This window comes from Schistocerca americana, chromosome 3 (genome assembly GCF_021461395.2).
Source record: "Schistocerca americana isolate TAMUIC-IGC-003095 chromosome 3, iqSchAmer2.1, whole genome shotgun sequence".
NCBI lineage: Eukaryota > Metazoa > Arthropoda > Insecta > Orthoptera > Acrididae > Schistocerca > Schistocerca americana.
Genome location: NC_060121.1, coordinates 651,840,968 through 651,901,915, shown reverse-complemented (window position 1 = coordinate 651,901,915; position 60,948 = coordinate 651,840,968). Strand labels below are relative to the sequence as shown.

The 60,948-nt window shown below is 38.2% G+C and overlaps 1 protein-coding gene and 1 long non-coding RNA gene across 2 annotated transcripts; one reads left to right on the top strand and one right to left on the bottom strand.

Moving 5' to 3' along the window:
- Positions 1-2,208: 2,208 nt before the first annotated feature.
- LOC124606277 (GATA zinc finger domain-containing protein 14-like) lies at positions 2,209-4,530 on the bottom strand. The gene is made up of 2 exons (XM_047138257.1): positions 3,219-4,530; positions 2,209-2,684 (listed from the first exon to the last, which is right to left on the bottom strand). The coding sequence occupies exons 1-2, from the start codon at positions 4,528-4,530 to the stop codon at positions 2,209-2,211; spliced, it is 1,788 nt and encodes a 595-aa protein (XP_046994213.1).
- Positions 4,531-25,880: 21,350 nt separating this feature from the next.
- Positions 25,881-43,464, top strand: LOC124605523. Its single transcript, XR_006978653.1, has 5 exons — positions 25,881-25,983; positions 30,292-30,347; positions 30,863-31,016; positions 41,658-41,920; positions 42,165-43,464. It is a non-coding gene; the product is annotated as an uncharacterized LOC124605523 (long non-coding RNA).
- The last annotated feature ends 17,484 nt before the right edge of the window (positions 43,465-60,948 follow it).

Below are 60,948 nucleotides of genomic sequence, written 5' to 3'. Positions count from 1 at the left end.
TGTCTTCCTTTTGTAGTTTGCTCATGTCCTTACACATCTTTCTGTAATATGGTTGAAATGTGCCATCATGCATCAGAAAAACTCTAAAATCGGAAGTCTGTTCGATCAATTCATTGAACTCGCTCAAGCCTTGTGGCAAGCGCGATAATGCGTCGGCAGTTACATTCTGTTCACCCTTGATATAAACTATCTCGAAATCAAATTCCTGGAGGAATAAACACCAACGTGCAATCCGTTTGTGCAACAATTTGCGTGTGAGTAAAAACGATAGTGCTTGATGGTCACAAAACACTCGTGTATGCCTTCCCCAGAGATAGTATTGGAACTTGCGGAAAGCCCACACTACAGCTAACGCTTCAAGTTCAGTTGCCGAATAGGCTCTTTCACATTCCGTTAACGTTCTACTGGCAAAACTAATTATGTTTACTTTCTGTTCTCCATTGTCATTTACTAATTGGAACAGACAAGAGCCTAATCCCTGACATGATGCGTCCGTGCTCAAACAAAAGTTGTAGTTCATGTTAGGATGCTTCAAAATGGGTGCGTTTATGAGTGCCTGTTTGATTTTTACGAAATCTTCCTCACATTTTACTGTCCACAACCATGTGTGGTTTTTCCTTAAAAGGTTGAGTAGGGAATCACTATTCAGTAACTGTTTGGGCACGAATTTTAGAAAAAATGACGTGAGCCCCAGAAACGCTTTCAATTGTTTACGTGTTTGTGGTGAGGGGAAATATTCTATGGCATCAAACTTTTTTAGATCTGGTAAAATTCCTCCTGGTGAAATAATGTGGCCTAAAAATTTTATTTGATCCCTTCCGAATTCGGACTTCTTAAAATTTGCTGTGACGTCATATTCTCGGAACTTTTGGAACACCTTGTGTACCAATTCTACATGCTCTTGCCAGGTGTCCGTGGCTATCAAGAGATCGTCTACATACAACGTCACTTTGCTAATCAGTTCTGGACCCAATACTCTGTCTAACGCCTCTATAAACACCCCAGCACTCACGTTGAGTCCAAATGGCAGTACTTGGAATTGATAGCTTCTGCCAGCATGAATGAACGCAGTATATTTTCTGCTATCACTATTTAGGGCTATTTGGCAATACGAAGCCTTCATGTCAACGGATGTTAAATACTTCACTCCATGAAATTTAAGCAATTGCTCATCTAAGTTCTCCGGCCTAGTGCGTATTGGTACGATGATCTTATTAATTTCCCGCGCATCAAGTACTAATCTGACTGATCCGTCAGGTTTGCTAACAGCTAGGATGGGACTGCAGTACGGTGAATGTGAAGGTTCTATCACCTTCCACAGGACCATTCTATCTATTTCTTTGCGAACCGCTTCCTTCTTTGCCCATGGTATCGCATATGATTTATGGCAGTACGTTTTATGTGGGTAGACTTCCATTTTGTATTTATACGTTTTGATTATTGTTGGCTGTTTTCTAAAAATGTCGCGGTATTCATAAATAAGATCTGCTAGTTGATTTTGTTGAGTTTCTGAAAGACAAGTGGATTTTCCTACCTTCTCGTGGGCGGCCTGTTCGTTAATTATTTCCGTGTCTAATTGTTCGGGGAAAGGAATATCTATCAATAAAACTTGTGGGTAAACTAATTTTACTACAGCTTGTTTCTGTAATTGGCCATTACGATCTATTGTTGACCTTACAAGATTGACCTTCACACTACGACTGCCCACTCGGAAATAGCAAAGTCCACTGCCTATGTCGATGTTCACTTTATACTGCCGGAAAACTTCCATGCCTAAAATACAATTGACGATTAACTTGTCAACGATTAAGAATGTACAGTTTATCGTGACATCGCTAATGGTAACAGGTATTTGCGTCTGCCACTTAATACTTTTTGACTTGTTACCTATAGCTGTCAAGATTTTACAATTTTCCGTTGGCAACACTGGTACTTTTAATACTTTCGAAACTTCTTTAAATAAACTGTTAGAAATAATATTCGTAGATGCGCCTGTATCTAAAATTACGTTGGTAATTATAGTTTCTATCTTTGCTGTTATTACAGCCTGCACGAGGTCACTTACCTTGTCCGGTGCTTTCATCTCTTCTTCACATAGATCATCTTCTACGGTCGCATCCTGATCATATCTTAAAAATAATTGTCTAAGATGTAATGTGTGCTTGTTTGTGCCCCCTGTTGTCAAATCGGTCGGCCGGTGGGGGCTCATTACGACCGATTGTTGTTTACCGGGGGAGACAAAGGCGTTGCTTCAGTACTGTCCGTTACCTCTACAAAGTGTACTGAGTGGTTATTCTGTCGCCAATTAGTTTCCGGACCGCTGCGTGCAACATTTTCTTGCGACCGGCCGTCGCTATTCCTCCTTGGTCTATCATTCCTATTACTGTAACTATTGTAATTTTCATTTGTGTGCCGCCTTTCATCACGCGGGCCTGACCAATCATTCACGTGATTTCTATCATTTCCATACCGGCGTGGACCGTAATCTGTACTGTACCTTCGGTCTTCACGTCTCTGTGGCGCCGAGTTCCTCCGATTTCCGTAATTCCAGGTTCCATTATTTGGCCTTGTTGCATACGGATGCCAACTGTGTGGGTTTTGTCCACTGCCATTAAAATGATATCCGTTACCGTTGTTTTGATTGGTTCCGGAATATTCATTCCGATTACTTGTGCTCGGCTCTTCTTCGTATATTAGATCAATTGAGTCAAGCACGGAAAGAAAGTATTCAAGGTCGTTCTCCGGTATGGTTACCAATTTTTCGCGTAAGTTCGCGGGTAGTCTGTTTTTCAGAATTTTGAGAACATCTACGTGCGGTATTGGATTGTTCCAATAGCGCGTCTTATTCAAGTACTTTTCGAAATACTTTCTCAACCCGCCGTTTTTGAGGTTGAACGGTTGTGGGTTGAATACTTCACGGCGCAGTCTTTCTTGGACCCCAGCAGACCAATATTTCTCCAAGAAAGCCCGTTCAAATTGTTCGTAGGTGACGCACTGTTCAGCCATGTCTGTGGCCCACAAAAGTGCGTCGCCTTGTGTGAAGCCTACTACATATCTAATCTTCTGTGCCTCAGTCCAGTTTCTTGGTAAGACATTTTTAAATGCTCTTACGAATACGACTGGATGAGTTTTTCTGGATTCTGTGGAGAAAACTGGAAACTGTCTATGTTTCAACAGGCTCTCATCGACTAGAATCGTCGAGATGCAAGGCGACACACCTACTGCCTGTTGCAGCACCGCGTTTGGCGAATAGCCATTGTTTGCCTGTGCCGGTGCGTGCACATACGCCGGACTGGGCGCGTGATGTTCTGCGTTATTGACATCGTAATCTGGCACGGGCGAATAAGTGTCGCGCTGCCTGTTGCTTGACGTAGGCAAGTCATTTGAAACATTCAGTCTACCAGCAATTTCCTTGCGTATTCTGTCCTCGGCTACTTTGATTTCATTACCTAATTTTTCAAAAAGTTTTGTTTCCCGGTCAGTTATTGATTCATTTACATTACCGTTTTCTAAAGTTTCATTTATTTTGATAATGTCCGCGTTGATACGTCGAGTCTCCTGTTTCAGAAAACCGACTTCTTCGTTAACTTTATTAACTTGGTCAGGTATTTCTTCACATGCGGACTGTACTCTTGTTAAATTTAACTGAATAGCCTGTACGTTTTCATGTATTTCTTTTTGTACGGTTTGTGTTTGATTGTGTGTTTCTACTATTTCTGACAGTTCCTGTTCCTGTTTGTTTGTAAGATCTGACAATTTCTTTTCTAAGTCATTTGCCAATACATTGTATACACTATTGACGGTTTTGATGACTTTGTCTTCGATCTTTTGATCGATTTCATTGGTGAGTTTATTTAAGCGTTGATCGAAATGTCTGTGTATGTTTTCAAATTGCGTGTTTACACTTGAAAACTGCTGTTGGAACCCTATTTCCATGTTTGACAATTTTGTGTTTGTCATGTTGTGGCTGATTTCTAGATTCGCCAGTTTTGTGTTCGTTGTGTTGTGGCTGATTTCTAGATTCGCCAGTTTTGTGTTCATTGTGTTGTGGCTGATTTCTAGATTCGCCAGTTTTGTGTTCGTTGTGTTGTGGCTGACTTCTAGATTCGCCAGTTTTGTGTTCGTTGTGTTGTGACTCATCTTTAAATCAGATAATTGCTCGCTCACGTTTGACATCAGACTATATAATGCCTCAAGCGTAACTGACGAAGCTTGTGTGTTTGTATTTATGCCATTATTTGTTGCCATTGTTTCTCTGCCACGGCCTAATTGAATCGAAACCGGGCTAGGTTCACTGATTTCACGCGAAATATTTTCATCTGATCTGGTAATCGATGCTTCATCGACTGTGCACAAGGTTTCATTTGCAAGTGGTTCGTTATTGTTAGTCCCTGTGGAGTGCAATTGAATTGTATTTACTTCTACATTATGTTGTGCTGAAAAACTAATTGCGTCATCATTTACGTCACTATTGTCAGAATCGGTGACGTGTCCATGAACATTTGTCAAATTAAAGTTCTTCGATTCCATTGTGAAGATATTATTTTTATCTGTACTTTACTGTTAATCTAAATCTTTAAATTCTCTCGCAGTTGAATTAATAAAAATATCTCGCGATTGTTATTTGTTGCGCGTCGGAAATTTACAAGATGGCGCACTACGTCTTCTAATTCTGTGATTGTTGAACATAAAAAAGTAATTATCAAAGTGCAATTGTGTGTTGCCACAAACACTACCAGGATTTTAATATGGACAGGAAATGGTTCTGCTTTAAGTGGAGCTAAGCCAAGGTGCAGCCACTGCATGCGTTTGCGCTTTCCTACCTTAATTCCGACTGAGCTGCGTCACTCACGATTACGTTAGTTTTGTAAATCCTTGTCCTTGTTCCTTCTGGTTATTGTGCCATCCGTTTATACAGTTAATACTGTTTCACTTTATTCGTCATTTTCCATGTGCGTCATGTAACAGAGAAACAGTAATTAGTACAAGTACATTTGTAGCACAACAATGAAGTACTTACTCTTTGTTCCACCAGCACTGTCCCTGTCAGCGGTCGCCAGTGTGGCGAAATAAATAAAAAACATTTTACATTTTAAATTCCACGTCATTGTTGATTTAATCAGAGTTCTCACCTTGGACGTAGAATTAGTCCTTCTGCCACAATATTAATTCATTAGTCGCCATCGATGTTCTTCTCTTTGTTGACCGTGTGTACCATCATGAGTCGGCATCGGTTCACTTCACGAAGACGGTGGAAACCAAGGAATACTATGCTACGTCGCTATAAATAATTTTCGTAACACTTCGATACTTTTCACTATTTTTTTTATTCACAACACAATAAGACTTGCTGTGCTCGTCGCACAAACCATAATTACCAACCATATGGCTGCCTTTCCGCACAGTCCAAAAATCACGTCCATCCTCCACAAGGCAACAATCGAAAGTGTCCCTTAGCTCCTTGGAGTATCAAACAAAAGAGAATCCAATGTGAACTTTACAAAGATTATAATATACATGCCTCTCAATTTATCTTTGGCGCAGCTTTTAAGATATTGTATGTCTCTGCATAGGAATGTGTCATTACACAGTGTATTAAGAACAATAAGGGACCCAAGACTGAATGTTGTGGGACACCATTCTTGATACCTCCCATGTTAGACTACTCTGCTGGTTTTTGCAGACTATCTATACTGTTAATTTCAACCTTCTGGATTCTTCCAGTTAAATATAAATTAAACAATTTATGCACTGTCCCACTCATACCACAATATTTAAGTTTATCTTGAAGAATTTCGTGATTCACAGAGTCAAAAGCCTTTGAGAGATCACAGAATATCAGAATGGGTGATGTTCAGCTCTTCAAAGCATTTAATATTCGTTCAGTGAAAGAGTATATAGCACTTTCTGTTGAAAAGCCATCCTGAAAACCGAACTGACATTTTGTTAGTACTTCGTTTTTACAAATATGTGATGCTACTTTCTCAATATTTTTGGATGAAGCTGTCAGAAGTGAGATTGGGCGGTAGTTTGTTAGCATCAGACTTATCCTCTTTTCTACACATCTGTTTAAGAACATTGTATTTCAGTCTGTCTGGAAAACTGCCCTGCTTCAGTGAGCTACCATGTATGTGGCTGAGAATCCTACTTATCTGTTGGGAACAAGCTTTTAGTACTCTGATGGAGTGAGCTTTTACTTTTGAGCGAATTTATTATTTTCCTAATTTCAGTAGCAGAGGTGGGTTGAATTGCATTTTTATCAAATTGCGTAGGTATTGCCTGTTCTATATACTGTCTTGCATTTTTTTAAAAATAGTTGGATTCTGTTTTCTCTGCAACACTTAAAAAATGATTATTAAAAATGTTTTTTGCTTCTGACATTTTATTAACAAACTTTTCGTTCAGTTTGATGGAAATATAGTCTTCCTGTGCTCTGATTTGCCCCATTTACTTTTAACAATGTTCAGAATTGTTTTAATTTAATTATCAGATGTGCTAATTTCAAACATAGTGCACGTAATTCTGGACTTTTTAATAACTTTTCTTAATACAATATAGTAGCCTTTATAATGGTTCACTGTTTCTCAATCATTGCTCCTTCTAGCTATAAGATATATTTCCCTTTCCTGTTTACAAGATATTTTTATCCCTTAGTAAGCTATGGGTGTTTAGATGGTTTCTTACAATTATATTTCATTGTTTTCTTAAGGAAACTGTTTTCAATTATACTCACAAAGGTATCATGAAATATGTTAAATTTTAAAATTAGCAATGGGTTCCTTGTACACCTCATCTCAATCTAATTGTTGCAAGCTTTCCCTAAAATTTTCAGTTGTTAAAACGTTAATTGAATGCACTATTTTGGAAGACAGTATTGCATTACTATATGGAGGTATGTCACATACACATTACAAAAAGAAAATACTTCTAGAGAATAGGAGGAGCTGTCAAAGAGAAACGTCCTTAGTTCATCTCCTAATTTTTAGTTTGTTATCTGTTTATGTCACTGAGTAACTGATCAAAAATTTTATTTTCAGCATTGTGTACCCCTTTTAGTCACAGATCCAAAATGAGGGGTAATGAGCGTTATCTTTCCTTATGGTATTGTAATTATGTGCACTATTGTTACTTTTTAACTGCCATGGTTTATTAGCAACAAACTTGGTAAGAAATAAATGTATTGTGAAGCAGTAGTCAAAATGCCCAATTCGTTAAATAGGCTAATATGACCATAGGTGGTAACCACATATTATTGTTGCAGCATGTTTTTGAACAATGAAAACGTTCATTCTTAAATATGAGTTACCTCAGAACATTATTCCATGTGACATTATTGGATGAAAATTTGCAAAATACTTCTACTACATGATGCGTCTCTCCTCAAGGTTTGCAACCATTTTAAATGCAAATGTGACTGAATTAAGTTATTTTAGGAATACCAAAATGTGTGTATTCCAGTTTAAATTCTCATCAGTATGGACATCTAAAATTTTTATATATTTAATGCTATTTATTATTTCCTCATCATTCGTTAATCATTAGTGTAGTACATCTAGATGTGCAGAACTGAATAGTTACATCTTTCTAAAATGCAGAATGAGACCATTCGCAAAAATCAGTAAATGACAATTTTAAGAACATTATTTACCATTTCTTCTGCTGCTGTCTGTGTGCTTGGACTGATTATTTATTTCATACCACTGTAGCCTATCACCAATAATTTAAACACAGGCTGTATTGATTCTCACAGAAATTATGCAATATAAATTAATCCTTTACTTGATTCTACACAGTACTACTTCACATTATCATAACTACTACTACTATTACTAATAATAATAATAAAATGTGTAAATTCCAGTTTAAATTCTCATCAGTATGGATATCTAAAATTTTTATATATTTAATGCTATTTATTATTTCCTTACCATGTGTTAATCATTAGTGTAGTGCATCTAGAGGTGCAGAACTGAATAGTTGATCAAGGTCTGTGTCACTTTCCATTATTAACCAGACATAACATCTGAGAAAGGAAAGAAATAATAATAATAATAATAATAATAATAATAATAATAATAAAGATCACAAGTATACACAACATTTATTACCAGATACCCAGAACTAAAATTTTTAACAGAACAACGACTAGCTGATCAGATCCGTGTAATAATAAAAAATAACAGGATACCCCAGTCAGAATTAGATAACATCAAACAACAAGTACAACAAATACTGGAACAAAATAATGTGCAATCAGAAGAAGAAGAAAATACAGTAATGGACTCAAACATCCCAGAGCAAACAAACAAAGAACAACACGCACCAATTAAACAATCAGAGGAAAACGAAATCTTAAGGCAGCCACCAGAACAAGCACAAATAGAACACAAAGTGACACAGATATTAGATATAGAAGAAAAATTTCAGCTAACATATATAGAATACAAAGACACAAATACAGACATTAGACCATTCTTGCATAGACCACCAAATAACCCACAAGTCGAAACAACAATAAAAGCTATCAAAACAATCATACACAACAAAATAAATGAAAACACAACTATGGAAGAGTTACAACTACTGGTATATATAGGAGCACTCACTACACTAAATATACACACTAGGCAGAGATCAGAACCATCCAAAACACAGAAGAAACCCACAAAACCAGCATGGCAACACAGGCTACAGATCAAAATAGCAAAACTGAGAAAAGACATCAGACAGCTAACACAATTTATAAGAAATGAAATCTCGAAAAATAACGAAAAAGGTTAGGTAAAATCTCACAACAAGAAGCGACAGAGCAATTAGACGAAAAGAAGCAGAAATTACAAGCATTCGCCAAACGACTCAGAAGATATAAAAAAAGTGAAAATAGAAGGAAACAAAAACCAAAAATTCAACACAAACCAAAAGAAATTTTACCAGACAATAGATAACACACACATTGAAATAAACAATCCACCAAACATAACAGACATGGAACACTTCTGGAGCAACATATGGTCAAACCCGGTACAACATAACAGGCACGCACGGTGGATACAAGCAGAAACAGACACATACCAGATGATACCACAAATGCCTGAAGTGACAATTTTGCAACATGAAGTCACCCAAGCAATTAATTCTACTCACAATTGGAAAGCCCCTGGAAATGATAAAATAGCAAATTTCTGGTTAAAGAAGTTCACCTCAACACATTCACATCTAACTAAATTATTTAACAGTTACATTGCAGACCCATACACATTCCCTGATACACTTACACATGGAATAACTTATCTGAAACCTAAAGATCAAGCAGACACAACGAACCCAGCTAAATATCGCCCCATAACATGCATACCAACAATATACAAAATATTAACTTCAGTCATTAAACAGAAACTAGTGACACATACAACACAGAACAAAATTATAAATGAAGAACAAAAAGGCTGTTGCAAAGGAGCACGAGGATGTAAAGAGCAACTGATAATAGATGCAGAGGTGACATATCAAGCTAAAACTAAACAAAGGTCGCTACACTACGCATACATCGATTACCAAAAAGCTTTTGATAGTGTACCCCAGTCATGGTTACTACAAATATTGGAAATATATAAAGTAGATCCTAAATTGATACAGTTCCTAAACATAGTAATGAAAAACTGGAAAACCACACTTAATATCCAAACAAATTCAAATAATATCACATCACAGCCAATACAGATTAAGCGTGGAATATACCAAGGAGATTCATTAAGTCCTTTCTGGTTCTGCCTTGCTCTGAACCCACTATCCAACATGCTAAATAATACAAATTATGGTTACAATATTACTGGAACATACCCACACAAAATCACACATTTGCTATACATGGATGATCTAAAACTACTGGCAGCAACAAATCAACAACTCAACCAATTACTAAAGATAACAGAAGTATTTAGCAATGATATAAATATGGCTTTTGGAACAGACAAATGTAAGAAAAATAGCATAGTCAAGGGAAAACACACTAAACAAGAAGATTACATGTTGGATAACCACAGCGACTGCATAGAAGCGATGGAAAAAACAGATGCCTATAAATATCTAGGATACAGACAAAAAATAGGAATAGATGATAGAAATTTTAAGGAAGAGCTAAAAGAAAAATATAGACAAAGACTAACAAAAATACTGAAAACAGAATTGACAGCAAGAAACAAGACAAAAGCTATAAATAAATATGCTATACCAATATTGACCAACTCATTTGGAGTAGTGAAATGGAGTAACACAGACCTAGAAGCACTCAATACACTTACACGATCAAAATGCCACAAATATAGAATACATCACATACATTCAGCAACAGAAAGATTCACATTAAGCAGAAAGGAAGGAGGAAGGGGATTTATCGACATAAAAAACCTACATTATGGACAGGTAGACAATTTAAGAAAATTCTTTCTAGAACGAGCAGAAACTAGCAAAATACACAAAGCAATCACCCACATAAATACATCGGCTACACCACTACAATTTCATAACACCCTTTACAACCCTTTAGATCACATAACATCAACAGATACAAAGAAAGTAAATTGGAAAAAGAAAACACTACATGGCAAGCACCCGTATCATCTAACACAGCCACACATCGATCAAGACGCATCCAACACATGGCTAAGAAGAGGCAATATATACAGTGAGACAGAAGGATTCATGATTGCAATACAGGATCAAACAATAAACACCAGATATTACAGCAAGCATATTATTAAAGATCCCAATACCACAACAGATAAATGCAGACTTTGCAAACAACAAATAGAAACAGTAGATCACATCACAAGCGGATGTACAATACTAGCAAATACAGAATACCCCAGAAGACATGACAACGTCGCAAAAATAATACATCAACAGCTTGCCTTACAACATAAACTTTTAAAACAACACGTTCCTACATACAAGTATACACCACAAAATGTACTGGAGAATGATGAATACAAATTATACTGGAACAGAACCATTATAACAGATAAAACAACGCCACATAACAAACCTGACATCATACTCACCAATAAAAAGAAGAAATTAACACAACTAATTGAAATATCCATACCCAATACAGGAAATATACAGAAGAAAACAGGAGAAAAAATTGAAAAATACATCCAACTGGCTGAGGAAGTCAAGGACATGTGGCATCAGGATAAAGTTGACATTATACCAATTATACTTTCAACTACAGGAGTCATACCACGCAATATCCACCAGTACATCAATGCAATACAGCTACATCCAAACTTATATATACAACTTCAGAAATCCGTAATTATTGATACATGTTCAATTACCCGAAAGTTCCTAAACGCAATGTAACATATACCGTACAGTTAAAAGGGAGTGACGCTTGATCAAGGTCCGCGTCACTTTCATTCCGAACCAGACCTAAGGTCTGAGAAAGGAAAGATGATGATGATAATAATAATAATAATAATAATAATAATAATAAATATAACAATAATACAGTAAATATAATAAATAAATATAATAATAATAATAAACCCCATGGAGGCCCGGGAAAAGAATAGGCCTCCGGTATGTTCTGCCAGTCATTAAAGGCGACGAAAAGAACAAACCACCAATAGGGCTAATCCCCCTTTTAGTGTGATTAGTTAGTTCAGGACAGAACTAAAGAAGCCTCGAACAAGCGCCGTCATGGTTGGGGACGATGCTTGAACCCTATGCCCGCCCACAATGGTAACGACACTGCTAGCCAACTCGAAAATGATTTAAATCCAAATAGAGGTGTTTTGCGGGATATGCTTCCTGCAACCACCCTAGAAGGAAAACAAAGACAGAGGATGACATGGTCAGATGAAGTTAATCGACACCTCATGTTCTGTTATTACCAAGCAACAAACCTAGGAGCCAACACAACTGGATACAGATCACAGGTATACACAACATTTATTACCAGATACCCAGAATTAAAATTTTTAACAGAACAACGACTAGCTGATCAGATCCGTGTAATAATCAAAAATAATAGGATACCCCAGTCAGAATTAGATAACATCAAACAACAAGTACAACAAATACTGGAACAAAATAATGTGCAATCAGAAGAAGAAGAAAATACAGTAATGGACTCAAACATCCCAGAGCAAACAAACAAAGAACAACACACATCAATTAAACAGTCAGAGGAAAACGCAATCTTAAGACAGCCACCAGAACAAGCACAAATAGAACACGAAGTGACACGCATGTTAGATATAGAAGAAAAATTTCAGCTCACACATATAGAATACAAAGACACAAATACAGACATTAGACCATTCTTGCATAGACCGCCAAATAACCCAGAAGTCGAAACAACAATAACGACTATCAACACAATTATACACAACAAAATAAATGAAAACACAACTATGGAATAGTTACAACTACTGGTTTATATAGGAGCACACACTACACTAAATATACACACTAGGCAGAGATCAGAACCAACCAACACACAGAAGAAACCCGCAAAACCAGCATGGTAACACAGGCTACAGATCAGAATAGAAAACCTGAGAAAAGACATCAGACAGCTAACACAAAATGAAATGTCAGACAAAAAACGAAAAAGGTTAGGTAAAATCTCACAACAAGAAGCGATAGAGCAATTAGATGAAAAGAAGCAGAAATTACAAGCATTGGCAAAACGACTTAGAAGATACAAAAAAAGGGAAAATAGAAGGAAACAAAACCAAACATTCAACACAAACCAAAAGAAGTTTTACCAGACAATAGATAACACACACATTGAAATAGACAATCCACCAAACATAACAGACATGGAACACTTCTGGAGCAACATATGGTCAAACCCGGTACAACATAACAGGCACGCATGGTGGATACAAGCAGAAACAGACACATACAAGACGATACCACAAATGCCTGAAGTGATAATTTTGCAACATGAAGTCACCCAAGCAATTAATTCTACTCACAATTGGAAAGCCCCTGGAAAAGATAAAATAGCAAATTTCTGGCTAAAGAAGTTCACCTCAACACATTCACATCTAACTAAATTATTTAACAGTTACATTGCAGACCCATACACATTCCCTGATACACTTACACATGGAATAACTTATCTGAAACCTAAAGGTCAAGCAGACACAGCAAACCCAGCTAAATATCGCCCAATAACATGCCTACCAACAATATACAAAATATTAACTTCAGCCATTACACAGAAATTAATGGCACATACAACACAGAACAAAATTATACATGAAGAACAAAAAGGCTGTTGCAAAGGAGCACGAGGATGTAAAGAGCAACTGATAATAGATGCAGAGGTGACATATCAAGCTAAAACGAAACAAAGGTCGCTATACTACTCATACATTGATTACCAAAAAGCTTTTGATAGTGTACCCCACTCATGGTTACTACAAATATTGGAAATATATAAAGTAGATCCTAAATTGATACAGTTCCTAAACATAGTAATGAAAAACTGGAAAACCACACTTAATATCCAAACAAATTCAAATAATATCACATCACAGCCAATACAGATTAAGCAAGGTTTTGCCTTGCTCTGAACCCACTATCCAACATGCTAAATAATACAAATTATGGATACAATATTACTGGAACATACCCACACATTTGCTATACATGGATGATGTAAAACTACTGGCAGCAACCAATCAACAACTCAACCAATTACTAAAGATAACAGAAGTATTCAGCAGTGATATAAATATGGCTTTTGCAACAGACAAATGTAAGAAAAATAGCATAGTCAAGGGAAAACACACTAAACAAGAAGATTACATATTGGATAACCACAGCGACTGCAAAGAAGCGATGGAAAAAACAGATGCCTATAAATATCTAGGATACAGACAAAAAATAGGAATAGATAATCTAAATATTAAAGAAGAACTAATAGAAAAATATAGACAAAGACTAACAAAAATACTGAAAACAGAATTGACAGCAAGAAACAAGACAAAAGCTATAAATACTTATGCTATACCAATATTGACCTATTCATTTGGAGTAGTGAAATGGAGTAGAACAGAACTAGAAGCACTCAATACACTTACACGATCACAATGCCACAAATATAGAATACATAACATACATTCAGCAACTGAAAGATTCACATTAAGCAGAAAGGAAGGAGGAAGGGGATTTATCGACATAAAAAACCTACATTATGGACAGGTAGACGATTTAAGAAAATTCTTTCTAGAACGAGCAGAAACTAGCAAAATACACTAAGCAATCACTCATATAAATACACTGGCTACACCATTGCAATTTCATAACCACTTCTACAACCATTTAGATCACATAACATCAACAGATACGAAGAAAGTAAATTGGGAAAAGAAAACACTACATGGCAAGCACCCGTATCATCTAACACAGCCACACATCGATCAAGACGCATCCAACACATGGCTAAGAAAAGGCAATATATACAGTGAGACGGAAGGATTCATGATTGCAATACAGGATCAAACAATAAACACCAGATATTACAGCAAGCATATTATTAATGATTCCAATACCACAACAGATAAATGTAGACTTTGCAAACAACAAATAGAAACAGTAGATCACATCACAAGCGGATGTACAATACTAGCAAATACAGAATACCCCAGAAGACATGACAGTGTAGCAAAAATAATACATCAACAGCTTGCCTTACAACATAAACTTATAAAACAACACTTTCCCACATACAAGTATGCAACACAAAATGTACTGGAGAATGATGAATACAAATTATACTGGAACAGAACCATTATAACAGATAAAACAACGCCACATAACAAACTTGACATCATACTCACCAATAAAAAGAAGAAATTAACACAACTAATCGAAATATCCATACCCAACACAACAAATATACAAAAGAAAACAGAAGAAAAAATTGAAAAATACATCCAACTGGCTGAGGAAGTCAAGGGCATGTGGCATCAGGATAAAGTTGACATTATACCAATTATACTATCAACTACAGGAGTCATACCACACAATATCCATGAGTACATCAACACAATACAGCTACATCCAAACTTATATATACAACTACTGAAATCCGTCATTATTGATACATGTTCCATTACCCGAAAGTTCCTAAATGCAATATAACATATACCGTACAGTTAAAAGGAAGTCACGCTTGATCAAGGTCCGTGTCACTTTTCATTTTTGACCAGACATAACGTCTGAGAAAAGAAAGAAATTATAATAATAATAATAAACTATTTCTCTATGAATAAAAACTATACCTACAACCAATGTATGTCTACTCGTATTATGATAACTTCAGTTTTTGTCTGTCACATTCCACAATGAACTCAATCGCTTTCCAGTCCATAGGCATGCCATGCTGGTTCCTTGGGCGCTACAGGGCATTGTAATTGGAGATTGAGTGAACACATTCCAAGTATTACTTGCAACACCTCAACTAACACAGTGCCAAAAGCTCCCATCACCCATAGAAGTATTCCATGTTGCACCCTGTTAGCTATCTGTGTTGGTGTTATCAGAGAAAGTCTGTGTGCTAAAGCACTCGCACAGTATCCCATGACTCCAGTCAAAATAGCGTTATGAGATGTTCTTATTGATTGTTTTGGTACACTTTGAAATCGGAAACGGCGAGACAAATTATTTTGTTGATCTGGTTCCTGGTTTTCTTGCTCATTTCTTTAATATGTGCCCCATAATTTTGTCGTTCGTCCAAGAAGACACCTTAGTATCTGGTGATGGACTTTTGCCTTATGGACCTGTCATTTAATTTCATGATCAGTTCTCTTAGAAGATTCCCCTTTAACAGCATGTATGTGGTCTTTTCAGGCACTACAGACAGTTTGATTCCCTGGCACCACCGATGTAATTATTGAAGGGCTATATTACATCCATCTTTCAGGTTGCTTCTGCAGCTTACCCTCACAAGGGTCATCAGGTCGTCGGCATTAATTATCCTGTAGCTTTCCTATTACTGGGTCGAGTACTAGATCCCAGAAAACAGGACCACTTGTTAATCCCTATGGGCATCCTTATGAAATTTCCTTTATTAGGGTCTCTCCTGGGCATGGCATTGTTCCTTCTCTGTTTTTACAATAGTTCTTAAGCAGTTGTGTAACACTCATGGGCAGTCCAAGTTTCTCATGTGGTCAAAAAGTGTCGCCCACCAAAAGTAATCAAAGCCACAGCGACATCCCCGTAAAGGCTGTGACATATTTATACGGATCATTCATCACGAACCTTATGTGCCTCATTTACAGCGTCATCTGCTGACCTCCATCTTCTGAAATCAAGCTGTTGCGAATTCATGTCATGACTTCTCCAGTAGTCTGCTGCACAGCATCTTCTCCAGAACTTTCCCTAAGGTATTGAGAAGGCAAATCGGTCTGTAGGACTTAGGAGCTAAGGGATACTTGTTCTCTTCTTTTTCAAGATCATCACATTTTCTTTCTTTCATGTATCTGGTATTCTATCCTGCAATAAACATGCATTGTAGAGTTAGCATAAATTTAAAATAATGTTCAAATGAAGGGCTTGTAGAACTTCTGTGGGGATGCCGTCAGGACCAGGTGATTTATTCCTATTCAGTTTCAGCATTTCTTTTCTCACTTCCTCTGTCAGAATTGGACAAACTATCCCATCTCCAAAGTACGCTTCCCTACTTTTGTTCTGCAGGTCTCTGTGTTCATCAAATTAATCCTCTGCAGAATCATCTGAAAAAACAGTAAATATCAGTAACTGTGCAGATTGTCGTCAATTTTGTGTCATGCTACTATCTTCTCGTTTTAGATTTTATGACATTGTTAGAGATTTTACCTTTTTACAGACGATTTCATATGACATATCCCATGGATCAAGATGGACGTTCTGTGCCATGAATTGGTTCCAGCTCTCTCTCTGATTGCCTGCAATAGGAGGTTTTTAAATTGCTACATAAGTTCTTTGAATCTCTCCAGTCTGTGTACTCTTTCTTCTGCAGTGTGGCCCTTCTTGTAAATCGCCTTGCCCTTCTGATTTGTGTTCTCACTCTTTGGAGACCCTCATCCCATGGTACTTGTGAACTGCAGTCCACTTGTCTTGTCACTGGTATTCCACTTTTCATGGCATCTTGTGCTGCAGTGACGAGTTCTTGGACTTTTGTGCCTACTTTGTCGTCTACTTCCTCTGGGCCCTGTCAGTGGAAAATAATCCTCAGGTGGTTCCAATCGGGTTTCCTTGTGTTGTAATGTGTCTTTAAAGTGTCTAATGCGTCGTCATTACTGAGTACATTTTTTGCAGAAGTCAACAGTGAAAATTATCGTTGTGGACACTTGTGGCGAGGCTTCTTTCAACTTTCCAGGTTCTGATCTTACTGACGACATGTTTGTTAACTGTTGTGATGTCTATGTTGGACTGCAGAGAAGTCCTCCCTTCATATGCTGCTGGATTTCCACTTCTGTTCGCCACTTTTATATTTAATTCTATTATGCCTCTTTCGTCCTGCACTGAGCTGAACCATAATGAAGACTTGGCGTTCGCATCTGAGATGTAGACCAGTGGTTTTCTTTGGCCAAGGTGACTTACTTCTTTGAATTTCTCAAAGAACTCAATTAACTGGAAGTGCATTGAGACAAGAATAAAGCGTCCCATGACTGTAAGAACCTCGACAAAAGTCATGCATTCATTACAGTATTGTGCTATTTTTACTGCTGAGGTTTCCTTGTTGAATAATACAATGGCTGCCATCAGTTTCTGACCATGTGTGGTGAATTGAGCTGCAACCAGGACTCCACGAATTTTTCCATTTCTCATGTATGGTTTCTGTAATGCATAGAAAATCGAACTTCACTTCCTCAGCTACTTTGCGAATTTCATGCATGATGTCGTAGCTTCTCATACAGTTTAATTGCGTTATTTTAGACAAATTGCGTCCATTTATGGATAGTACACATGAAAATAGCAGTGTAGCCATAGTTGCTGGAAGGCAAATCATACTCTGCCATATGATATAACGAACTGATTATACAGATCCTCAATACTGTATTCTACATTTTCTCTGCCAACAATTTTAAGCACTAAGTTCTCCAGCAGCTCAGGGTAAGTTGGTAGGGTCTTTGATGGCAGTTAAATGCAGTCTACAACATCGAGTACAGGTACTGTTATCGACGTTCCCATCGAGTGTTCGGCTCTTACTATGTGCCTCAGCCCTGTTAGCAGGTGTGAATATTCTTCCATCCTGGAAAAGTGGAACATATCTTCAAATAATTCACAGATTTGTTTTGCGTTTATGCCCATTTTTCTCTCCATTAAGGTTGTGCATTGCTGTGTATCCTGTCTCAATGGTTGTGTTACGAACTCTTGACTGAGCTGATTCACAACTTATAATGTGCATCGAGTTCTCTTCTGTTGAATTTGATAATTCTCTTTGAGGGTGATTATGCCTTTTGGTTCTTTCCATTTTCACTAGTTGTGAGCGGCGCCTCGTTGTACTGAATATTGGTACGTTCTTTTCCTGGTCTGTTAAATGTTTTACACATTTAAGTTGCAAATGAGTCTCCTTTTTCTGAATAACTACATATCTCGTACAACTTTTGTTTTTTTTTACTTTCGATCAGAATTTTCGTGCTCTCTCCGCATCTCGCTTTCTCCTAGAAGGGAATTTTTGACTCTTGCACTTCGGAAACTTATTTTGTCATCTCGTCGTGCTCCATCATCAGATATGAATAGCCTTTTACCTGCTAACCGAGATTTGTGGTTTTGCTCTTGTGTCGGAACGTACTGTCACCTTTATAACTATGAATATAGCAAATTACACCATGTTGTACACGAAAAACTAATAAATTAATATTGTCATTAGCCATGGCCATAGTCGGTTCCTTGAATTTCTCGTTCGAAATCCGTATGTTGCACATTGTTTTGCACCTCTATTACGAGGCTTCCATGTGTGTGAGCATGGAATGCACGCAGGTTTTCCGTTTCTCATTGGAAAGTCGGTCCTTAGGTGCCCTGCTACGCCACAATGGGCGCAGACCTGAATCCTTGAACATGATTTAGTCTTATGTCCTAGATCGCAACATTAAAACATTTGGACACTGATGACATTCCTCAACATTGCAGTGCCTTGAAGCCGAACAGAGACGTTAGCTGTGACAAGCAGTATGCTTCGGATTTTGGGAGACACCTGTAGCACATGGTATACTGAGTTCTTCCCATTTTGACCCATTTTAAATCTCAGCTTGACCTCACCTTTGAATTCACATCTTGTAAGATGCTTTACAAGATTCAGTTCATAAATCTCATCTAACTTCACTATCGGTGTCTCTTGGAAGGTGCTTTTTTGTAGGCTCACACCTGATGTCTCTTATTTGTTTGGTCTTTTGCTGTAACGTTTTGCAGTCTTCCTCATCTTCTGTTTCAACAATGGTGCAACTGCTGGCTGTCCTGATCGATTTAAATCTGATTATGTCTTTCCTGAGTTTTATAGCACCTGTTAATTTCATTTTTACTTCTTTGGCGTCGTTATTGTCCACAGATGTAATGAATATGGTGTTTGCTTGTTTGTTCAGAGCTTGTTGGATCTTAACAGTAGATGCTGACATCTGCTTTTGTGACATGACTGTTGTCAAAAATGTTGGCACTACATTGCTCACCTCATTCTTTAAGCTGTGATTCTCTTTTTCTAATTGCTGAACACTTTCCTGGAATGACTACAATATTAGTGTCATCCACAAAAAGAACTAATTGTGATTGTTGTCTATTAGGCAGGAGACTGTTAACATAAATGTGGAACAATGGCAGACCTAAGACTGCGCCTTCGGAACTTCACACGTGATTTCTCTCAAGCCAGAAGAATTTCAGCAAGAAGAATTTCCGCTGATTACATTGGTTAAATTATTTCTAAGCATTCTTCTGGTTAAACACGACATTATCCAGTTATCATCAGTTCCATAAAAACTTCATTTATTTAGGACAATATTGTGATTCACACAGTGAAATGCTTTAGATAGGCAACAGAAAATACCAACCAGACCTTCTTTGTTAGCCTGTGAAATTTCGTGGTGGAAAGCGTAAATGGCATTTTCTGAACAGTGATTTGTCTGAAAACCAAACTGTTATTTGTTGATGATATTATTATTGCTTAGATGGGATGCTACTCTGGAATACATCATCTTGCCATATATTTTGGTAAGTAATGTCAGTAGAGAAACAGGTCAGTAGTTGCTGATGTAGTTAAACAGAGGGGTTTAACAATGACATATTTCAATCTCTCTGGAAAAATGCCATGAGTTAGTAATGCATTACGTATTTCGGATAAGACAGGGCTTATTATGGGGGAATAGACGTTTACTACTCAGTTGGAAACACCATAAAATCCAAGTCAGCTTTTACTTTTGAGAGAATATAAATAATTTTCTTAATTTCAGAGGAATTTTATGAGTGCTGCTTTTACAATATACTGCTGATTCTCTCTGAACTGTTTGTCCCTACGTTTTCTACTATATTTAAGAAATGCTTAAGAAACACAGTTTCTACCTGTGACTTATAATTTTTAGCCTTACCATTTAGTTCAGTGGTGGTGTTATGCTGTTCTTTTTTTGTTGATTCTACTGCCCCTATTTCTCTACGTTCCAAATAACATTAAGTCAGTTGTTCGAATTACTGACCACTGACATAATGTGCATGTTTCATGATGTTTTAATTTCTTTTCTCAGTAATTTTGAATACTTTTTGTAGTGTACACTTAATGCAGGATCCTTACATGTTCTTTGCAACAAATGCAGGGTGTACAACTTAGACCCGCCGCTTTTTACCCAACATTTGAGGCTTTAATGAAACAAATTTGTTAGACATGTATCATTCAAAGTATTTTCTATCGCTGGCCACTATTTTCTCCCATCTTTCGGGCAGTGTACGAATCCAGCGTCGAAAAAGTTGTTCATCTTTTGAAACACTCCACGAATCGATCCAATTTGTGATTTCTTCATGAGATCGGACGTGTTGGTCAGCCAGGGCATTCCCCATTGATCTAAACAGGTGATAGTCAGAGGAAGCAATGTCTGGAGAATACGGTGGGTAGGGTAGGACTTCCCATTTTAACGTTTCCAAGTACGTTTTGATCTCTTTTGCATCGTGGCGTCGAGCGTTTCGTGCTGCAAAACTACTTTATCGTGGCTCTCGCTCTATTGCGGCCGTTTGTCTTTTAATGCTCTGCTCAAACGCATTAATTGCGTTCGATAACGAGCACCTATGATTGTTTCACTTGGTTTTAACACCCCATAGTACACGATGCCGAGCTGGTCCCACCAAATGGAGAGCATGATCCTGGAGTTGTGAATATTCCATTTGGCCGTCGACATGGAAGCATGGCCGGTATACCCCCATGATTGCGTTTAGGGTTATCGTATTGAACCCATTTTTCGTCCCCGGTCACAATGCGATGCAGAAAACCCTTCCGTTTTTGCCTCTGAAGCAACTGTTCACAAACACATAAACGCCGTTCAATGTCTCTTGGTTTCAGCTCACATGGGACCCAAGTTCCTTTTTCTGAATCATGGTTGCTGTGTCATTCCCACTAATCGTGCCAATTCTTCTTGAGTTTGACGCGAGTCTTCACTCAGCAATGTCTCCAATTCTGCATTCGAAAACTTTCTCTCCTCCACCACTATGCCGGTCTACGACGTTAAAATCACAGTTCTTGAAGCGCTAAAACCACTCGCGACACGTTCTTTCACTAATAGCGTCCGTACCATACGTACATGAGAGCATTCGATGAGACTCAGCCGCTGTTTTCTTCATATTGAAACAAAACAGTAACATCTCCCGCAAAGGACGTGATTAGGCTCGTACACTGACATTTTCAATCAACAACAACTTTATGATGGAGGCACAGATCGACTAATGTTTGAACGAGGTTATGTTGACCGACGTCCAAGCTAACTTCCTGACGTCTGCGATCTGCTTCTTTAGTCCGCTACTTACAGTTGTCGCCATCTATCGGCAAACGGCGCGGGAGCAAAGTTGTACACCTTCTACATTTCCCTTTTGCTTTCACAAGATACTTTCATCAATTTAATAACCCATGGTATTTTACATGGCTGTTCGATGTCCCTTCTGTATAGCTTCTGCACAAAATAATGTTATGAATTGATCGTCAAATAGATTAAATTTAATATCGGCATTTAGTTCACTTTAAATTTATTCCAGGTTATCTTTTGTGAACTATTTATAAAAACATTTGTTCTGGGTCATTAATTACTTTGATTTCTACTGAGGAGTATCAATACTGAAAGGCGCTGCCTCTGTGTGTGTTAAGCATGTGGTTTGTTTTTGTTCTGCTATTTCTGTTTCCTTCATTTATTTCTCGGTGCAGAATTACTATGTTTCTGTCTCTTGATCCACATTTTCTCTTTTTCGCAATCGTGAATCTAGAGTGTTATGTGCACCTTTACGAATTTAATAACTTTTCTTTTCGGTGCCCGTTAGACAGAAGTGGCTTTAAGAAGGTGTAATGTAAGTAGAGCTGCCAGATTTACAAACTCATTGGATGAAAGTTCAATAATTCAGTCTGGAGACTTTGTAAATAATCTTTCTTTTTAAAATGTATTCCACCGATTGTAGCATTTTTAATTGTAATGCCCATGGAGGTAAGAATAAGGGGAGATGGCGCTACGTATCCCAGCCGTACTACGTTTTGAAGCCATGGGGGCGTGGCTCGCTGCCATGACACTCTGACCAAAACATGGCCAGTGTGCTATAGCGCTGCGTGTATTACAGTCGCTAATTGCACCATATACGCATGTAACGTCATCAGATTGGTTGTTTCAAAGTTTTTGTTTAAAATAAAATCTTGTAAAGGCGAAATTCCGCGTTTCTTCTGATTAAAAATAGTTTTTAATGTAATATTACGAATGGCTAGCCTTCAATGTAAACGATACAATTTTGTTAATTCAGTAATAAACGTGTATCACAAACTAAGTAATAGAAACTGAAAACCAAGTTAGCTATACCCTCCCTCCAAAGCCCCATAAATACATCTTGTTTGTAATACGTACTGGGACATTTCAGTTACGTTACACTACTGGGAAACACTGTTCATTACCACCAATATTTACTGAAATACGGTACATAGAATGGCAAATCTACACAGTGTCCTGTTTAGGCCTATACTTAACGCCAGTTAATGTACTGTTAGCTTTTAATTTGGTACATGATGAAGACAAAGTGAGTTACTCAACACTTCGCTTATCGACGATACGTACATATTATACTGAAACGTGAACTTGAAAACTAAGAATTTCATTCTTTGAATTAACATACCTTTTGCAAATGTTTTGGGTATGTAGGGAAAACTGATGGTACAGCATTTTCTCGGAGCCTTACTGTTGAAAGGGAAGTTCGGTCTATGTCCTCTTCTCGGAAATGCTGAGAACATATAATGCTCCATTTAGACGCACGCCAATTCTTCCTCCTCACGGAATTCTCCCACAGAGCTTTCCAACTTTCATTTTTAGGAAATCTAAAATCATACAGGAGAAAAACACGCTATAGTACAAGTACCGATGTAGCACACGTTCATTCACAATGAAGTTGTAAAATCACACTTAACGACAACTTACACATGAAATGTTACTCCCTTCGATTTCGCATCACAATCAGAACGATTCGTACATCCGAACACCACACAAGTCACCATAATAGCGCAAAATCCTTCCAAAAGCGAGCGACAAGCCTATGCACACAAGCTTACAGCAGAAATGTTTTGGTCGGATTGAGATGGCTACCCTCGGCTTCACATAGCTTCACAGCTGTGACGTCACGGCGTCTCCCTCTATTCTTACCTCCATGGTAATGCCACCAATTCTTCAGCAGAGATGAATCCACCTATCATAAGGCCCGTCCACACGCAACGATCTGTCTGCGCACATCACATCTGTGCAGACAGATCGTTGCGTGTGGACAGAACATTTGCACCAACCTGAGGTGTGTGCAAACCTGGAAGTTGGAGTTGGAAGTTTGAGCGAAACCTCTCAAATCTGTGGGTTCAAACCACATCTGCGCAGACAAGTTGGAGCGTGTGGACAGGAGATCGCCGCAAATCTGGCGCGAAACAGCTGTTTTCTCAGTCTAGTGTTTGTATTTGTGCGCACAGGGCATTAAAATGGCTGATACTCGTCAGTGTTCTCGAGAGTTAGTAAGTGAATTCATTGAAATATATAGAAACCACCCATGTTTGTGGAAGACTAAAAGTAAAGAATATAGTGACCGAGACAAGAAGACAGCAGCATACAATGCTCTAATTGAAAAATTGCGGGCAGTTGACGCCTCGGCAAACAGAGAAACAGTAATAAAAAATATAAATTCGTTGCGAACTGGCGAAATTATTTGCGGATGGATGTCGAAACTTATAATTATCTCTTAAAGCTTGAAACCCGTCATATTATGAGAGAAAATACTTGTCTGAGAAGGGCAATTTCTCCTCATGAACAGCTGGAGGTAACATTAAGATTCCTAGCAACAGGAAGGAGCTACAAGGATTTGGAATTTTCAACTGTAATATCGAAACAAGCGTTGAGTGAAGTAATACCCAACATATGTGAAACTATTTACACTGTCCTGAAGGATGAGTTCATGAAGGCAAGTCAAGTAAATTAAGTCTGTCAGCGAACTGTTTTCCGAAAAGAGTTATCCAAAGTTCAGAAATCTAGAAGATCTGGTGTAGGAGTAGATCAAGTATACCAGCCAACGTTATGGTATTTTGATCTGATTGACTTTCTTAGGGATCAAGAAACACCAAGACCAAGCAGGAGCACAATTGAAGATGAAATTGGAGTGTCAATGTGCGAGGAAATGGAACACGAGGTAATGTAAAACAGTCGGCCGGTGTGGCCATGCGGTTCTAAGCGCGTCAGTTTGGAACCGCGTGACCGCTACGGTCGCAGGTTCGAATCCTGCCTCGGGCATGGATGTGTGTGATGTCCTTAGGTTAGTTAGGTTTAAGTAGTTCTAAGTTCTAGGGGACTGATGACCTCAGTAGTTAAGTCCCATAGTGCTCAGAGCCATTTGAACCATTTTATTAATGTAAAACAAAACAGGTTCGCCTTGCAACTCTCGCAGTAAATTTACGTGAGAAAACTGTTTTCGCTTTAGCAGCCACTGTCTACACCATTTTGACCGCTTTCTCTGTTTCCTGCGGTTGGTCTGAATGTTTTTTGCAACACAAGTTGCGAAAACAGACCACAACAGAACTTCCTCTATTTCTATATTTCAAAATAACTGAATTAAATTTTTGACGTTTACGGGGAGCGTAGTCGTTTGCCACTGATATTTCTTTTCTACACCGACAGATGGCGGGCGAGTAGTAGATTGGGGTTTGTGTCGTGTGAACACACAAACACACATATTTGCAGCGATCATTTGCATGTACAAACATCTGCGCCGATGTCTGAGCAGGCAGATCCTTGCGTGTAGACCGGGCTATACTTTTTTGGAATGTTGGGAAAATTGTGATAAATACTGTTACTACCTTCAGTTTTTGGCTTGCAGTTCGAGTCACAGTAATAACAAAATAGGGCATTGTTAATTATAAACAGATGCAATCGACTCAACAGAACCAACAAATAAAGAACAATAGCAAGAAACATATTCATTAACTCGTGAACTGAGCAGATCTTTTCGAGAGTTATTTAGTGCCCAGAACGGACAAAACTTTCGGTTCTAGGCATACACGTTGGGATCCTTGAGTAGGGTGCATCTTTAAGAATGTTGTCTGGCATGAACAGTAGCGGGACATGAATGTGCAAGTTATCAGTGCGGCCGGTATTTCATTTGCAACGTTGTGGCACCAGTTGAGATCTTTGCGCAGCTCATACACCTCTCACGACTCTCAGCTTCCGGTTGTTGTTGGTCGAACACGTGTGTTATGTGTATCACTATAACGGCCATGCGGGGAACTCGAGATTGGTAAGATACTGTTGTTTGGTAGTGAATTTCGTTGTCATGTGAACTAGATGCGTTATCTCAGTGTTTTTGTAACTCCAAATATGTCAGTGTAAGTGCGACTTAAAATTCATAGATACGCGCTGTTGGGAATTGCAGTAGTTTTTTATATTATAGTATTCTCACGAGGACTTCTATCACTTGCAAGTGACTCACCGTCATTGAAAGCAAATTGTGTAGATTAATATTTTCCGCCCAAATATTTCGTTTATTTTATAACAAGGGCAACTCGCGTAACTTCTTTTCGCTTTCGCTCTGGTTTCGGAAACTTATACGCTTGTATGTCGTCAGTTTCACTGCCCTGTTTGTTCTCCAACATTATTATACATTTAATAGTATCAAAAAGACGCGTTTGGTCATCTTAAATGCGGCTGTACTGCGATGTAGTTTCATATGATGCAAGTTTTAACTTTGTAACTGCACGCAAATATTTCCGCTGAACACACACACACTTTCCACAAGAAGCCTAATGACACTAACGAGACAAGCGCGGGAAATGGGGTGTTTTGGGTGGGGGGCAAACTAAATATAAACAAATTTAGACGCCTTGCGTACAGGCCTCTGTATATATGTGTGTGTGTGTGTATATACCCGTAATACCCGTATACCCGTCCTTTTTTCCCCCCGAAGGTAAGTCTTTCCGCTCCCGGGATTGGAATGACTCCTTACCCTCTCCCTTAAAACCCACATCCTTTCGTCTTTCCCTCTCCTTCCCTTTTTCCTGACGAAGCAACCGTTGGTTGCGAAAGCTAGAATTTTGTGTGTATGTTTGTGTTTGTTTGTGTGTCTATCGACGTGCCAGCGCTTTCGTTTGGTAAGTCACATCATCTTTGTTTTTAGATATATTTTTCCCACGTGGATTGCATAACAATAATACTAGAGTTAGTTCCATTTTTGGTTCAACACTTCTACAATTTTGTCAAGGACAGTGTGTGGATAACTGTACAATCTTAATGGTGATGTTGATGGTGCTTCTAAACACACGAAAATATGTTGCTCAGGAATCCAGCAAATGTCTTTAGCAGTCCGCCAGTGGAAGGAACAAGCAGAAATGTGTGGGCACATGAAGCTGATAAGGACATTTTGTTGTTTATGTGAAACTTCACACATGTTAACCCACCAAAAATTGCCATACATGCATGCAACATACTGTCCTTGTTGTAAACTAGCAATTGAGGTTACTTGAATTTCTTAATGTGCTGTGAAGGCATTCACTATGTTTTACTATGGCAAACCTTGTTTCTCAATCAGTGAATTTCTCAATGTTTTCTTTCAGTATACAGGGTGGTCCATTTGATAGTGACTGGGCCAAATATCTCACGAAATAAGCATCAAATGAAATTCATCTAGCTTGAAGAGGGAAACCAGATGGTGCTGTGGTTGGCCCGCTAGATGACGCTGGCCATAGGCCAAACGGATATCAACTGTGTTTTTTTAAATAGGAACTCCCATTTTTTATTACATATTCGTGCAGTACGTAAAGAAGTATGAATGTGTTAGTTGGACCCCTTTTTTTCACTTTGTGATAGATGGTGCTGTAATAGTCACAAACGGGTCAACAGAAGCGTCCGATCTTACCCGTCGGCTTTGACCCGTGACGTAAGCGTGTTGTGGTGTGTGACGTCATTACGGCGCGGAGTTTGATTTGCGATTGTGGCGTGTTTGTAGATGTCTTGTTTTTGTTTGTCGTGCTCTCTGGTGGTGTGTTCATGGTTTTCGTTTGTTTCGTGTGGTGGGGTCAGTTTTCTGTTGCTCAGGTGTTGGATTTGAAGCGGAATTTCTATTAGTGAGTTAATGGTTAATTTAATGCTCATTGCTGTACGTCGGGTGAGTTTGTTATTGAGTGTATTTGGTTGTGGTTTTTTGTTCAGGAATGGATATGAAAGACCGCCTTAACAGTGTTCGGTTGAGGGCGATGATGGGGGAGACAGCTTTAGAGCTGATTAAATTTCTTCAGCTATTTGGCTTAATTGCCGAGGTCGTGAAGTGCGGTGTGTGCGGTGATCCTATGAAATTGGTTAAAGTTCCGGACTCTCGGACCAGGGACGGATACATGTGGTGTTGCCGGAAAGATGGCGTATAGGTAAGTTCCGTTTTTTTTTTTGGTTATTTATGTATGTTTTGTGTATTGGGTATAGGTTGGAAACATCCGATCTCACGCGTCGGCTTTGACCCGTGACGTAAGGGACCTACACATTGATCTGTAGCGTAGCCCTGAATACGAGGTTAGGTTGGGAGTTTTTTTTTGGAATGCGGCCGCGGCAGCGGCCGCCTATGATTCGAAAATATTGATTTGACACTAATGAACATGTATACGTAATATGAAGCAATTTGATGAACATATTGATCTGTAGCGTAGCCCACTTGAGGTTAGGTTGGGAGTTTTTTTTTTGGAATGCGGCCGCGGCAGCGGCCGCCTATGATTCGAAAATATTGATTTGACACTAATGAAGCCTGTGGGGGGATGGGGGGGGCACTGCAGACTCCCCCCACCGCATAACGACACATGATGATCAAATTTTGAAAAAAAATGAAAAATTTTTTCCGTACCTGCTAAACTGCATAAGTGCCGATGTATGTAGGTGTAAGGGAAGCTTTCGTTTCTTAGTTTTCTATTGGGGGATGTGATCGGTAGGTTCTGTTGAGCTATATAGGTTAAGGGAAGTGTCCGATTATGGATAGGAATGTGTTTTTTGGTATTTGGTCAGTTTTGTGATGTTGATTTATTTCGTTGTTTTGTGTGGTTTTGAATGGCGGTCGGTGGCTACATTTCTGTATATTTAGTTTCTCCGCACCCAAAAACCCCTAATTTCCCACGCTTGTCCCGTTACAGTCATTAGGCTTTTTGTGAAACTTGTGTATTTCAGTGTTTACAATACGTATGCGATGTTTTTATATCCGCCATATTGGAATTGTTTATAGTCGTTTCCGCGGTATTTGTGACGTCATGGGTAACAAGTAGGTTTTTTTTAAATTGAAATTCAGAACATAGGTACATTTAAACATTTTATTTCGGCCCTTCCAGTGTGATACATGTACCTTTATGAACATATCATTTCTGAGAACGCATGCTGTTACAGCGTGATTACCTGTAAATACCACATTAATGCAATAAATGCTCAAAATGATGTCCGTCAGCCTCAATGCATTTGCACTGTAAAATAATTCTGCACTGAAATTTCTTATTTATAGGTGACAAAAATTCCAACCAGATTATTTAAATTAGGAAGTGACATCTAAATATGTTAATTACTGGGGTTGATATTTCATCGTATAGACAATTGTTTAAATAGTTAAAATTTAAAATAATTTCATAATTCACAGATTTCTTGTAAAATTATGTCAAATTTCTGATCCACTTATGACAAGGTTTCAAATATGATTAACAGCTCACTTCATATAATTCTGATATACAGATTTAAAGTGAAGGTAAAACAACTGTTCATACAATCGTCATTCAGTCTTCAATTTATTTATATTTGTACGTTTTCCTATATTAGCTTCTAATTGTTGAAAAACACTGCAATTGTAGCACCCTTGATAATGGGATCCCCCTTAAATAATGATTTTGTGTATTTTTTCTTCTCTAATATACATTGGCAGGGGTTATTGTGCATTAATCCATGGATGATGGGACTTTTTGTTTGGTGATCTGTGAAGACCCAATTTGAGTCGTCTTGTCCCCCCCACACCACCACCACCAAGTTTATAATAGATGTCTCAAGTTGAAAAGAAATTCTTTTGTGGTGTGTGCCAATTATTTATTTACATTTGTATTATATCAAGTTTCGTTAAAATGCTGATCGAAATGTTATGAAATTGCTGTTACTGTAGCTTGTTTATTGAAAGTTGTGAATTTAATGGCATTGAGTAATGAAGTATCCTGGAGCATCTGGTGCAGGAGCAGAAATTCTTCCATTTGCATGATCATTTCCTGTGATGTCACTTTCTACAAAGATTCATCCCTTATCCCTAAGCTGTAGATTATCAAAAATTCACCACCTTAGTACATCCAGTAACTTTAATATTTTATAAATGATAGTTTGCACTTCAAAACTTAATTCATAGGTGGAATAAAAGATGAAAAGAGTAAATGTAACAACTCACTGTGCAGATGTGAGATGGGAAACATTGTATTTAGATCAGAAATGATGTAATATATCACTGAGTGCCTGATGCTGTTCTCTAAGAAGAACTGACAGTTTATGTATTTAATATTGATTATCGGTACATTATAATAAAGTTTTTAATGCTTGGATTCCTTATTTACAGGCTACTTGTGCCATGCCAACATCAAATTTGGAGCAAGTGGAAGTTCTTTCCATTGAGTGAGTGTAAAATTTCTGGTGGTGGTTGTTTTTAAAAATGTCAAAACTGCAGGCTTTCCTCTTTTGAAAAGTGAGGACTTATACTAAACTAGAGTAGCTATGCTATAAAATTTGAGGTGTAAGCCGTGTCATTGGCATGTAGATGTGAAGTGTTGGATTGTATGTGGACAATGTTTACTGCATTTCAAATGCATATAAACAAATAAAATTAACTGATTATATGAAAATGAATTTTAAAGAATAAATTTAATGTTTTGCTATGATTACTGATTTTAACATTTTTCTCAATTTCTTGGTGTGTTTACAATTTATGGATCAGTAGGAAATTGAAATTTTTATAGAATGTAGTTTATTTACAAATTTATCGAGTATTGAAGAGAGATGAACTTCGATGATGACAGCGACTTTGTGACTTCGTGATCAGTTTGATTAGTCTTTCTGAAAATTTGTGACAAAATTTAATTTTGAATGCTGTAATGTATTGTGTGTATAGTGATGCTGTTATATTTTTGCAGGTATGTTGAGAACATAGCCTGCATCAGGAAGGTCCAGGATAAGCAGGTGATAGCATGGAGGTGATGAGAGAGGAGCAGGGATAAATTAAGCTGTTTATGAGAAAGATTGTCTACTCCTGCAAAAAGCTCATTGTGTGACAATGTTTTGCATCTGGTGAGTCATTTCCCAAAGATTCTTCACCTCTATGATTAAGAATACTGATACATTAATCTTATTATACTAAGGAGCAGTGAAAACAGTAGCTGGAGAAGCAAATGTTGAAGGTCCCCATCAGCCTTTTTAGCACACTTGCGCGGCCCCCCCCTCCCCTCCCCGCGCAGATGGTTTTGCCGTACACATCAGCCATCACAAATTGGAAGCCTGTGGCCTGTGACTAGCACAAACATCCATGGTGCTTTACAAGGAGCTCATTTGAAAGTGAAATCTGAAAATGGCTGATAGCTTTGGCAATAAAAATTGTGTAGCTGGAAATGGATAATTTTGTAGCTTGTATGTGTTGTTTTAGCCTTAGGCGATGCAGAAGATGGGGATCATCTGCTCTCCACAAGATGTGTCACCACAGGCAGTATATCTCTGGCAGCTGTTCTGCCACATATTTATGAATATTTTGAGTCAGGGGGGAAAGGGAAGCTGATAGGAAAGGTAGTGGAGAGATGCAACGGTATTTACAGCTTTGGGAAGTGAAAGGAATAAGAAAACTAACATTTAACACAATTTATTGCAGTTTCCCTTTCCTAAAGACATGTCATTTGAAGCAATAACGATACTTTCACTTAACTTTTCTTAGATGCGTTCTTCCATATACTGGTTTTCTTGCAAATTTTCGTTGTGGTGTATGCACTTTCTCCAGTCTTCAGAGACATCATCAGTGACGTGCTTACTTAAATTCTGCACATCATTTCATTCTGAATGTGCAGTTTATGCATGTGACCCTTTCTTTCACTAAGGGCCACACATTTTTTATCAAGTTATAGTGGCAGCCTCACAACCTTACAGCTCATTTCTAATGCTCAGCTGTAAAGTTCAAATTGATCATAAATGTGCTAATGATGCCTGACTTCCAACACCTCTGCTTTTGTATAGCAGCCCAAATTTGTAATAATTTTATCTTCTAACTACTATCAAAATTTCTTCCTCCTATGCATTTGAATTAGAATTTTTTCTTGAATGGTAACTGGTATTATGCATGTGGTAACAGAATCCTCTTCTGATCCCTGTAATAAATCTAAAAACCAATGTTTAAATACATCACTATTCATCTTTTTGTGATGATCACTGAATTTGCAAGATGTAAATGTTGGCTTTGCAAATTCAATAAAGCTATATTGATAAGGTCGTGGATGACAATGTCGGTTTCCTGTGTTAGTCAATACATTCAAACCACAATTGCTCCTTTTATTCTGCCAGATGTGCTTCCTGGTGTAGTAATGATCTTACTTGGATAATTAATAGGGTGCCAATTTTCTTTTTTCTTATGGCTATTTCCCAGAAAAATTTTCTAGCTCCAATAATATTGTATCTCTCCATCAGAAACCCTCTTCCATCCTTGCATCTTCTGTAACTGAAACCTAAAGATTTCAGAATTGTTCTAATTGAACATCAGCCACCTGTGAAAGAAATCTTGGGTAAAACATCTGCTACTTTTTGCCTGGGACACTTGTCACAGTCATAGGAATTCCAACACACATCTTCTGATGAAGATGTTTCTGGAAGCAATGCAAATTGGTTCGTTCTTGGTGTTCGCCACAAGCACCAATTCCACATGCTACTGCAAATAATCTCTGTATAGTTGGCAGTGAAACACCACACACATTTATTGTTCCAATCAGCAGTGACAATAAAATTTTCTCTTCTGTCATTGTCTTAGAGATCATGGAAAATAGTTAGATGCCTTATATTAACGATTCCCTTTATTTGGTTGTGTGTGTCGTGAAACTGCCACTTGTAACTCGCAAACAAAAAGTGCAGTACTGTAGATGAAAATTACTGTTCTGTTAGCAAATGTACAATACTTCCATACAGGGAACATAAAAGTGAATAATGGGTAGCAACAAAGTTGAGTCATGCTGGTGACAGTGGGAATGAAGCACAGTATTGCCTTATAAACCCTTTAACAATAAGTGTTTATTCGGTAGTTGTTGCTTGTTATGATGCTACCTGGATGGCACCTTTGAGAAGAATGACACTGTGGTCAGACTGTGAGCTTAGCCAGTGGCCTCTCACTGGCACTTAGAAACTGAGGAAAGACTAGGGGTGGGAGAACTGATGTACCAAACAGTGAAATTTTTGTTGTTCTGTAGTGTAGTATTTTTGTCCTTTGTAAAGTTTTTGTGCACATTAAAAAGACAGTATTCCTCTGTTTGTATTTCAACAGTTTTTGGGCAATTCTTTATTCTTATTAAACTACCTGCACATGCTTCTCGATGCAGCATAAATGAGATTTGAGTTTGAAGGTAGTGAATTGCTGGAATCTGACAATGGAAGTGTGTAGCCAGTCGTTCGTCCTTTGCAAACCATGACAAAATATAACAAGTCATCTGTGCTGTCTTACATTTATCCCTTTTTCAGTTATTTGTATATGTAACCTCCCATCATATACAGGGTCTCAGACCTTTCTTCTTAATTTTCTCTTTCCTTCTACATATCCTTCAAGAACTGTTTTATAATGCCATTTTATTTTAGGATAAGCCCAGAGCAGTTTTCTTCGTTTTTATGTTGGTCTGTAACTCTTTACTCATTCTTCGTAGTGCTTCATTCATTTCTATACCTCTGTCAAATTAATAAAATGATACAGTTAAGCAGTGAGGTTGGCAGTGTTGTCTGTACACATTATCTGTGCCCATTGTATGATTTAAGTTGTGCTTAGTAGTGTAGAAGTAATCTTGCCACTTCTTTGCTCACTTTTGTGTCTTAATATAGAACATCCTGTCACATTCAACCTATACAGACAATTAACTCTTTGGAGCACGGTGGTATACATAGTATACCACCTTTTGAAAATTTTCTTGGCTCTTTGCACAGTGGTTTAACTGCACGACCACCACTCTAATATGCTCACCTAGTTCTCTACTTATCAGACAGATGGCACTCACTGCCTATAAGGAATCAGTTCCCGCCAAGAATTGCATAGATTACAACTGTGAAAGCTGCGTGCTGAGTTGTGCATGGTTTTTGCGTGTGAATAGTGGTTTATAACGAATTTCTTGTTGCGCCTGTGTTTTTTCCATATCTTGGACGTCACAGCTACGGTATGAACCCATGTATACATTCATATGCACAATCTTCCGTTATTTATATACAATTTATTTTGGTGGTATATTATTTGTACCACCGTGCATGTAGCAGTATTCTATTGCATTTCGTTTCCTAGTATAAAATTCGAAATCCTCCGCTACAAAGTTTAGTTTTTAATTGTGTTGTGACTTATTTTAGCTCTTTCTCCATTTTGTTTTGCTTACGTATTCTTTACTTGGATTCAGGCTGTTGTTTGAAAATGAAAATGTCAAGAAGAGGCTTACGAGATGAAGAAATCGAACGATTATTGTGTGAAATTCCATCAGACGAGGATTCCACTGTTGACACCACAGATGACGAATCTGATTATGAAGCAAGCATTGTTGCGGAGGCTATTGTGTCGTCTGAAGGCGAAGTTTCAGAGAGCGAGGAAGAAAGTGAGTCCACTCCGCCAAAACGCGCTGCTGACACAGCGCCAACTTGGGGACAACAATTCAATGCTACCTCAGGAATGCAGTTCGACAGTGAATCAGGACCAAGTGCTTTTATTAGGGACATTGATGATCCAGAACCTATCGATATATTCGAAAAAATATTTCCAAAAGAGCTAGTTGAGCTAATCGTTTTCCAAACAAATTTATATGCGACGCAATCTGGCAAGTCTTTCACTCCAACAACTGACAATGAAATACGAACTTTCCTGGGAATCAACATTTTGATGGGTATAAAGCGTATGCCAGCATACAGAGACTACTGGTCTAGTGCCCCAGAACTTCATGATCGTTATATTGCATCTCTGATGGCAGTAAATCGGTTTGGATGGTTACTGAGGAACATTCATCTGAATGATAACACATTGCATCCAGAAAAAGGACACCCAGGTTATGACAAACTGTACAAGCTGCGACCAGTGATCAAGATACTATCTGAATCTTTTTCCAAGTGTTACCAACCCAGCAAACACCTAGCAATTGATGAGTCAATGATCAAATTCAAAGGCCGCAACAGTATGAAACAATACATGAGAGATAAACCCATAAAGCGTGGTTACAAAGTGTGGATGCTGTGTGACAAGACCTCTTACAACTTGAAATTTGATATTTACACCGGAAAAGTAGGTGACACAGTGCAAACAGGCCTTGGGGAGCATGTAGTGCTGAGTTTGTCCTCTGAACTCGTAAATAAAGGCCATTATCTTTATTTCGACAACTATTTCAATAGCTATAACTTGTTGGCTGGTTTACAGCAGAGAAACATATATGCCTGTGGGACAGTTCAACCAACAAGGAAACATTTACCCAAATTAAAAACAGACAAAGAATTAAGCAGAGGTGAATTTGACTGGAGGGTCAGCAACTGTGGCATCCTCTACTTGAAGTGGAAAGATAAGAGAGCTGTTCATCTCCTTTCAAATTTTCACAGTCCTGAAGTTACTACAGTGACTCGCCGTGAAAGAGATGGTTCACGCATAGAGCTACCTTGTCCTCAAGCAGTGATGGATTACAATGCACACATGAACAATGTCGACAAGTTCGACCAACTGAAAAAATCATATGAAATAAGCCGGAGAAGTAAAAAGTGGTGGCACCGAATATTCTTTCACCTGCTTGATGTCAGTATCGTCAACAGCTATATAATTTGGAAGGAACTAGGCGATAGAGAAAAAATGACTGCCAAAGTCTTCAGGATGAGTATCCTGCAAAGCTTAGTAACCCAGAAAACACCATTGAGGCCATCTAGACTTCATGAGAGTCAAGTCCACGTAAAGAAAAACAAGCCATATGTTTCCTCACGCCAGCGTCTCGACAATTCATCCCACCAGCCAGAGCGTACTACCGCCAGACGTTGTGCGAAATGCAGTACAAAAAAGAAGCAAGTGCGCACTTTCTGGATGTGCGCTGAATGCAAAGTGCCTTTGTGCCTTAGCAAAACAAAAAGGTGCTTTCAAGATTTTCACAAAAAGGAATAAGAAACATATTTTATTTGTAAGGTTTGTAATTTGATTTTGTATTGTAAATGACCAATTGCCAGAAATAAAATTATTTTACATTAATTATACTAATTATTACTGCTTAGAGTAGAATTTAAAGGTGAGTTACAAGCACAAACCAAGATATCTCAAAAACTTTAGGTACGGCCCTAAGTGGCATGGTGGTATATTATATATACCACCATCTAAAACCAAAATCAATACAATAAAAAATTTTAATTCATGTTTTCCTTTATTAGCAACCCCACCAGACATAGAAAATGCATGTTTTATTAAAAAATTAATTAAACATAAAATCTGTGCATCAAAGAGTTAAAACAGACAACAATTGTAACATTACCAGTTCAGGTGTTGTCTGCAACTCATTGTGACAACTGGCACTGGAGGTGGTATAGAGTGATGTGGCAGCAGTGAACAGGATAGATGTGACAAAGGTCATTCTCTGATTTTTGTTACTAAAAAAATAGCTTGAAATCACTTTAATCTTCTCCTGGTGCATATTGCTCTGTTTTATCTTCTCAACTTTTCCACACACACACATTTCTGCAGTTTACTTGGTTTGTTTCTAACAGCTAATCACACTATGGGGGACATGTCACTGTTGTCATATATGTTATATTATGGAGGAATTTAATTCATGCTGCACAACATGTGTGATTCCTTCTTATTTGTCAGCTACAACTTTCAACCACATTTCAATGTAACCTACATCTTGGCTACACTACAAATCCAACTGTTACCACAAAATTTATACTTTTGTGGGTTGTTTGCAGCCAGTGCTGTTTCTCACCTTCCAACCTCTGTAGTTTATCTTCCCAGTTGCCGCCTTGGAGAATCGTGAAGTCTGTAACTTCAATATGTGTCCCATCTTTTAGGCTGTTGATCTTCGTACCTTCTTCGGCCATTTATAATCATCCATTTGTTCTAAATGTCCGTTATGTAGTAATTTATTTCTCAGTAGTTTCCACCATGTTTCTTCCATGTAAGTTGTTTTTCTGCTTTCTTCATTTCTGATGTAAAGTTGTGAGACTAGCACTACTGCTCTAGTAACCAATTTCCATGGCTAGTAGCTTATTACCCTTTTGGCTTTGTTTCCCACACTTTTAAGATGCAGGTGTAAATAAGCTTTTTACTGTTGTTTTGTGGATAACTTCTTTGTTTTATTTGTGATCTTATTACTTCAAAGGATTGAGTTTCATTGTGAAATAATATGTTTATCTAGTCCAATCTTAATTTTGAGGTCTTCATTTGCAATATAGTTACATAAAGGAAATTAAAAGAACAGCAAACTAGTACACCCAAATTCCCAGCTTCTAAATCATATATTCTGTTTATTTTATTTATTTTTTGTTTATTTTCAAACACTTCTTTTTATAGCCTTCTAACAGATTCAACGTGCGGCTCAAGACATTAAGTACGTAGAAGAAAATCCTGAACTTTATTCTGCAAAGTAGTGAAAGTTATTTTGAATAAATATTTAAACCTGTGTTCTGCTTTGCTGCCAGAAACATTTGCATGATGCCAAGTGTCCTGTGCATTGATGGGCTGATGAATCATGGAGAGCAGATTTCTTCTTTGGTTAGAAGTTTGATTTGATGATTTTCAAATTGATACCAACAGAAATGTGATTTTTCAGTGCAGTGGCTCATTAAAGGCATCAAATACATTTTTGAGAAGGTAAACTAGATGTGTTTTTATCGCATTGTCTTTTTTAATGTCATGTGAATGAACATTGTAACAGTTAACTCTTTGACTACTACGAACATGCTACCTGCATCCTGTGGAGAGTGCAACTTGAAGTTGTTGCCCTATCCTATACTGCTGCCCCACAGCCCTGCTCCCCTGTGCTGAATATCGAGGAGGGCTGGGCATGACAATCTCGTATGCTGCTCGGGTTTTCACCAACCCCGATACAAAATACACGTCCTCTAAGAACTTACGGTTTCTACTTTAAAAGTCTTCTAGAAATGAATCATTCCATAAACAAAATTTCAGGTATGTCTACATTGCATCACAAATAAATTACACATTTCTAAGGATGTGAGAAGCCTAAGATGAACGGGAAGTATCACTTTAGAATCGTCCACATAACATAGTGTTCTTTGTTAGTTATTCTTCCATAAACTTGCTGTTCTACATATTCATAATTATAACAACTCAAAGAAATTATAAATCTCAGTAATATCACTCTGACATGACAATATTATGAAAAGGTTAGTTGCTACTGACAATATAATGGAGATACTAAGTCACAGATAGGCATAACAGAAAGACTTTCAGTCAAGGCTTTCGGCCAAACAGGCCTTCATCAGAATTACGCAACATACACCTTTACACACTCATGCAAACACAACTCTCTCATATACAATACCATTCTTATACATCAGCAGATGGGAACCACAGGTATAACTTCATTCCTCCATATTTGTTGATTTCATTTACTAATTGTCAATGATGTGGTGAGCGGATGTGCACGGCAGCTAATGAAATACTTAGCAGATTCTAAGAAAACTGGTGAAAAATTCAAACTTTTTTCCCCACATATTACGGTATCTCGTCGCCCAGTAAAACACTGAATTTCTTTCTGTTATTTGTTTGTTACTGTGCTGCATCCAGTTAAACAAAAAATTCAACGAAATTAAGATTTCTGTAGAGGTTTAAAAAAAAAAAAGCCAGTGTGTAGATTTTGTGTATGGTCCATTTTACATCAATGATTGCAGTGCACGAAATGTAGCTAATGTGTCAATATTGTATTTAAAGCTGAGAGCAGAGCGATTGCTATCATCATTCTCAAGATATTGGTTTTTGTATCTGTGGGAATGTTGTGCATATTTTGTTCTGGCCATGCCCGGTGTGGTCATGTGCAACCTGATTCATGGTCGCAACACCCATTATACTTCATAAATGGTTCAAGATATGTAAAAGAGGTTTTTTGCAAATGATAGTAAGCAAAGAGGGTGCATATATTGTTGTATGATTAATACTCGAAACTTTCTCTGTTGAGGTATATCCGAAATGATTTTTTTTTCTTTTTTCCCAGTGGGAAGATGTACTTTTTTAACAACATTTAATATCTTGTCAAAAAAGAATAATGTGGCATTGCACATATTAATATTTGAAATCAGGATTTACCAGGATCAGGGAAATGACATGGAAGGACTAGACCCCTTTAACTAACATAATTTATCCTTTCAACAAAACTAAATTTTTGTAAAGTGACACAGCAGCATCCCTTTAAGAAAAACAGGTTGGAAAATTTCAGTGTAATGTGCCATGTTTAATTTACGAACTAGAAGTGTTCTAAATGGTGAATGACAGTCACAGAATTACAACAATAATGGGCTCAAATAAGTTGATAGAAAATAATACTTTAACAATATCAGCATTTAAAAATTTTATTAAATCTGCTGATAAAATAATTAAAACTGAGTTCTTGGTCAATTTCTTTAAGCGAGCTCAAATCCAAGACATTAGGTAGATGCCGAAAAGATTAATACTAAGACATAACATTTGCCTTACAGCTTGCCCAAAAGATTTACACCAAACAATTTACAATAAAATTTAGAACAAAGTTAAAATACATATTAAACAGAACAATAACAGTAAAGGGAAAATTCCGTGTGCAAAGCTAGTTAATCATAGGCTTCTTGGCCGAGAGCAAAATTTCAATTACAGTGCAAGTCGGAAAACATAAGATATTCAACTTGAGCACAGACAGGATGCGAACCTATCCAATAAGGTCATACGCCCAAGGAAATAAGTGTCACTAAAAATGTAAGATGTAACAGGGAACTACTCAAAAGCAGCTGTAAATGCTTCCAGGAAGGAATATAAATAAGAACTCTCTAAGGTCTTTCCATTAGCTGGAGGTCATAAAACACACAACTTACAGGGATTTGTCGTAGTAATACCAGAGAGCACACCAGCTTTTAAACACAGTGAAAACAAATATTAAAATTCAGAAACTGTTTGTTCTCTCGCATAAACCCATTTAAAAACAAACACAAAATTTAAAAAACTAGATAATTCAAGGGACCGTGATACAGTTATGCATGAAAGCAGGACATATTAGATAGCCACAACAGCATTAATCATCTCAGATTTTTAAAGATAATACTGGTCAGCAGATTAATGCAAGTCACTTCAAAAAATACCCAGAGCAGACATGGCAATAAATTGGTCCTAGAATAACATAATCAGATAACAGAGGCTTGCATGATGACTCAATGAATATAAACATGAACATCTTGTAAAGCAATTTGCGAAGTGGGAAATCTGTGCACAGAGCCGAACGATTAGATACACATGGTGTAGGTGAACCAAATCTTTTGCCTTCTACCCAGTCCTGCTGAAAAAGCGTGAATGGGAACCCAGAAAAGACGTGCTGATCCACAGCATGTGTCTGTTGCTCGAAGAACTGTCACAGACCCCAGCCCCACATTGTGCGAAGGCTACACGTAAACTGCCTGCACTGCACTGTATGAAGGCCCCAAGATGCTGCTCCAGTGGCTGCTTTTGAAGAATAGCCAGGGCAGCGATACCCACACAAGGGAGTAATATGTGCCACCTAGCGAAGCTCTAGCTAGGAGCTATCGATAGTGGGAAGGAGAAATGACTCGCCATAGCTCAATATAGGTGATATTCTATGTGGAATACTCAGCTTTAATCAAAACCTGTTTGTTGTTATACCACAAAATGTAGTTGCTAAGTAAATAAATGTTTAGTTATTTCTGTTTTCGTCAAGAGCTTTCATTTATTTACAACATGCAGAATGCATTATAGGTACATGTAATGACATTAGGTTGCCACCTAGTTTCTCCAGCAAGACTACTGCAGTGGTCTTTATATGGAGGCGGCTTACACTCCGCTCATGTTTCTTTTATCGTACGACACCAAGAACCAGGTGTAGGTGCCTGTCATCTTCACAATCACTTCCTGTCTACAGCCACATCAGCCAGCCATGTTCTCAGTCAAAAATGAAGATGAAAACAGCAACACAAATAAGGCCACGGCAGCAAATGCACAAAGACTGAGTGATGGGAAGCCGCTGAACACTTACATGGAAATGTGGTTACTTGCCCTCTCTACCTGGCCATTAAGTGCCTCGTGCATTAAAGCTTCCAGAGCACACAGTGGCAATGGGCAGGCTTATACACGTGTAGACCACCTGACGGAAGGATCGACGGTGAGCATAACACACACAGAGCACCCAGACAGTAGCAGCAGGGTACATTAACATGTCGAGAGCATTCGTAGACTTAAGACAGTATTAGGTAACTTTTCATATTCACGCCGAACAGGGAAAGAATTGCAGTGTATGAAGCTTATTTTATGGTTGTGTGAAACAGTTAAATGATCACTGAATGGATAAAATACTGACACATTAACATATAGCCAGAGTTGCTGAAGGAGAGGTTGTGGTCGTTTAGTAGAACAATGATGAAATTTTCTTACTAATTATTACATGCTGTTTAAATGTCCTCTGAGAAGAACTGAATATTAAATATTTGTGTAAATATTACTGAATCAGTGTATTTGCCAATTGTTATTGAGAGATTCTTTTGTTCCAGATATACTGTATCAGTGTGGATTAAGGTGAAATGTAGGAAATGGAGCATTAATTAAATAGAACTGCACCTTACAAGTTTTTTTGGTGCAGTGTGTTTTTGGTGTGGTTGATGTCCCAAGATGGCTTCGAGTATCATGTCATACGACTTGGGATCCAATTTCAAAAGATATCAGCATGTGGAAGATGAAAACATACAGGATGTCATGACCTGTAAAAGTTGTAATGGGCTGCAGAATTAGTGGCAGTTTGCTGTTGCTAAAGGGTGTAAGTAAACAGATGATGAGTATCATCATATGTCTTCTTTTGATGTTCTTGATGTGAAACACGTAAGGAAATTTTAACTTTAATTTACAGAACAGTCTTGAACTTAATGATGATGACTGTGATTATGTGAGGAACAATGATCAATTATTCGATTAGTCTTTCTGAAAGTTCATATAATGTAGTGAAATCTTAATGTGATTATTATGGTAACTAGAATTTCACTGATTGCCTTTTATATTTGCAGATTGTTTTCTGGGAATACAATGGACAAACAGAACAAGATAAATGTTTGTAGCCAAGTAGGCATATTGCCCAACCCTGAGCAACGAGATATGCTAGAATTATGAAACTTGTATCAGTGAATAGTGCCATGGGATCTTCTCAAACAAGTTGTGACATTTGTATAGATAGTTGTGGTGTTCTGTCGGACATGACAGAACAGACAATACTCATGATAAAGCAGCTAGTGCATTTGTAGTTTCACAGACTATACATAATCAAAACAGAAAAAAGGAAACAACTATCACATGTTCAGAAGTATTAATAGTGCTAGTGGTAGTAATAATAATAATGATTGCAGATGATAGTGCTGCCATACGTCAGCTTTGTGTGTTGTCTAGAGGCTTTACTTTGTGCCATATCACAAGGTATGGAGTGCAATTGAATGTTCGAGGAACAGAGTGGTGAGTTCCAATTGATGTTCTGGCCCCCAACCAGATCTGACCCTGATCGGACACATGGGATGTGACTGAACGTGGCGTCAGAGTTAGTCATCTCCCTTCCTCAAATTTACAGGAATCTGGTGACTTGTATGCAGATGTGTGAACTCCCTCCAGCAACCTTCCTGTGTCTGATTGCTTCCATGGCACTATGTGTCACTGCAGTTATCTGTGCCAAAGGTGGACAAACCATATTGTAAACTGTAAAGTAAAATTTTTTGTTACATTGAAAATGTACCACAACAGAAACGACATCCAGAAAATGGTAGATAACTGGCAGCAAGCAGCTCATGCACTCATGATAGCCCATAAAGACACAATGCCGATGAAAGTGGACTCAACAAGGAGATGACTGTGGGCCGCACTCTAGCACACAGAGGTGCTAAAGATATTGTAGGAGTTGTACAGTTTGTTCACGTGACAACTCATACGTACATAATTACCGCATCGCTTTCACAGAGGGGCAGACTTGCTCTAAAGCTTTTGTTGCACTTAAAGAGTCTCGTTCCTTGAGTATTCATGCATGTCAGTCCATGTTCCCAACACCAAATTTAATTGTCCACTCTCACTCCTCCAGCAAAATGACCAAAGAACTGTTGAGGATGTTTTTACAAGAAATGGCAGAGGAAGAAATCAGTGGAGAGAAACTTCTCCTTGTACTGGAATCTTAAACCTTAACCAAAATCGATATTTTGACAAACATAACTGGAATCGTGGGTCCAAATGGACCCCTGAATAAAAATTCAACATAATCCCTATAAAAGATGATATTCATATGTAAATATGTAATGATTGTATTAAAATAAGTTTTGTTTCAAACATAAATCAACTTTTATTGAGCAAAACTTTTTTTATAGTGTTATTTTTTAATCTATAAATCCTACGTCTCATATTTTACAAGAATTTTTAGTACCTTACTTTGGAATGCTACATGATTACAAAAAAGGCTTAGATTTAAAAACCTAGATATAGCATGGGGTTTCTCATAACTTCCCCTTAACGTAAATAGGGATTCTTTATGCCATCACTCAGAAACAAAACTAATGACAACGAAACATGGAAGTGTCCAAATGTTATCTATATCAGTACCTGAACTAAGAATGGCACTTAGTACACAACACTTTTTTTCTACATGTCGTTTACAGATGAATTTAAGACATCTGTAACATTTTTGTGATTGTTTGCTGTTGGTTTTAGGACCACATAAATAACATCTTCCTCGTTTTCATGAGCCACTTTGATTGCAAGGTGAATTTTCTAGTCGTAGGTCATTTTGTGGTTCATCAGCTGCCTCTAGAAAATTATCAATTCTACTCTTCAAATTTACTGAAAATGAAGAATACTCCATCTTCCTTTCTGTGATAAATGGCCTTATCAAATTCAGTCCAATTTCTTTTATGTAATGATTACGTTTCATACGTTTTCCACTATTTGATGCCTTCCATAATATGAATCCATTTGCACTCTCAATATTCAATATTGCTGAAAAAATGACACATGGCCATCGTTGAGTTCTTCCAGAGACTGAATAATTGGCGCATTTCTGATCTAATTTATCAACACCACCTTTTGTTCTGTTGTAAAATTCAATTATCCCAGATTTTCCACTGTTTTCATTGACTGAATTGTCTTGGTGCATTGATGAGATTACCACTACACTTAGATTCTTTTTTGGGACATAAGATGGCAATGTTTTATCCTTCACAAAACCAAATAACGTAGATCCTACTACCTGTTGTTTATTGGCTAAAAATTCTGGTGGTATTTCCCTTTTATTTTTGCACATCGTTCCAACGTAGGTCAAACGATTTTCAGTCAGTTTGTCAACCAACTCCACAGAAGAGAACCAGTTATCAGCAGTTATATTTCTGTTTGTTCCAAATAAAGCTTCTGCAAGCTGCAGTACATTCTGTGTTGGAACTGAGAGTTGGCTTGTTTTATTAGTGATTGCTTTGCCCGTATAGATACAAGCATTGTATTGTGTCGCAAAGGCACGTAATCTTGATGCCATATTTAGCAGGCTTCGATTTCATATAAACCCTGAAAAAACTGTCGTGTCCCACCAGTGAGTCCTGAGAGAGAGTAGGAAAGACTGCACAAATGTGTGTTGTGGAACTCACCGTCAAGGCACGGCAAGAACTACTTCTGCTAGTGGGCCGCCTGCACTTTACTTTCTTGGCTGAAAAGTAGGCTATTGAGTGGGCTAGAGTACGGAGCTTCACAGGAATCTCGGTGTCCGAGGAGGATATCATAAAGTGGGAGATTAGGATTACTATTACTGGAAGCACCCACTGGCATATTCCATGTGTACAAGTCTATCTACAAAGTGTATTCATTTGGTTATAAGACTTCCCTATTCTTCCCTGAGCCTAACTCTTGGTGCAGAGGTGAGTGTGCCGACCTGTGTCGATTATATCGGATTCTTCTAAGTCCAGCCCCTCTAACACAGTGGCACTAGCTAACCTCCTCCTGCCGACTATACAATGACCTTTCCAGTAGGGTGGGTAGCCCTTTTATACGCATCTTTGTGCACGGCTCCATTCTTCTGGAAACTGCTCTTACGTATACGGGTGGGGCCGATCACGTGTGAGTGTGACACCCGTATGGTGTACACACATGGTATTTCCATATTGGCTGTTCAAAGGTCACTTTTCCTTGCTTACTCGGAGCCTTGTGATGCTACAGTCTGCTCTTGTTGGCAGAACAAATAGTAAATAGTGGCTGCATCTGGTCGTGTACACACCTCTGCTGCTCCGGCTAAGAATCTATGTTCTACTATATTACTGAATAATTTTGTAAGCTCGGACCTCCAAGGTTGCAAAATTTTCATTCTCCACTATCAGGTGACAGTGAGATTTACCAGCCATTATTTTCAATTTCTTTTCCATATTACAGAATTCCATACATGTACGTTCACCTGTGTTCTCTAAAACAAGGATAAAAATTGATATACACAGATATTTCTGTCTTTTTGACAGATTCATACATAGTAAATAATTTGACATAGGTTATTTTTCAACGTTTTGCATTCATATATGTGCTTGTCATATTACTTCTCAATATTTCATGGCCTGCTATCTTTAAATCATCTACATGTCTTACAATATGCACTAAAAGTGACACTGTAGGAATGTGGGTGACTCCTTATCATCCATTATACAACAATCTATGTATAAATTTAACTTACGTACGATGTTCCTGTTAACGATATTAGCACAGATAACACGGTCTGCTGCCTTCTAACAACCCTACCTCAACAAAGGTCAAAAATTAATAATGATTGTGGTGTTGCTCACGCTGCTAAATACTGCATTTTCGGGCAACAACAAAGTTATTATGTGGCAGGTGTCATTAGAGCACAGTTAATAAAGTCATTTCATGAAATAATGAATAAAATAGGCACTCATCTTTTCGTGTTTCCCACGCTGGTCTCGTTGTGAACGGCGCAATCGTCGAAAATCTAGGTGGTGATGATTCCAAGCTTGGATGCAAAGAGGCCTAGGTTTTATTCTGTTATATTCAAAAGTTTTATAGATGTGTTTCACAAACCATTCTTGAAGATTACACTTTTGCAGGACAATGGTGATGTAAAAAAGTAGTCAGCACTCCGAATTTAAGTTACACTTCTTTTTTATTACTTTTGTTGCAATAGCACGTAACACACAAAACATCACTTCACAATACGAAACATACTTGAAAACATCTTCTTCACTGTTAAAGTTCACATTTTATAAGCTGACTACAATATGCGTCTTTTCCACATGACGTCCAACACTTGACTCTCTCAAGGTCCGGCTCTAACTAATAATCGCTTGTTGTTGTTGTTGTTGTTGTTGTTGTTGTGGTCTTCAGTCCTGAGACTGGTTTGATGCAGCTCTCCATGCTACTCTATCCTGTGCAAGCTTCTTCATCTCCCAGTACCTACTGCAACCTACATCCTTCTGAATCTGCTTAGTGTATTCATCTCTTGGTCTCCCTCTACGATTTTTACCCTCCACGCTGCCCTCCAATGCTAAATTTGTGATCCCTTGATGCCTCAAAACATGTCCTACCAACCGATCCCTTATTCTAGTCAAGTTGTGCCACAAACTTCTCTTCTCCCCAATCCTATTCAATACCTCCTCATTAGTTACGCGCCCAAAAATCAGAGTTACAAGTACATCAAAGATCATAGTGATAAAAGTAAGAATACACATAAGAATAATATCATTGCAATACAAACATATTGATGTATCAAAGTACCTCTACATTAATGAAATCAAATCTGAATGTTGTCTCAGAAATATGTCAACTACTTTACAGAAACACAGTAAATTATTGCTGGTATTGAGAGGTTCAGATGAGCTGCCGTAATGGTGACGTAATTCAAGTACCATTACAGCCTGCAGCATGATTTGCGCACCATACCCTTCACATTGGATTGTAAAGGTTAGCTTCCAAGTGCCTTCTATAATAAGGCTAACAGGGGTAATTCTTTACACAATATGGTTAAGCCCTCATCCTTTGTTGCAACATACAACCATTCATTTTCTTGTTTCTGTGTCCAGATACTTTCATTTAATATAATATATTTTTGATTGCAATCTTTTGAAATTTGTTGTAGCATACGAGGTTCATATCACTTGTCATAAGTGGACAATAGAACAAACCTTTGTTTGCAAATCTGATGTCTCAGCATGACTGTTTTACAGTGTAATTGGTCACTGAACAGTAGCGCATACTGTCAGTTCGCATCATCGATAATTAGATAATTCTTCTCAGATGCTGTGTAAGTGAACAACTTATTTGCCTTATCATACTCTTCAGGTAATGGCCATATTGTGTATAATGTATATACATTACTAGCCACTAATGGTACATTTAGCACATAGTGTAACGTATTGCTGGCTAGAAATACATCTGATATACAAAGTAACATATGACATGGTCCTTGGTTACTTCAATGGGAAATTTTTTCTTTCAAGTCCTCTTTTATTAGCTCTAAATACTTGACTACTGGAGTGATTAAATGTGGCTCTAACAGACCTTTCTGTGCGTTCACAATTGCAGATATCAACAAGTCATATTCCCATTCAAGTTCATTAAAGATTCCTGTAATCTGTATTAACTATTCAGTGATAGTTATGAGAATCAGATCGTGCTGTTTCTTTTTGCTAGTACTGTTCCCATAATCCTCTACATGCATATTCAGTTTTCGTATCCTTTCTGCAATTTTCTTAGTATTCTTGGTTACTATGTGAAGCGTTTGATTTACCCATGTCAGAGAAGCTCTTACTATTGTTACTTGTTCTGTGGACAGCTGCAACATTGTAACCCAGTTGGTTCCTATCTTGGACCTCAAATGTATTGCCCCAGGACCTTATGCCCTAATTTCTTTGTTCACGATACTTCTTATTGTAACCGCCTTTCTGGGATCCCATTCCACCTTCTCTCTTAGAACCTTGGTCTTAATGAGGTTAATATGTGCACCTCTATCTATTAATAGTTTTGTATCAGTGCCCATTACATCCTTAATCTGTACCCATATATAATCATTATTTTCCTGTGCAGTCAGCAGCTCTTATTATCCCCGCTTCACCATAATGGGACTGCGGCATTACACCTGCTGCTCGTTTCTCTTACGTATCTTAGCTCATTTGCTTGTGACAATCGCAGGTGCAGTGTCCGGTGTGATGGCGTGAAGCACGTCACTGGCTTTGCTCTAGTGCACGGGGAAGTGTGTCCCATCAAGCTGCACTGCATACATCGCACTGGCAGTGGACACTGCACAAGTGACCCATTCAATTTGAATTCTTGGACATCAGTTTCCTTTATGGGTGGCCAAATACATTCTGTTTTGTTGGGGGACCTCCCAAACAGTGTCTGTCTTTCAGACAGTATATTTCCACCTGCCTTCTTGTGCTATGTGCTCTTCCTTACCACAGCTGAGCCACTTCACGGTGGCCCTTTTTTCTGGCCAGCACTCTTCTGGAGCCGCTAAGTCAATGGCTTCGGTTAGTGTTATTCTTTCTCCTTGAGCCTGTATTACGCTCTTCAGCCTGTCATTGTATAGCCCCAGAATGAATACAGCTGGCCCTAACTTCCCTATCAAAGCATTGCTACTCACAACCTCTTCAGCTTCCATAACCCTCTTCATCGCTTCTCTGAAATGAAATTGTGTGGTGTCCACACGACAGTCCCATTGAGCCACACTTTCCTCTTTCCCTTGCCTACTATTGAACATTGTACATGTGTAGTAATCAATAGTGCATTTACTGTCATAGTTTCCTAATAAAATTGCCCTCATGTCGGACCAAGTTTCTGTGTGGTCCTCTAACTAATAATTTACTGGGGGCAGAGCCCATTATCTGTCCAATAATAAATCTTAGATATACTTGCTTAACATTAGGGTCTACTAAATTAAAGGTATTATGACAGTTATCTACAAATTCTGATAATTTTTCCCTATCTCCATCAGATTTGAGGCACTAGTTTAGTAGCCTCGCTGTAACTCGAGTGCAGCCTGTTCTCATTTAAGTTTGCTTCAGCATTATTTCCCATCTTTACTGACCTTGTTTCTTGCACTGTGAAGTGCTGTGCTCACGGCGGTGGTAAGGTGTTCTGCCCGCAGTCGGTGCGGTGTGAAGCCTCTTGGCTGCTGCAGTGCGACGCCCCTCTGGCTCTGCGATGGTAAGGTGTGACGCCTCTCTGGCTATTTCTGTACTCTATTTAGCCGATTCCTCCACCCAATGGTACTAAAATCAACCCTAGACCTGGCACCAGGAAAGTTTACCACTGTCGCATCCCACTGAAGAGGCCTGAGAGGGAGTATGAAGGACTACACGAATGTGCAGCATGGAACTCACTGATAAGGTACGTCGAGAACTTCTGCTAGTGTGCTGCCTGCTCTTGCTTGGCTGAAAAGTTGGCTTACTGAGTGGTTTAGATTACGGAACTTGGCAGGAATCTTGGTGATCCGAGGAGGGTATAATAAAAGTGGGAGATAGGATTACTGTTACTGGAAGCACCCCCTGGGACATTCCCTATGTACAAGTCTGTCAAAGTGTCTTCATTTGGTTATAAGACATGCTATTCTTCCCTTAGCCTAAGTCTCGTGGTGAAGAGGTGAGTGTGCTGGCCCAAGTGTTAACTACATCGGTTTCTTCTGAGTCCAGCCCCTGTAACACAGTGACACTAGCTAACCTCCTCCCAATGACTATACAACCACCTTTCCAGTAGGATCGGTAGCCCTTTTATAGGCATCTTTATGCACAGTTCTATCCTTCTGGAAGCTTGTACCCTTACGTTCACAGGTGGGCTGATCATGCAGGAGTGTGTGAGATCCACATTGCGTACACAAATGATATTTCCACAGTGACTGTGTTCAAAAGTCACTTTCCTTCTTTACTCTTAGCCTCGTGATGCTACAGTCTGCCCTTGTTGGCAGAACAAATAGTAAATAGTGGCTATGTCCGATCACGTATGCGCCTTTGCTACTCTGGCTAAGAATTTATGTTCTACTATACGACTGAATTTAGCTTGCTTTTCTGCAATTCACGACAGTGCACACATTCAGATGGTGGAGATATATTGAATCTTGTTAGTACATCTGTCATTACTGTGTTTTCCAGTCCTGCACAGGAAATCCATTTTTGGAAGTCCCACGTCCATTAAACACATGTTAAACTATGGCATTTTTGTGTTTTCCTTCCTGCGTAGCACATTCAAATTTGGCAGTATTGGTACTGTTTGGCCCCTACAATTTTTTCGGCCAAGAGTTGAGGGTGGTGGGGCAGCGCGTTTGCAGCTGTGTGGTGCAAAAATATGCAGGGACACAGTGCTGTTCAGTGTGGGCAAGTGTGCAAGTCTTAGAGATCATTTGCTATGGTAAAAAAAATGTGTGGAAGAAGTTCGTGTAGGTTGGTAGTAGCTCTAACTACTTCAGACTTTTGTAGTGTCCAAATTAGCTGAATAGTGGGTAGTTCAGTCACTGGTCTATTTTGTTTGTGTTTGTCATTTGACTGACTGAATGATTTTTTTGTCCATGATTTTTTGTGTAAAATTGTGTACTGGTTTGTCAGGAATAAAAAGACAATGACAGTTTACAAATGAAGAAAAGTGGAACATTCAAGATGTGAACAATTAACACATGAACCAAGTTGATACTGCAGAAAAACTGAAAATTCCTCTAATATTAAATACCATGGTAAACAAATGAAAAGTAATGGGAGAAGCATGCTTGGAAGGAGAAAGTGGCAAATGAAAAGAGTGCATGACAGTCTCCTAAAGTGGATAAAGGAAACACGTACTCCCAACATTCCAATTGATTGTACATTGATTCATCCTAAAGCAATGTATTGGTGCAAAAGTGGAGACTCGCACATTAAGGCATCCAGTGATTGGATCAAAAGGTTCAAGAACAGACATAATTAGTATATAAATGTGTTAGAGGTGAAGTGTGGACATTGACAATGTAGCCATGGAAAAATCACTTACATCAGTCATAGAAAAGTAAAGACCCAGTGAATTTTTTTTAATGCAGATGAAATGGGCTGCTTGAAAAAACATTTTGTTTTCAGAGGAGAAAAATGCCACATAGAAAATTTTATTAAGAGAAGCTGTTGTATCATATGTAACAAAAACAGAACTGAAAAGTTGGTACCACTAATTGGAAAGGCAAACAGTGCTTCAAAAAGAAAGACATTTCCATGTCGTGTATCCATGGTGTCTGTTCCTTTGGACAAGTCCAGAACAAAACACACTATTTTGATACTGCAGCGATTTTGAATCAAGACACAAAGGAATTAGACATTATCTGTCAGCAGGCATTAGTATATATCAATGGAACAATTAGAAAATATGTGCCGGACTGGGATTTGAATCTGGGTCTCCTGCTTAAGGCACTAAGCCATCTGGACACTGGTCACCATAATTGCGAGACTGCTTCCCATCAGATCCAAATTTTCAACTCCATTGGTGTAGTTCCCTCGTTAGCTTCATTATTTGCAGCATCTTGCCTGAGAGTTACAGCTTGCTGTGCATTTGCACTGAAGGGATCATTGACTGTCACTTTTCAACTGCAATTAACAAATTACATAAGAGCACCCCTTTTCTTAAACAAACTGATTTACTTCTCTGATGGGGCTGCAAGCCAATACATAAAAAAAATACCATATTTACCTGATGAAAAGACAAGGTTTTTTTCCGAAATTTGTCATTCAAAAAGGACATTTTTACATTGTGTAATTGATGAATATGAGGGTTGTCTTAATTTACAGACAAAGCTTTGACTATTGGGTTTCATGCAAATTCATTCTGAAGGCTTGGGCTTGGCAGACAATACTAGAGTTCAAAAAGGCTTGAGATATCGTAATACGCCAAAGTGTTCACTACAGATTGACCTTCCTCAATCAATCACGTGACACCTGACTCGTGCTGCTAGTGCAAGGGACATACGAGAAACTATGAAGTAGTGACTTCAACAGTCTAATGCTCTGCATGAAAACTGATAATTTTGTGAAACACAGGGCGAAATAGTGTTAAATTCTGTGAACTTATAAAATTTTGTTGTATTTGAACAGGTTTAAAATATCTATGGGTACTGTATACATACAGTTATGCTGCTTTTTAAGTGAACATAACATTCAAAGCTGAAAAATCTTGTCATTCAAAAACCATTACAGGATTCTGAACCCAAGTCAATATTTTACTTGGTTATGAGAAACTAATGATGTATCAAGTGGGTTGCCAATAAGAAATTGTTGCTGTTCATGTATTAGAATACTGAGGGGAAAATGTTACCAGGTTTTAATCGACTTTAGAACAAGATGGTAACACTAAGATGAAACAAGAAAGAAACTTAATCCAGAAATAAATATCTTAACAAATAAAATAAATAGCATTAAACTTACTGCAGATGTTATTGTAAAACTAAATTACCGTGGAAAGACCCGTTGTGAAGATTTTACCAACAATGTTACCAGAGTGTGAGATGAGCAAAAGTTCGAAAATAGTACTGAATTGTGATTGCCATCTGTTGTTTGTGTGTTAGCTGCTGCTGCTACATATGACCTCCACCATAGTGTATATTGCCATCCATGTTTCAGTGTTGCTCAAAAACAGCACTGCGGGATGTTCCTGGGGGAACAGTGAAGCTAACTTGACTGATAAAGATGTCTAGTGCATGGAAGAGTGTGTTAATCAGGCAGCAAAATTCCACATGCTGCCAACCATGGGAGTCTAAACTACATACTTTGTTTCTTCTTTCTTAACCCTTTTGGTGCCATGTGATTTTAAAGGTATCAGCTGAAAAAGTGCCGGGAGATTTTGTAGTGAATTGCAGAAGTTTGTTAAATTTGCCATAAAATGTGCACCGTTTTACCATAAGACCGTAATTTTTTTTCTTCTATAGCTAGTATCTTCAGCTACAGGAATATGAGCAGAGTACACCATTAGAGCTCATACTTCTATAGAAAACATATTTGTATTAGAGTTTTTGTACGGAAAAATTAAAACTTTGGCTTTGTCATATTTAGCCACATGTAATATAATTGAACTCAAAATTTGTGTTCCTATTATCAATCTACATAGTATTCTGAGTGATATAATATTTGTTTGTGTCACGTATTTTTGAAAATAATGCACCCTGAAAAAACTGATGTGAAAAATGGGCAAAACATCTATAATTTTGTCACTAGTTCCAACAGAAAATAACATAATACCAATTAAGTTTTAGGATCATTTATTGACACACAAATGTTGACCAACACATTTGGGATCTAATCCCTTCTTACAGAGGACACGTTATTCTTGATTGTCTTGTTGCATCTTATGTAGAGCACTCAACACTGGCTTGCTCCTTCTTTCCCGGTAGTATGTCTACACCATACACTGTGGGGGCTGCTGCATTTGCACTTCATGTAGTGGGTGCTAAGTTTTGTATCTTGAACCACTCCTGGGACAACGTGCAGATGATTTTGCTGTTGACGTGAGAGTGGTTTCTCGGATTAAGATAGATTTTCTTATAAAGAATGTAAGCATTCAGAAACATTCTGCCAATTAGGCTGAAAACCACTTTCTTCCATAATTTCACCATCTTCCTCTCATCCAGATAACAATTGGTCATCATATCTGAGGAATCAATCCCTCCCATGTATTTATTATATTGAAATATGACATCAGGATTCTTCAGAGGTTGTCGTTTGTGTATAGTCTCTCTGACACTGTTGCAGTAGAGGAGGAACTGATCAACACAACTAAATTTTTCTGTGACTTCTTTTCCCTGAAGCCACAGAGAAGCACAAAGGCCTTTCTAAAGAATTTGGCCTGCCAATGTAAAATTTGGAAAGAAGATTAGGTGGGAGAAATTTTCTGTTCCTCCGTATTGTGCCAGTGAGGGAGGTTCCCACGGAATACTGTTTCTCCACTACGGGAATAGACGTGAAGAAATTGTCACAAAAAATGTGGTACCCCTTGTTCATGTAATTACCAAGAGCAAGTAATTTTGTACTAACTACATAGCCTAATCTGTGCTCTTTTACCTCCACTCGTCAGCTTCACATCTTGCTCCACGGTACACACAAAATCCAAGGCAGTAGTTCACCACAGAATCACATAGCATCTAGAACTTTACACCCCATCTGTGGTGATGTTTATTAGGGAGATTCTGGATGAGTTGAAATGAGTTTTAGAGCCAACAAGACTTTCGTCAACACTCAGCTGTTGAAGAGGCGTATAATGGTGACGAAACACATTATTCACAATGTTCAGTATAATTTCAAACTTTGCAGTGGGGTCATATGCTGGATGTCCAGGAGGGTGCAATTTTGTATTGTCTGTCAAGTAGAAAAATTTTAGGAACAGCTGAAATCTATTTCGTGGAAACATTTGGGAAAATTGTGAAGTTGACATATTTTCACCTCTGGACCAGTAACTAAAAATTGTTGGTTTCTTTTACAAGTCCCTTATTTAGTATTACTGCCACAAAAGCCCTCATTTCAGGAAGTGAGGTGGGATACCACTTTCTCACACGAGAGTTCACTGATAAGTTTGTTTGCTTTGAGAAATTGCCGAGCATATGTCTGTTTCCGTTTCGATTATCGTAAACAGTTGCACCGAAAAAAAAAAAAGAAAAAAAAACACAAGTTAAAAAATCAATTGGTGTAGCATTTATTGGTACATGTTTGGGGCCTGGTAATTCCGAAAATGTGAAGCGGTGAGGAGCAGGATTGTCCAACTCATCAGTTCCAATTTCAGCAAATGTGTCGCTGGCTGCAGTCAATTCTTCAATATCGTCTTCGTTGCTGCTGGGTGCAGATTGAGCTGTTGATGACTCACATGATGAGATATCACCACTAGACCACTCATAGATCGATCCACTGTCCGAAAAACGTGCAAAATCATTCTCAGTTTCACTACTTTCCACGGTATATATCACACTCAAATGAGACTTCTTCCTTGGTGGCACCATAGTACCTTCGAAACGAATGAAAAACAACCTTGTGTTTGGAAATCGAAAATATTGATTATTGGCATCGACAATTGATACAAAGTACTTGACAACTATCTTTTGACCTTCGTTTGTCTTCGTGACATTGATATACCATGATCTGTGCCTTAGTTGGAAAGAAGTGTGTGCGAAAATGGCAGTACGATTAGATCGTACGAGGCACTTTTCACGCGGAAGATACAATCTGGTTAGATCGTATTTGGCACTAAAAGGGTTAATATGTGCCATGTCTTAAACTGCAGTCTTCCTGAATCCGTTTGTACTCAAAATAGAAATGATTTTAAGGGGACCACACCCTGCCTATGTAACACATGTTAATTTAGGCATGTATTTTTGATGCAGGACCTTAATATTTTTACTGTATGTTATGTGATACTATGAGTCAACTGTACTAAAATTTACTTTGTCCATTTTATAGTTTTTAAGAAATACTTTTTAAATTTATTACCAAAAAAATTTTTTTTCTGCAAAAAATACCGAGCGAGATGGCTCAGTGGTTAAACACTGGACTCGCATTCGGGAGGACGACGGTTCAATCCCGCGTCCGGCCATCCTGATTTAGGTTTTCCGTGATTTCCCTAAATCGCTCCAGGCAAATGCCGCGATGGTCCATGTCAAAGGGCACGGCCGACTTCCTTCCCTGTCCTTCCCTGATCCGATGAGACCGATGACCTCACTGTCTGGTCTGCTTCCCCAAAATATTTTTTTTGTGAACTTTCTAATGGAGGAATATTAATGAATGCAGTGCCAGAGGTGGCTTTTTATGTTACGCAGAGTCTGAAAATTCCATTCATTTATCCATAATAGTTTCTGATATAATGGGGCATATGTACTGAAAATTTTAGTTTGTGGGAAATTGACTAAAGAAAAAACTTTTGAAATTTGTTACTTACAGTTAATTAAAACTGCCTGCTGCATATGATTGCCCTTCTTTGGTCTCTAGCCGGTCTTCCAGCTTCTTTTTCACCTTCCTGGACATTTGTCTTGCTTTCTTGGCCATATTAGATGCAGACCTGTCTGCATCGGCTATCCTCATTTTATCGCAGTGTTGCAGCCCAGTGATCATACTTTCACCAGGATTAAAGCCCAGCTTTTTCAGTACCTAACACTTCCAATATTACCACAATTGAATGTAATAACAGCATCATGAACTCCTAGTTTCATTGTATGCATGCCTACAAATACAGTTTTAGGAAGGTGGTTCCAAATTATGTGGTTGAAACATTCATTTGGGTTCTGTATCTGCCCATACACACATTTCCTTAGGTCAGGATGAGCCAAGTCTCTGAAAATAGGTTTAATTGCTGAAATAACAGCAGCAGGAAGATAATGCTGGTGAGAATAAGATTCTCCAGTTGCCTGAGCCCTATTGTATTTGCACTACGAATTTTCCCCTGGACACAATCCGTGACATGGCTTATCATCAATAGAGGACTTAGGAAGAATATGGCCCAAACATCTGTCTTCAATGCCTCCAGATTTTATTTATTTCTCCTAATTGCCTGCGCATAGTATATCTGCAAGTTTTCTGTCTCAGTTTTAGTTAACCGATCCTGTCTGGTCAACAGTTTTCCATATTCTAATTTTTTTCCTCTCATATCAACAGTTAGTTTTGTCAGCCTTGTTCCCAAACGTTTTTGAACATGGCCTACACATACTATTTTGCTAATAATGGCATCTCCATATGGCTTACAGTTGACAGTGGGTGGATGACAGAAAAGTGGCTGTGGCACATAAACACACGTGGTAGGAAAATGCTCGAAAAAAAATTTTCAGCAAAATCCTTTTCAGAGTACTTAAATAAAACCTTAATCTATCGAAATATGATGGAAAACCGAAAATCGATTTTTTTCGACCCCAACCACGGTGTGGTCCCCTTAAAATTGGACAAATATTGAACAGTAGCATAGATTCCTGCAGAAGGAGTTAAGTCTAAATTGGGGCCAGTGGCAATCTTCCATGTGTCGTACAGCAATGTTGTCGACACTAACCACAAGGTTCCATGGGAATGATAGGGGCTGTGTCAGCTGTTGGTTCTATACAGCCGATGAAAGAAGCGGGCAGATGATAAGTTTGGAATCAAGGGACATTGTAGCACTCTCATAGAAGTACAGAAGTGAAATCATCTGTGTGTTACGAAAGAAAGAGCTGTGTTCTCAAGTCACACAGTAACCATAATCTCAGAAATCCCAACACATTCAGAAGGTACAAACAAATATTTGTGACAGTGAAGATACAAGTTTCACACCTGTCCTGTTAGGATGATGATTAAAAATAGTGGCAATACAGATTGCAGGCTACGTAAACAAAAACGGCAGTTAAGATAAAAGTTAAGGTAAACAATTTCTTTCTGTTTATTTTATTTCTCCTTGTGTTATCAGAATGTAGACAATCAGTAAAGGTCATGAGTTTGGAACAGGCATATGTTAACTTTATAAGGAGACATTTTACATCAATAAAAGTTTGTAATTTTAATTAGAAAAAGTTAAAAATAAATTTTTCTCAAGGGTCATCTTAAAAAAAGGGTCATCATATATTAGATCATCTCATACTCAGGTAAATATGGTATTAACATCTCCATTCACAAAGATTATTTTGTAAACAGCACTTTTTGTATCATGCCCTGGGGAGGATATGCATGATGGTGTTGGAACCACAAAGAAAGCTGTCAAAAGCTAGTCTGCAATGGACTTATGAGAACCAGATCTTGACACCTCAAGAGATCTTTAAATTTGGTAAAGAACAGGTAAAATGAATTACAGCACCTCTGTTTTTTTGCAAAATGTGACGAAATAAGACCTCTGCCAATGACATGGGGAGATTCAACACTTGTCAGAAGATTAAAGGCACTCTGTTTTAAACTCCAGCCACACAACTTGCTCAAATGTACGAGTAGGTTAACATAAATATCCTGTGATAGTGAACTTCATAGATGTGGAAAACTTGCACCACTAACATTTCAAAATGAAGACAGTGGCTTTTGTTTATGAGGAAGAGTGTTAAAGCTGATAACATTGTCAAAACCAAGATATGCGTGTTACATTTTACCGCTCACCAGGATGAAAAACGATGTTCGAGAAAAGAAGGATCAAGTTTGGACACAAAAATGTACTGAAGAAGTTGTATCACTTGGAATTTGTGAATGGGTGAACTTTGCTTACCCAAACTGAGTGAAGCAATTTCTCAGTTGTTCAGTGAACTATGCATTAAAAAAATTAGACTAGATAATGCATTTAGTTGTCCGATTTCGAATAAAAAATAACTAGTAAACATAGATATGTTTAGATATACTTTATTCCGTTAGCCTCGATATTGCAGATATTAAAAAATGTTGTTTTGACTCATGTCTGCAATTTTTTTTCCATAACTTCAAATTTCTCAGATGTTCAGTGAACGTTGAAATTTATACTGAAATTTGATGTTGTGAATGTCTATAAAGTATGTAATTTTCAGATTTTTATCTGGTTCCTTAACAAAGGTGCACAGGCCAAAAGATTAGGAAAAAGAAAATCTTTTTAAAATATATATATCTCAAATGCAAGCTCATCGCTGTTGATACTCCAAAATAAGTAACTACAATATAGGATGTACATAAAGTCTGGGTACACTTTCAATTATTTGTTGCACAAGAACCAAACATTGTATGGATATGGTACATCTCTCATTTTGAAGAGAAAACAAAGGTTTTTTTTCATGTATACTGCCATAGTGTAGTTTGGTAATCTGCCGATAGTCAGCGCTATTCGCAAACGTGGCGAGTTCAAGTGCGGAGTGAGCTTTCTTTGCTTTGGAGTTTGACAAAAGTAAGTGTGCTACAGCTGTTCGACCGATGTTTAGAACAAAGTACAGTAAGAAGCCGCCAACAAGGAAGGCCTTTTACTACTGGTACAACAAATTTGCTGATGGGTTGCTCGTGTCCAGCAAAGAGAAGCGGATATTCCAGTGCGAGTGAAGTTAATGTGAAGTGCGTACAAGAGACATTCATAAGGAGTCCAAAGAAGTCTGTGCGTCGTGCATCCCGTGAACTGCAAATGGCTCCAGTGACAGTGTGGAAAGTCCTGCGACAGAAGCTGTTTATGATACCATTCAAATTTGAGCTAGTGCAGAAGCTCAGTGACAGAGACAAACATCTTGAGTTTTGTTCACAGTTGCAACAATTGAATGAGGACAGTTTGCATATCGAATGTTTGTGAAAAACTTTCAGAGTTTCTCTTCAATGTTTAGTTCTTCTGCAATAAATAATTGAAAGTGTTCCCGGACTTTATGTACACCCTCTATATAGTCTTACAGCACAAAAATATGAGGACTGAGAATTAACTCCTTCGGGAAACTACTGTTCAAAAATTCTGTTTTTTAATTTGCAACTAACTATTTTGAACAATTAAAAATATGTGGAGGATTACATTCATCTACTTTATAATAGTTTCATTGTGGGCTGAACTAATTGCTTTCTATTTGAAAGACCTGGGGCATTCATCATTGAATAATTAAAAAAACCGCAGATGCAGGAAAATGCTTGCAACCTACAACAAAAACGGCCATCGTTTCTAAATGATACACTAAATTTTTCAACATATATTTGAGGATTCACCCAGCGAATATCAATTTTTCTATGACATGGTCAAGCAGCCAGTGCTGGACCACTTTGTATGGATTGACCAGTTACTATATCATAATAAATTCAACAGAAATTAAAGTGTCATCCTCCATTGGGATGTAACACGACAAGCAGGTGAATTCTGTGCTAACCTAGAGCTGTGTGAGTCCATTTGCTTGTCATATCCAGAGAGGACCCAAGGATAATAGTGTGAACACTGGAGCTTTAGTCTTCATTTTATTTTAGAAAGTATAGGTTGTGGCTTACAGGTGTGATGGCAAGCCCTATTTTCCTCATATGTGCACTATGCACTGGGATGCCATAGCAGACATCCTGGCAGAGATGCCAGTCAGAAGTGTGGGGCTCAACAGAGCCTCCTGCAACTGGTATGTACCTAATACTGTGGCAGGTCTGTGAGCACTGTGGTTAGTTTTGACACCAAATCTTCAGTCTGAGAGATTCAGATGAGACCAGCAATGGGGACACTCAAACTAAAAAAACGTGAACTAGAAAAAGTGTTGTGAATTAAGAGGGTCATAAAAGCAGCTCACTTTGAAGAATAAGCTGTTCCCCATTACAGTCAACTTCAAACTACCTTAAATAAAGCAGCTTCTGAACTCTGGCCAGCTGAGGACAATGGAAATTATAGATCTCAGTTTCCTCATAGCCTGTGCCTGATTCTTCTCTCTGATCACAAGAATGTTACACCTCAGACAAGGCACATTTACCACCTGGGCTATGTAATTTTTCCTCGAAACCTAGTTTCAGATCAGATCAGCACTGCTACATCACTGCAGCAAGTGATACAACACATTAGACATGCTAGAGTTGTTATAAGAAAGAAGATAAGTAAACGAATGAGATAGGTTTCTGACTTCTTGTCTAAAACATTTGTTAATTCAGTTTCAGTTTGTAATATGACAAAAAATTGATCCTGACCTTATAATCCTACCTGCTGACAAAGGCACCACTTCTGTTGTCTTGAACAGCAAGGATTACCTGGCAGAAGGACCCTGCCAGCTGTCAGATTCATCCACCTACAAACCCTGCCACAGTGATCCTGTTCCAGAAATCCAGCAGGATCTTCAGTCTCCTCAAATCCTTAGAGCCATTCCGGAACTTCTATCCAGAGTCCATCTCCCTCATCACCCCTACCACTCCCTGTACTCCTTCGTTCTACATGCTCCTTGAAGTCCATAAACCCAGCCACCCAGGATGCACTATT

Coding starts and splice junctions, on each gene's coding strand:
- LOC124606277 (XM_047138257.1), bottom strand. CDS start 4,530: ATGGAATCGAAGAACTTTAATTTGACAAATGTTCATGGACACGTCACC. Junction 2,685..3,218: donor GGTGCTGCAACAGGCAGTAG/GTGTGTCGCCTT, acceptor TAATATACGAAG/AAGAGCCGAGCACAAGTAAT.